The 72,089-nt window shown below is 46.0% G+C and overlaps 3 pseudogenes; 1 reads left to right on the plus strand and 2 right to left on the minus strand.

Annotated features, from left to right (window-relative positions):
- LOC106634381 (double homeobox protein 4-like protein 4) overlaps window positions 1-986 on the minus strand; it is a 1,341-nt pseudogene extending 355 nt beyond the window's left edge.
- Window positions 987-16,427: 15,441 nt separating this feature from the next.
- On the minus strand, window positions 16,428-17,696 carry LOC100988479 (double homeobox protein 4-like protein 4; annotated as a pseudogene).
- Window positions 17,697-30,381: 12,685 nt separating this feature from the next.
- LOC129394055 (uncharacterized) lies at window positions 30,382-32,583 on the plus strand (annotated as a pseudogene).
- The last annotated feature ends 39,506 nt before the right edge of the window (window positions 32,584-72,089 follow it).

Raw genomic sequence — 72,089 nt, forward strand, 5'->3', positions numbered from 1 at the left:
TGGGACGTGGGAGGCGCAAGCACACCTTGGCCCTGTGGCCCCACTTGAGCGGGCCCAGGCTGTCCCACCGCGCAAGGGCCTGGCAGGTCGTCGCGCTGCGGGTCCCGGTCCTCCCGGATTTTGCCCGGTTTCGGAGTCCACCGAGGAGCCTGAGGGTGGGAGAGCGCCCCTTCCGGAGGAGCCGGGGTGCCGTAGGCACAATCCCCTCATGCTGGGACACTTTGGGAGATCCCCTCTGCCGGTGCGGCCTGGCTGGGCTGGAGCACGGGGACGACCCTCGCTCCCTGCCTCATGAAAGCCCCCGGTGGGAGAGCGCCGGGTGTGTGGGGCACGTGGGGTGTGTGAAGCCCTGTTCCCCACGCGCCGGTGTGGGCAAAGGCGACCCACGAGGGAGCAGGGTGACACCCGCCAGGGGCCGCATTGCACAGGCCACCTGCCTGCGCGGGCACACTGCTAGCCTGTCCCCGGTGCCTGGCCCTTCTATTCTGAAACCAGATCTGAATCCTGGACTCTGGGAGGCCCGTCTCTCTGGCCAGCTCTTCCCTGGCGGCGATGCCTGGAAAGTGATCCTTCTCAAAGGCTCGGAGGAGCAGGGCGGTCTGGGATCCGGTGACGGCGGTCCGCTTTTGCCTGCCTTCTTGCGGGCCGTGTTTCCCGGGCCAGGGCCGAGATTCCCACCGGTGCTGCCTCAGCTGGCATGACCTCTCATTCTGAAAGCAAATCTGGACCCAGGGCTTCGGAATGCTGATGTCCTGGGCCAGCCTTTCACTGGTGGCGATGCCCGGGTGTGGGTTCCGCTCAAAGCAGGCTCGCAGGACCTGGCTTTAGCTCGGGGTCCAAACGAGTCTCCTTCGCCGTCCCCGTCCCCGGGATTCCGCTGGGAGGGTGCCGTCTGAAGTTGTCGGGAGGGTCATCGCGGGGAGCCCCGGTCAGAATTTCAAGGACGGACACGGGCAGAGAGAGGCCGCTGGGCTCCCGTGCACCTCAGCTGGCCTGTGCACTGAGTCAGGTGCAGCCAGGAGTCCTGCCCGGACAGCCATCCAGCGGCTCTTATAAAGGCCTGCAGGCAGGCAGGCTCCACCCCTTCATGAATGGCACTGAGCCCTGGGACAGCACACCCCACACTGGAAGTGTCCCAGGGCGTCGAGGCCTGCGGCTGGGTGCTGGTGGGGTGGGTGGGGGGAGGGCGTGGTGATGGTGGTGGTGGGGCCAGAGAGATGAAGAGGAAGGGGGCGAGGGGGAAGTGGTGAGGGTGTTGCTTTTCGGAGGGTTGGGTCTCCGGACCTCTCCAGGAATCCCGCGGGAACTGGAAGCCGCTCTCTGGGCTCCCACGCGTCTTCAGCAGGGAGAAACCGGCCTGGGAGTGTGGAGGGGAGTGTGGAACTTAACCTCCATAGGAGTCTGGAGTGTTCCAGGCCCTCTCTCTGAGAAGGAGGCAGTGCATGTGGGTGTCGCCGTTGCCGGGACATTCTCACACACGCAGGCCTGTGGCTCTCGTTCATTTCCACGTAGAAGACCAGAGCGAGACCCCAGAGAGAAGATGCCTCCCCGGCGTGATGGCCTGACAATGGATTCCCGTGTGAGGCAACATGGGGAGTCTGCAGTGTGGCTGGTTTGGAAACTAGTAAAGAGAGTGAAGGCACCATGCCGGTCTTCCACCCTTCCCTGCAGGTTTCCGGGTGCCCGCAGAGCTCCGGGAGCAAACAGTCAGCATGACACATCTCTGAACTGATCCACAAATTGAAGTAACACTTGTCTAGGCTCTGCCTACAGGGGCTTTGTGACATATCTCTGCACTGATCACCCAGGTGATAGGACTTTTGCCTAGGCTCTGCCTATGGGGACATTGTGACATATCTCTACACTGATCACCCAGGTGATGTAACTCTTGTGTTGGATCTGCCCATGGGGGCATTTTGACATATTTCTGCACTAATCACCCAGATGATGGGACTCTTGTCTAGGCTCTGTGAATGGGGGCTTTGTGACATATCTCTGCACTGATCACCCAGGTGATGTAACGCTTGACTAGGCTCTGCCCACGGGACGTATTGACATATCATGGCATTGGTAACCGAGGTGATGTAACCCTTGTCCAGGCTCTGCCTATAGGGGGCCTTGTGACATATCACTGCACTGATCATCTAGGTGATGTAACTCTGGTCTATGCTCTGCCTAAAAGGTTATTGTGACAGATCTGTGCACTGATCACTCACCTGATGTAATTAATGTCTAGGCTCTGCTTAAAGGGGCCTTGTCACATATCTCTGCACTGATCACTCAGGTGATGTAACTCTGGTCTAAGCTCTGCCTAAAGGGGCATTGTGACAGATCTCTGCACTGATCACTCAGGTGATGTAACTATTGTCTAGGCTCTGTTTACAGGGGGTGTTGTGACATATCTCTGCAATGATCACCTAAGTGATGTAACACTTGTGTAAGCTCTGCCTACAGGGGCATTTTGACATATCTCTGCACTGTTAACCGAGGTGATGTAACCCTTGTCTAGGCTGTGCCCACAAGGGGATTGAGACATATCTCTGCACTGATCCTGAGGTGATCCAACTCTTGCCTGATCTCTGCCTACTGGGGATATTGTGACATATCTCTGCACTGATCTCACAGGTGCTGTCACTTTAGTCTAGGCTCTGGCTACATGGCATTGTGACATATCACTGCACTGGTCACCCAGGAGATATGACCCTTGTATAGGCTCTGCCAACAGGGGGCTTGTGACACATCTCTACACTGATCTCCCAAGTAATATAACTCTTCTCTAGGATCTGCCTACACGGTGCTTTGTGACATATCCCTGCAATGATCACCAAGGTGATATGCCACTTCTTAAGGCTCTGCCTGCAGGGGCATTACGATGTATCTCTGCACTGATCACCTAGGTCATGTAACTCCTGTATAGGCTCTGCCTACAGTGGCATTGTGACATATGTCTGCACTGATCACCCAGGTGATGTAACTCTTTTCTGGGATCTGCCTAGAGGGTGCATTGTGACATATCCCAGCGATGATCACCCAGGTGATGTACCACTTGTCAATGCTCTGCCAAAAGGGACATTGTGTTGTATCCCTGCACTGATCACCTAGGTCATGTAACTCTCGTCTAGGCTCTGTCTACAGTGGCATTGTGACGTATCTCTGCACTGATCATCCAAGTGATTTAACTCTTGCCTAGGATGTGCCTAAAGGGACTTTGTGACGTAACTCTGCACTGATCATCCAGGTGATGAGGCTTTTGTCTAGGCTCTGCCTAAGGGGGCATTGTGACATATTTCTGCACTGATCATCCAGGTGACGGACTCATGTCTTGAATCTGCTAATGGAGGCATTGTGACATATCTCTTCACTGATCACCCAGTCGATGTAACAGTTGTATAAGCTCTGCCTACATGGGAATTGTGAGAGATCTCGCCCCTCATCACCTAAGTGATGTAACTATTGTCTAGGCTTTGCCTACAGGGGGCTTTGTGACATACCTTTGCACTGATCACCCAGGTGATGTAACTCATCTAAGTTCTGCCTGCAGGAGATTTGTGACATATCTCTGCAATGATCACTTAGGTGATGTAACATTTTTATAAGCACTGCCTACAGGGAATTTTTACAAATCTCTGCACTGATCACCTAGGTGATGTAACTCTTGTCTACCCTCTGCCTACAGGGGACATTGTGACATATCTCTGCACCGATCACCCAGGTGACGCAACTCTTCTCTATGCTCTGCCTACAGGGGGCATTGTGACATATCTCTGCACTGATCACGCAGGTGATGTAATGGTTTTCTAGTCTCTGCCTACAGAGGGCGTTGTGACATCACTCTGCACGGATCACCCGGGTTATGTAACTCTTTTCTAGGCTCTGCCTATGGGGGCATTGAGACTTATCTCTGCACTGATGACCCAGTAGAACTGACTCTTGTCTAAGCTCTGCCTAGAGGGACATTGGGACATTTCTCTGCACTGATCGCTGAGGTGATGCAAATCTTGTCTAGGCTTTGCCTTCAGTGGGATTTATGAGATATCTCTGCACTGATCACCCAGGTGATGTAACTCTTGTCTAGGCTCTGCTTACAGGGAGTATTTTGAGATATCTCTGCACTGATCACCCAGGTGATGTAACTCTTGTCTGGGCTCTGCCTTCAGGGGCATTTTAACATATCACTGCACTGATCACCGGGATGATGCATCTCTTGTGTAGGCTTCGCCGACAGGGGGCATTGAGACATATCTCTGCACTGAACACCGAGGTGATGCAACTCTTGTCTGGGATCTGCTTAAAGGTGGCATTGTGACATATCTCTGCCCTGATCACCCAGGTGAAGTAACTCTTGTCTAGGCTCTGCCTACTAGAGATATTGTGACATATCTCCTCACTTATTACCCAGGTGATGTCACTTTTGTCAAGGATATGGCTATAGGGACATTGTGACCTGTCACTGCACTGATCACACAGCTGATGTAACTCTTGTGTAGGCTCTGGCTACAGGGGGCTTCAGACACATCTCTGCACTGATCACCCATGTGATGTAACCCTTGTCTAGGCTCTGCCAAAAGGGGGTATTGTGACATAACTGTGCACTGATCACCCATGTGATGGGACTCTTGTCCACTCTCTGCCTACGGGGGCCATTGTGAAATATCTCTGCACTGATCACCCTGGTGATGGACTCTTGTCTAATATCTGCCTACATGGACATTGTGACACATCTCTGAACTGATCAACCAAGTGATGAAACTCTTGTCTAGGCTCTGCCTACACGTGCTTTGTTACACATCTCTGCACTGATCACCCTGGTGGGGGGAACTCTTGTCTACGCTCTGCCTACAGGAGGCTTTATGACTTATACCTTCACTGATAACCTAGGTGATGTAACATTTGTATAGGCTCTGCCTACACGGGAATTCTCACATATCTATGCACTGATCACCCGGGTGATGTAACTCCTGTCTAGGTTCAGCCTACAGGAGCGTTTTGACATATCTCTGCACTGATCGCCTAGGTGATGTAACCCTTGTCAAAGCTCTGCCTATAGGGGCATTGTGACAGATCTCTCCACTGCTCAGCCAGGCGATGTAACAATTGTCTGGGCATTGCCTAGAGGGGGCTTTGTGATATACATTTCCACTGATCAAACAGGTGATGTAACCCTTGTCAAGGTTCTGCTTACAGGGGCTTTGTGACATATCTCTGCACTGATCATCCCAGGGAGGAAACACTTGTCTACACTCTGCCTACCAGAGGCTTTACGACTTATCCCTGCACTGATCACTAGGTGATGTAACACTTGTCTAGGCTCTGTCTACACGGAAATTTTCACATATCTCTACACTGATCACCCAAGTGATGTAACCCTTGTCTAGGTACAGCCTACTGGGGATTTCTGACATACCTATGCACTGATCACCGAGGTGATGTAAATCATTTCCAGGCTTTTTTACAGGGGACCTTGTGATATATCTCTGCAATGATCACCCAAATGATGCAAATCTTCTCTTGGCTCCGCAGGAAGGGGGCATTGTGACATATTTCTGAACTGATCATGCAGGAGATGTAATTATTCTCCAGGCTTTGACTGAAGAACTTTGGAAGGTGTTGGGAGAGCCTCAGCCACAATTTCCCGGACGGACAAGGGCCCAGAGAGTCCAGCGGGCTCCCTTGCACGTCAGCCGGGGTGCGCAATGGGCGCAGGTCTAGCCAGGAGTCCGGCAAAGAGAGCTAGATGTCTGTGTTCCACCGCCATGCGCTCCATGGTGGCAGCCGTGAGGCTGCAGGGGCACGCGAGGACCGGTGACGGTGGCGCAGAGGCGCAGAGGATGCGAGCCGCTGGAGGGTTGCCAGGCCTGAACTGTGCGGGGGGAAGGCGAACCACGAGGGAGCAGGGTGACAACCGCTGGGGGCCGCGTTGCACAGGCCGCCTGCCTGTGTGTTCGCCCTGCCACCCTGTTCTGGGTGTCTGGCACTTCGATTCTGAAACCAGATCTCACTCCTGTACTCCAGGAGGCCCATCTCTCTGGCCAGCTCTTTGATGGCAGCGATGCCTGGAAAGCGATCCTTCTCAAAGGCTCAGAGGAGCAGGGTGGTCTGGGATCCGGTGACGGCGGTCCGATTTTGCCTGCCTTCTTGCGGGCAGCGTCTCCCTGTCCATGGCCGAGATTCCCACCGGTGCTGCCTCAGCTGTCGTGTCCTCTCATTCTGAAACCAAATCTGGATCCTGGGCTCCGGAATGCCAATGGCCTGGGCCAGCCATTCTCTGTTGGCGATGCCGGGGTACGGGCTCCACTCAACGCAGACTCACAGGGCCTCCCTTTGTCTCGGGGTCCAAACGAGTCTCCTTTGCTGTCCCCATCCCCGGGCTTCCGCAGGGAGGGTGCCGTCCAAAGGTGTCGGGAGGGCCATCGCGGTGAGCCCCGGCCAGAATTTCATGGACGGACACGGGCAGAGAGAGGCCGGCGGGCTCCCATGCACCTCAGCCGGCCTGTGCACTGCGGCAGGTGCAGCCAGGAGGCCTGCCCGGACTGCCAGACAGCGTCTTTTATTATGTCCCAAAGGCTGGCAGGCTCCACCCATTCATGAATGGCGGTGAGCCCTGGGAGAGCCCGCCCCATCCCAGAAGTGTCCCAGGGCGTCGAAGCCTGCGGTCGTGGGTGGGTGGGGTTGGGGGGGAGGGCGTGGTGATGGTGGTAGTAGGGCTGTAGAGATGAAGAGGAAGGGGGCATGGGGGAAGGGATGAGCAGGGCGCGTTTCAGGGGCTGGCTATTGGGACCTCTCCAGGAATCCCGTGGGAACTGGACACCACTCTCTGGGCTCCCACATGTCTTCAGCAGGGAGAAACCGGCCTGGGAGGGTGGAGGGGAGTGTGGAACTGAACCTCCGTGGGAGTCTTGAGTGTTCCAGGCCCTCTCTCCGTGAAGGAGGCAGTGCTTGTGGGTGTCACCATTGCCGGGACAGTCTGACACACGCAGGCGTGTGGCTCTCATTCATTTCCATGTAGGAGACCAGAGCGAGACCCCAGAGAGAAGATGCCTCCCCGGCGTGATGGCCTGACGATGGATTCCCGTGAGCGGCAACATGGGGAGTCTGCAGTGTGGCCGGTTTTGAAACTGGCAAGGAGAGTGAAGGCACCATGCCGGTCTTCCACCCTTCCCCACATGTTTCCGGGTGCCCGCAGAACTCGAGGAGCAGTCAGCATGACACATCTCTGAACTGATCAACAAAGTGATGTAACACTTGTGTAAGCTCTGCCTACAGAGGCTTTGTGACATATCTCTGCACTGATGACCCAGGTGATGGGACTATTGTCTAGGCTCTGCCTACAAGGGCATTGTGACATATCTCTACACTGATCAGCCAGGTGATGTAACTCTTGTGTTGGATCTGCCTATGGGGGAATTGTGACATATTTCTGCACTGATCACCCAGGTGATGGGACTCTTGTCTAGGCTCTGTGTTTGGGGCATTGTGACATACCTCTGCGCTGATCACCCAAGTGATGTAACTGTTTTCTAGTCTCAGCCTACTGAGGGCGTTGTGACATCACTCTGCACAGATCACCCGGGTTATGTAACTCTTGTCTAGGCTCTGCCTACGGGGGCATTGTGACTTATGTCTGCCCTGATCACCAAGGAGATGTGACTCTTGTCTAAGCTCTGCCTAGAGGGACATTGGGACATATCTCTGCACCGATCGCTGAGGTGATATAAAACTTGTCTACGCTTTGCCTACATTGGGATCTATGACATATCTCTGCACTGATGACCCAGGTGATGTAACTCTTGTCTAGGCTCTGCCTACTGGAGATATTTTGACATATCTCCGCACTGATCACCTAGGTGATGTCACTTTTCTCAAGGATATGGCTACATGGACATTGTGACATGTCACTGCACTGACCACACAGCTGATGTAACTCTTGTCTAGGCTCTGGCTACAAGGGCCTTGTGACACATGTCTGCACTGATCACCTAGGTGATGTAACCCTTGTCTAGGCTCTGCCAAAAGGGGGCATTGTGACATAACTCTGCACTGATCACCCAGGTGATGGGACCCTTGACTAGGCTCTGCCTACAGGGGCATTGTGACATATCTCTGCAGTGATCACGCAGGTGATGTAACTCTTGTCTATATCTGCCTATTGGGGGCATTGTGGCATATTTCTGCACTGATCACCCAGTAGATGGACTCTTGTCTTGGATATGCTTATGGGGGCATAGTGACATATCTCCGCATTGATCACTCATGTGATGTAACGCTTGTCTAAGCTGTGCCTAAAGGGGAATTGTGACAGATATCACACTGATCACCCAGGTGATGTAACAATTTTCTGGGATTTGTCTACAGGGGGCTTTGTGACATATCTTTGCACTGATCACCCAGAAGATGTAACTCTTGTCTAGGCTCCATCTACACGGGATATTGTGACGTATCTCAGCGCTGATCACCCAGGTGATGTAACTCTTGTCTAGGCTCCACCAACCGGGGGTATTGTGACATATCTCTGCCCTGATCACCCAGGTGATGTAACATTTATCTAGCCTCTGCCTACAAGATCGTTTTGACATAGCTCTGCACACATCACCTAGGTTATGTAACTGTTGTCCACTTTCTGCCTACAGGGGGCATTGTGAAATGTCTCTGCTCTGATCACCCAGGTGATGGGACTCTTCTCTATACTCTGCCTAGAGGTGGATTTGTGACATATCTCTGCACTGATCACCCAGGTGATGGAAGTCTTGTCTAGGCTCTGTCTATGGGGGCATTGTGTCAAATATCTGCACTGATTACCCAGGTGATGTAAGTATTTTCTCGGCTCTGTCTACAGGGATTTTTGTGACATATCACTGCAATATTCACCTAGGTGATGTAAGACTTTAATGGGCTTTGCCTACAGAAGTCTTTGTGACATATCTTTGCACTGATCTCTGAGGTGATGCAACTCTTGTCTAGGTACTGCCTACAGGGGACATTGGTACATATCTCTGCACTGATGACCCAGGTGATGGACTGCTGTCTTAGATCTGCCTACATGGACATTGTGACAAATCTCTGAACTGATCAACCAAGTGACGAAACTCTTGTGTAGGCTCTGCCTATGGGGGGCTTTGTGACACATCTCTGCACTGATCACCCTGGGGAGGAGAGTCTTGACTACGCTCAGCCTACAGGAGGCTTTATGAGTTATACCTGCACCGCTAACCTAGGTGATGTAACACTTGTCAAGGCTCTGCCTACACGGGAATTCACACATATCTCTGCACTGATCACCCAGGTGTTGTAACTCTGGTCTAGGTTCTGTTTACAGGGGGTATGGTGACATATCTCTGTAATGATCACCTAAGTGATGTAACACTTGTGTAGGCTGTGCCTACAGGGGTATTTTGACATATCTCTGCACTGTTAACCGAGGTGATGTAACTCTTGTCAAGTCTGTGCCCACAGGGGTATTCAGACATATCTCTGCACTAATCCAGAGGTGATCCAACTCTTGCCTGGTCTCTGCCTACTGGGGACATTTTGACATGTCTCTGCACTGATCTCCCAGGTGCTGTAACTTCAGTCTAGGCTCCGGCTACATGGCATTGTGACATATCACTGCACTGATCACCCAGGGTAAATAACTCTTGTCTAGGTTCGAAAGACAGGGGGCTTGTGACATATCTGTGCACTGATCACCCAGGTGATATAAGTCTTCACTAGGATCTGCCTACAGGTTGCTTTGTGACATATCCCTGCAATGATCACGCAGGTGATACAGCAATTTTCAAGGCTCTGCATACAGGGCATTGCGATGTATCTCTGTACTGATCACCTAGGTCATGAAACTCTTGTCTAGGCTCTGCCTACAGGGGCTTTGTGACATATCTCTGCACTGATCACCCAGGTGATGGGATTTTGTCTAGACTCTGCCTATGGGTTCATTGTGACATATCTCTACAATGATCACCCAGGTCATGTAACCCTTGTGTTGGATCTGCCTATGGGGGCATTGTGACATATTTCTGCACTGATCACCCAGGTTATGGGACTCTTGTCCAGGCTCTGTGTATGTGGGCTTTGTGATATATCTCTGCACTGATCACCCAGGTGATGCAACGCTAGACTAGGTTCTGCCTACGGGGCATAGTGACATATCACTGCATTGATCACCGAGGTGATGTAACTCATGTGCAGGGTCTGCCTATAGGGGGCCTTGTGACATATCTCTGCACTGATCATGTAGGTAATGTAACTCTTCCTTATGTTCTGCCTGCAGGGCAGAGATATTGACAAATATCTCTGCACTGATCACCCAGGTGATGGGACTCTTCTCTAGGCTCTGCCTACAGGGGTTTGTGACATATCTCTGCACTGATCACCGAGGTGATATAACTCTTGTCTAGGCTCCGCCTACATAGAGTATTGTGACTTCTCTCTGCACTGATCACCCAGGTGATGTAACTCTTGACTACGCTCTGCCTACGTGGCATACTGACATATCACTGCATTGATCACCGAGGTGATGTAACTCTTGTCCAGGATCTGCCTATAGGGGGCTTTGTGACATATCCCTGCACTGATCATCTAGGTGATGTAAGTCTTGCTTACGCTCTGCCTGCAGGGGCATTGTGAAATATCTCTGTACTGATCACCCAGGTGATGGGACTCTTCTCTAGGCTCTGCCTACTGGGGGCATTGTCACATATTTCTGCACTGATCACCCAGGTGACGGACTCTTGTCTTGGATTGGCCTATGGGGTCATTGTGACATATCTCTGCACTGATCACCCAGGTGATATAACTCTTGTCTAGGCTCTGCCTACAGAGTTCTTGTGATATATCCCTGCAATGATCACCCAGGTGATATAACTCTTCTCTAGGATCTGTTTACAGGGTGCGTTGTGACATATCCCTGCAATGATCACCCAGGTGATATACCACTTGTCAAAGCTCTGCCTACAGGGGCATTGCTATGTATCTCTGCACTGATCACCTAGGTCATGTAATTCTTGTCTACGCTCTGCCTACATTGGCATTGTGACATATCTCTGCACTGATCACCCAGGTGATGTAACTCTTTTCTAAGATCTGCCTACAGGGTGCTTTGTGACATATCACTGCAATGATCACCTAGCTGATGTACCACTTGTCAAGGCTCTGCCTACAGGGACATTGCGATGTATCTCTGCACTGATCACCTAGGTCATGTAACCCTTGTCTAGGCTCTGCCTACAGTGGCATTGTGACATATCTATGCACTGATCATCCAAGTCATGTAACTTTTGTCTAGGATCTGCCAAAAGGGATTTTGTGACATAACTCTACACTGATCATCCCGGTTTGGGGGCTTTTGCCTAGGCTCTGCCTAAGGGGGCATTGTGACATATTTCTGCACTGGTCACCAAGGTGACAGACTCTTGCCTTGGATCTGCCTAAGGGGGCATTGTGACATATCTCTGCACTGATCACCCAGGTGATGTAACTGTTGCATAAGCTCTGCCTACAGGGGAATTGTGAGAGATCTCGCCACTGATCACCCAAGGGATGTAACTATTGTCTATGCTTTGCCTACAGGGGGCTTTGTGACATACTTTGCACTGATCACCCAAGTAATGTAACTCATCTAAGTTCTGCCTACAGAAGCTTTGTGACATATCCCTGCACTGATCACTTAGGTGATGTAACATTTTATAAGCACTGCCTACAGGGAATTTTGACAAATCTTTGCACTGATCACCTAGGTGATGTAACTCTTGTCTACCCTCTGCCCAGATGGGGCATTGTGAAATGTCTCTGCACTGATCACTCAGGTGATTCAACTCTTCTCTATGATCTGTCTACAGGGGGTATTGTTAAATATGTCTGCACTGATCAACTAGGTGATGTAACTCTTGTCTAGGCTCTGTCTACAGGGGTGTTTTCACATATCCCTGAACTGATGACAAAGGTGATGTAACTCTTGCCTAGGCTTTGCCTACAGGGGACATTGTGAGATATCTCTGCACTGATCACCCAGGTGATGCAACTCTTCTCTATGCTCTGCCTACAGGGGACATTGTGACACATCTCAGCACTGATCACCCAGGTTATGTAACCCTTGTCTAGGCTCTGCCAAAAGGGGGCATTGTGTAATAACTCTGCACTGATCACCCAGGTGATGGGACTCTTGTATATGCTCTGCCTACAGGGGCACTGTGACATATCTCTGCAGTTATCACACAGGTGATGTAACTCTTGTCTATATCTGCCTACTGGCGGAATTGTGGTATATTTCTGCACTGATCACCCAGGTGATGGACTCTTCTCTTGGATCTGCCTTTTGGGGCATAGAGACATATATCTGCACTGATCACTCCTGTGTTGAAACGCTTGTCTAAGCTGCGCCTAAAGGGGAATTGTGACAGATGTCTCCACTTATCACCCAGGTGATGTAACAATATTCTGGGATTTGTCTACAGGGGGCTTTGTGACATATATTTGCACTGATAACCCAGGAGATGTAACACTTTTCTAGGCTCGGCCTACAGGGGCTTTGTGACATATTTCTTCAGTGATCACCCAGGTGATATACCACTTGTCAAGGCTCTGCCTGCAGGGGCATTGTGACAGAACTCTGCACTGATCACCCAGGTGACGTAACTCTTGTCTAGGCTCCACCTACTGGGGGTATTGTGACGTATCTCTGCACTTATCACCCATGTGATCTTACATTTATCTAGTCTCAGCCTACAGGGGCGTTTTGACATAGCTCTGCACAGATCAACTGGGTTATGTAACTCTTGTCCACTCTCTGCCTACAGGGGGCATTGTGAAATATCTCTGCACTGATCACCCAGGTGATGGAAGTATTGTCTAGGCTCTGTCTATGGGGGTATTGTGTCAAATATCAGCACTGATCACCCAGCTGATGTAACTCCTGTCTAGGCTCTGTCTGTAGAGATTTTTGTGACATATCACAGCACTGATTCCCTAGATGATGTAAGCCTGGTATGGGCTTTGCCTACAGAAGGCTTTATGACATATATCTGCACTGATCTATGAGGTGATGCAACTCTTGTCTAGGCACTGCCTACAGGGGACATTGGTAGATATCTCTGCACTAATCACCCAGGTGATGGACTCTTGTCTTAGGTCTGCCTACATGGATATTGTGACACATCTCTGAACTGATCACCCAAGTGATGAAACTCTTGTCTAGGCTCTGCCTACAGGGGCTTTGTGACACATCTCTGAACTGATCACCCTGGGGAGGGAACTCTTTTCTAAGCTCTGCCTACAGGAGGCTTTATGACTTATACCTGCACTGATAACCTAGGTGATGTAACACTTGTCTAGGCTCTGCCTACACGAGAATTCTCACATATCTCTGCACTGATCACCCAGGTGACAGACTCTTCTTCTCTTGCATCTGCCTATGGGGGCTTTGTGACATATTTCTGTACTGGTCACCCAGGTGATGTAACTCTTGTTTAGGCTCCACCTACAGGGTGTATTGTGACGTATCACTGCACTGACCTCCCAGGTGATGTAACATTAATCTAGGCTCTGCCTACTGGGGATATTGTGACATATCTCCACAGTGATCACACAGGTGATGTCACTTTTCTCAAGGATATGGCTACAGGGACATTGTGACATGTCACTGCACTGATCACACAGCTGATGTAACACTTGTCTAGGCTCCGGCTACAGGGGACTTGTGACACATCTCTGTACTAATCACCCAGGTCATGTAACCCTTGTCTAGGCTCCGCCAAAAGGGGGCATTGTGACATAATTCTGCACTGATCATCCAGGTGACGGGACTCTTGTCTAGGCTCTGCCTTCAGGGTCATTGTGACATACCTCTGCAGTGATCACACAGGTGATGTAACTCTTGTCTATATCTGCCTACCTGCAGCATTGTGGCATGCTTCTGCATTGATCACCCAGGTGATGGACTTTTTTCTTGGATCTGCCTATGGTGGCATAGTGACATATCTCTGCAGTGATCACTCATGTGAGGTAACGCTTGTCTAAGCTGCGCCTAAAGGTGAATTGTGACAGATATCGCCACTGATCACCCAGGTGATTTAACAATTTTCTGGGATTTGTCTACAGGGAGCTTTGTGACATATCCTTGCACAGATCACCCAGGAGATGTAAGTCTTTTCTAGGCTGGGCCTACAGGGGTTTTGTGACATATTTCTGCACTGATCACCCAGGTGATGTAACATGTTTAGGCTCTGCCTACAGGGGCTTTGTGACGTATCTTTGCACTGATCACCCAGGTGATGTAACTCTTGTCTAAGCTCCACCTACAGTGTGTATTGTGACGTATCTCTGCACTGATCACCCCGGTTATCTAACATTTATCTAGGCTCTGCCTACAGGGGCGTTTTGACATAGTTCTGCACAGATAACCTAGGTTATGTAACTCTTGTCCACTCTGCCTACAGGGGGCATTGTGAAATATCTCTGCACTGATCACCCAGGTGATGGGACTCTTCTCTATACTCTGCCTAGAGGTGGATTTGTGACATATCTCTGCACTGATCACCCAGGTGATGGAAGTCTTGTCTAGGCTCTGTTTATGGGGGCATTGTGTCAAATATCTGCACTGATCACCCAGGTGATGTAACTCTTTTCTAGTCTCTGTCTATAGGGATTTGTGTGAGATATCACTGCACTGATAACCTAGGTGATGTAAGCCTTGTATGGGCTTTGCGTACAGAAGACTTTGTGACATATCTATGCACTGATCTCTGATGTGATGCAACTCTTGTCTAGGCACTACCTACAGGGGACACTGGTACATATCTCTGCACTGATCACCCTGGTGTTGGACACTTGTCTTAGATCTGCCTACATGGACATTTTGACACATCTCTGAAGTGATCAACCAAGTGATGAAACTCTTGTCTAAGCTCTGCCTAGATGGTCTTTGTGACACGTCTCTGCACTGATCACCCTGGGGAGAAAACTCTTGTCTAAGCTCTGCCTAAAGGAGGCTTTATGACTTATACCTGCACTGATAACCTAGGTGATGTAATACTTGTCTAGGCTCTGCCTACATGGGAATTCTCACATAGCTCTGCACTGATCACCCAGGTGATGTAACTCCTGTCTATCTTCAGCGTACAGGAGCGTTTTGACATATCTGTGCACTGATTACCCAGGCGATGCAACCTTTGTCTAAGCTCTACCTACAGGGTCATTGTGACAGATCTCTCCACTGCTCACCCTGGTGATTTAACAATTGTCTGGGCTTTGCCTATGGGGGACTTTGTGATATTCATTTCCACTGATCAAACAGGTGATGTAACCCTTGTCAAGGTTGTGCTTACAGGGGCTTTGTGATATATCTCTGCACTGATCACCCCAGGGAGGAAACACTTGTCTACACTCTGCCTACAGGAGGCTTTACGACTTATCCCTGCACTGATCACTAGGTGATGCAACCCTTGTCTAGGCTCTGTCTACACGGGAATTTTCACATATGTGTACACTGATCACCTAAGTGATGTAACCCTTGTCTAGGTTCAGCCTACTGGGGATTTCCGAAATACCTATCAACTGATTACCGAGGTGTTGTAAATCATTTCCAGGCTTTTTGTACAGGGGACATTGTGATATATCTCTCGACTGATTACCCAAATGATACAAATCTTCTATAGGCTCCCCAAGGAGAGGGCATTGTGACATATTTCTGAACTGATCATCCAGGAGATGTAACCATTCTCCAGGCTTTGACTAAAGAGCTTCAGAAGGTGTTGGGAAAGCCTCAGCCAGAATTTCACGGACGGACAAGGGCACAGAGAGGCCTGCGGGCTCTCTTGCATGTCAGCGTGTGTGCGCAATGAGCGCAGGTCTGGCCAGGAGGCCGGCAAAGCGAGCTAGATGTCTGCGTTCCGCTGCCAGGCGGTCCATGTTGGCAGCTGGGAGGCTGCACGGGACGGGCGGTCCGTCGACAATGGCGCGGAGGAGCAGAGGAGGCGAGCCACCGGAGGGGTGTCAGGCCTGGACACTGCGCGGGCCCAGTGTTTCGCGGGACGGGGGTCTCCACCAAGCCCAGGGGAGGATGCATTTTCCAGGGTGGGTGTTGGGGGTGGGGAGGGGGTGGTTAGGCGTGGGTGGGGTGGTGGAATGGCATGTGAGCTCTGCCCAGGCTGCTCCCACAGCCCGGACGCCTGCCTGCAAACCCGCGCGTGCGCAGTAGGCGGCCCACCTGCTGGTTACTGGGTCGGCTCTGGGAACCCCGGGATGCCCAGGAAGGAATGGCAGTTCTCCGCTCTGTGGTGTCTCTCACCGGGCCTAGACCTAGAAGGCAGGGATCCCAGGGCGGTCAGCCCGGTGGAGGGGTTGGGGGGAAGACACGCAGCTCCATAGCCAGCCATGTGTTCCCCACGAAAGAGAGGCCACCGCCCTGCCCCGACCCGACCCCGTACAAACCCCGCGTCCTAAAGCTCCTCCAGCACAGCCCGGTATTCTTCCTCGCTGAGGGGTGCTTCCAGCTAGGCGGCCTCTTCCAAGGCCTGCAGCTTCCCCGGGGCCTCCGTATCTTGGAAAGGTTGTGCCTGCTGCAGAAACTCTGGGCTCTCCAGGAGTTCATCCAGTAGCAGGCAGGAGGGGAGTCCAGACGAGCGCCCCGGCTCCAGGAGCGCATGGGAGGGCGCCGGTATGCCTTTCTTCTGCCCCTGCCGCGCGGAGGCCTCCGGGGGCGCTGGCAGGCGAGGTGGAGCTGCCCCGGCTTGGGGTTCCCACCCCGTCCCGGCGACCTGCGGACCCTGGCCGAAGCCCCAACACGGACTCCCCTGTGAAGAGGGTGGCGCAAGCATACCTTGGCCCTGTGGCCCCGCTTGAGCCGGCCCAGGCTTTCCCACCACGCAATGTCCCAGCAGGCTGTCGCGCTGCGGGTCCTGGTCCTCCCGGCTTTTGCCCGGGTGCGGAGGCCACCGAGGAGCCTGAGGATGGGAGAGCGCCCCTTCCGGAGGAGCTGTTGCGGCATAGGCATAATCCCCGTGTGCCAGGGCATGTTGGGAGATCCCATCTGCTGGCGTGGCCTGGCTGGGCTGGAGCACGGGGACGGCCCTCTCTCCCTGGCTTGGGAATGTGCCCTGTGGGAGAGCCCCAGGAGCGCAGGGCACGTGGGGTGCGGGAAGCCCCGTTCCCCACGCGCCGGTGTGGGCGAAGGCGACCCTCGAGGGAGCAGGGTGACACCCGCCTGGGGCCGCGTTGCACAGGCCGCCTGCCTGCACGGGCGACCTGCCAGCCTGTCCCGGGTGCCTGGTCCTTCAATTTTGAAACCAGATCTGAATCCTGGACTCCAGGAGGCCCGTCTCTCTGGCCAGCTCTTCCCTGGCAGCGATGCCTGGAGAGCGATCCTTCTCAAAGGCTCGGAGAAGCAGGGCAGTCAGGGATCCGGAGACGGCGGTCTGCTTTCGCATGCTTTCTTGCGGGCCGCGTCTTCCAGGCCAGGGCCGAGATTCCCGCCGGTGCTGCCTCAGCTGGCGTGACCTCTCATTCTGAAACCAAATCTGGACGCTGGGCTCTGGAATGCCAATGTCCTGGGCCAGCCGTTCTCTGGTGGTGATGCCCGGGTACGGATTCCACTCAAAGCAGGCTCACAAGGCCTCGCTTTGTCTTGGGGTCCAAACGAGTCTCCTTCACCATCCCCGTCCCCGGGCTTCCGCCGGGAAAGTGCCATCCGAAGGTGTCTGGAGGGCCATTGCGGAGAGCCCCAGCCAGAAATTCACGGATGGACAAGGGTAGAGAGAGGCCGGCAGGCTCCCGTGCACCTCAGCCAGCCTGTGCACTGGGACAGGTGCAGCCAGGAGGCCTGCCCAGACAGCCAGCCAGCGGCTCTTATAAAGTCCCGTAGGCAGGCAGGCTCCACCACTTCATGAATGGCTGTGAGCCCTTGGACAGCACGCCCCACACCAGAAAGGTCCCAGGGCAATCAGGCCTGTGGCCGGGAGGTGGTGGGATGGGGGGGAGGGCGTAGTGATTGTGGTGGTGAGGCCGTAGAGACGAAGTGGAAGGGGGCAAGGGAGAAGCGGTGAGGGGGGCTCATTTCGGGGGCTGGCTCTCCGGACCTCTCCAGGAATCCCGCGGGAACTGGAAGCCGCTCTCTGGGCTGCGACACGTCTTCAGCAGTCAGAAACCGACCTGGGAGGGTGTAGGGGAGTGGGGAACTTAACCTCTGTGGGAGTCTGGAGTGTTCCAGGGCCTCTCTCCGTGAAGGAGGCAATGCCAGTGGGTGTCTCCGTTGCTGGGATATTCTCACACACGCAGGAGTGTGACTCTCGTTCATTTCCACGTAGGAGACCCCAGCGAGCCCCAGAGAGAAGATGCCTCCCCGGCGTGATGGCCTGACGATGGATTCCTGTGTCCAGCAACATGGGGAGTCTGCAGTGTGGCCGGTTTGGAAACTGGCAAGGAGAGCGAAGGCACCATGCCGGTCTTCCACCCTTCCCTGCATGTTTCCGGGTGCCCGCACAGCTCCGGGAGAAAACATTCAGCATGACACATCTCTGAACTGATCAACAAAGTGACGTAACACTTGTCTAGGCTCTGCCTACAGGGTCTTTGTGACATATCTCTGCACTGATCACCCAGGTGATGGGACTTTTGTCTCGGCTCTGCTTACAGGGGGTATTGTGACATATCTCTGCACTGATCACGTAAGTGATGTAACACTTTTGTAGGCTCTGCCTACAGGGCCATTTTGACATATCTCTGCACTGTTAAACGAGGTGACGTTACTCTTGTCTAGGCTGTGCCCACAGGGGGATTGAGACATATCTCTGCACTGATCCCGAGGTGATCCAACTCTTGCCTGGTCTCTGCCTACTGGGGACATTGTGACATATCTCTGCACTGATCTCCCAGGTGCTGTAAATTTAATCTAGGCTCTGGCTACACTGTATTGTTACATATCACTGCACTGATCACCCAGGTGATATAACACTTATCTAGGCTCTGCCTACAGGGGGCTTGTGACATATCCCTGCAAAGATAACTCAGGTGATATAACTCTTACCTGGGATCTGCCTACAGGGTGCTTTGTGACATATCCCTGCAAAGATAACCCAGGTGACGTGCCGCTTGTCAAGGTTCTGCATACAGGGACATTGCGATCTATCTCTGCACTGATCAAGTAGGTCATGTAACCGTTGTCTCGGCTCTGCCTACAGTGGCATTGTGACATATCTCTGCACTGATCATCCAAGCGATGTAACTCTTGTCTAGGATCTGCCTAAAGGGACTTTGTGACATAACTCTGCACTGATCATCCAGGAGTTGGGGCTTTTGTCTAGGCTCTGCCTAAGGGGGCATTGTGACTTATTTCTGCACTCATCACCCAGGTGACGGACTCTCGTCTTCGATCTGCCTATCGGGGTATTGTGACATATCTCTGCACTGATCGCCCAGGTGACGTAACTGTTGTATAATCTCTGCCTTCAGGGGAATTGTGAGAGATCTCGCCACTGATCACCCAAGTGATGTAACCATTTTCTAGGCTTTGCCTCCAGGGGGCTTTGTGACATGCCTTTCCACTGATCACCCAGGTGATGTAACTCATCATAGTTCTGCCTACAGGAGCTTTGTGACATATCTCTGCACTGATCACTTAGGTGATGTAACACTTTTGTAAGGACTGCCTACAGGGAATTTTGACAAATCTCTGCACTGATCACCTAGGTGATGTAACTCTTGTCTAAACTCTGCCCAAAGGGGGCATTGTGAAATATCTCTGCGCTGATCACCCAGGTGATTCAACTCTTGTCTAGGATCTGCCTACAGGTGGTATTGTGAAATATCTCTGCACTGATCAACTAGGTGATGTAACTCTTGTCTAGGCTCTGCCTAGAGGGCGTTTTCACATATCCCTGAACTGATGACAAAGGTGATGTACCTTTGCCTAGGCTTTGCCTACAGGGGACATTGTGAAATATATCTGCACTGATCACCCAGGTGATGTAACTCTTGCCTAGGCTTTACCTACAGTGGACATTGTGAAATATATCTACACTGATCACCTAGGTGATGTAACTCTTGCCTAGGCTTTGCCTACAGTGGACATTGTGGCATATCTCTGCACTGATCACTCAGGTGATGCAACTCTTCTCTATTCTTTGCCTGCAAAGGACATTGTGACATTTCTCTGCACTGATCACCCATGTGATGCAACTCTTCTCTAGACTCTGCCTCCAGGGGACATTGTGAAATATATCTGCACTGATCACCCAGGTGATGTAACAATATTCTAGTCTCTGCCTACAGGGTGCTTTGTGACATATCCCTGCAATGATCATGCAGATGATGTACAACTTTTCAAGGCTCTGCCTACAGGGACATTGCAATATATCTCTGCACTGATCACCTAGGTCATGTAACTCTTGTCTAGGCTCTGCCTACAGTGGCATTATGACATAACTCTGCACTGATCACACAGGTGATTCAACTCTTGTCTAGTATCTGCCTACAGGGGGTATTGTGAAATATCACTGCACTGATCAACTAGGTGGGGTAACTGTTGTCTAGGCTCTGCCTACAGGGTCGTTTTCACATATCGATGGACTGATGACAAAACTGTTGTAACTCATGCCTAGGCTTTTCCTACAGGGGACACTGTGACATATCTCTTCATTGATCACCCAAGTGATGCAACTCTTCTCTATCCTCTGCCTACAGGGGACACTGTGACATATCTCTGCACTGATCACCCAAGTGATGCAACTCTTCTCTAGGCACTGCCTACATTGGGCAATGTGACATATCTCTGCACAGATCACCCAGGTGATGTAACTCTTTTCTAGTCTCTGCCTGCAGAGGGCGTTGTGACATCACTATGCACGGATCACCCCGGTTATGTAACTCTTGTCTAGGCTCTGCCTGTGGGGTTACTGTGATTTATCTCTGCACTGATCACCCAGGAGATGTGACTCTTTTCTAAGCTCTGCCTAGAGGGACATTGGTACATAACTCTGCACTGATCGCTGAGGTGATGTAAAACTTGTCTAGGCTTTGCCTACAGTGGAATTTATGACATATGTCTGCACTGATCACCCAGGTGATGTAACTCTTGTCTAGGCTCTGCTTACAGTGGGTATTGTGAGATATCTCTGACTGATCATCCAGCTGATGTAACTCTTGTCTAGGCTCTACCTACAGGGGCATTTTCACATATCACTGCACTGATCACCAAGATGATGTAACTCATGTAAAGGCTTCGTCGACAGGTGGCATTGAGACATATCTCTGCACTGATCACCGAGGTGATGCACATCTTGTCTGGGATCTGCTTAAAGGGGGTATTGTGACATATCTCTGCCCTGATCACCCAGGTGATGTAACTCTTGTCTAGGCTCTTCCTACTGGAGACATTGTGACATATCTCCGCACTCATCACCCAGGTGATGTCACTTTTGACAAGGATGTGGCTACAGGGACATTGTGACCTGTCACTGCACTGATCACACAGCTGATGTAACTCTTGTCTAGGCTCTGGCTACAGGGGGCTTGTGACACATCTCTGCACTGATCACCCAGGTGATGTAACCCTTGTCTAGGCTCTGCCAAAAAGGGGCATTGTGACATAACTCTGCACTGATCACCCAGGTGATGGGACCCTTGTCTAGGCTCTGCCTAAAGGGGCATTGTGACTTATCTCTGCAGTGATCACGCAGGTGATGTAACTCTTTTCTATATCAGCCTAATGGCCGCATAGTGGCATATTTCTGCACAGATCACCCAGGTGATGGACTCTTGTATTGGATCTGCCTGTGGGGGCATAGTGACATATCTCTGCACTGATCACTCATGTGATGTAACGCTTGCCTAAGCTGTGACTAAACGGAAATTGTGACAAATATCTCCACTGATCACCCGGGTGATGTAACAATTTTCTGGGATTTGTCTACAGGGGGCTTTGTGACATATCTTTGCACTGATCACCCAGGAGATATAACTCTTGTCTAGGCTCGGCCTACAGGGTTTGTGACATATTTCTGCACTGATCACCCAGGTGATGTAACTTTTGTTTAGGCTCTGCCTACAGGGGCTTTGTAACATATCTCTGCACTGATAACCCAGGTGATGTAACTCTTGTCTAGGCTCCACCTTCAGGGGTTATTGTGACGTATCCCTGCACTGATCACACAGGTGATGTTACACTTGTCTAGGCTCCACCTACAGGGGGGATTGTGATGTATCTCTACACAGATCAAATAGGTTATGTAACTCTTGTCCACTCTCTGCCTTCAGGGGTCATTGTGAAGTATCTCTGCACTGATCACCCAGATGATGTTACTCTTCTCCAGGCTCCACCTTCAGGGGGGATTGTGACGTATCTCTACACATATCACCTTGGTTATGTAACTCTTGTCCACTCTCTGCCTTCAGGGGGCATTGTGAAATATCTCTGCACTGATCACCATTCTTTCCTCGGCATCCTGGGGATCCCAGAGCCGGCCCAGATACCAGCAGGTGGGCCACCTACTGCGCATGCGCGGGTTTGTTGGCAGCCGCCTGGGCTGTGGGAGCAGCCCGGGCAGAGCTCTCATATGTTTCCACCACCCCAACCACGCCTGACCACCCCCTCCGCACCCACGCCCCCCACCACCGGAAAATGCATCCTCCCCTTGGCTGGGTGGAGACCCCCGTCCCGCGAAACACCGGGCAGGCGCAGCGTCCAGGCCTGACACCACTCCAGCGGCTCGCCTCTTCTGCGCCTCCGTGCCACCGTCACCAGCCCACCCGTGCCCCTGCAGCCTCGCAGCTGCCCCCATGGAGCGCCTGGCGGCAGAAGGCAGAACTGTAGCTTTGTTTCCTGGCCTCCTGGCTAGACCTGCGCTCATTGTGCACACCGGCTGACGTGCAAGGGAGCCCGCAGGCCTCTCTGTGCCCTTGTCCGTCCGTGAAAGTCTGGCTGAGGCTCTCCCAACGCCTTCCGAGGCTCTTTAGTCAATGCCTGGAGAATAGTTACATCTCCTGGTTGATCAGTTTAGAAGTATGCCACAATGCCCCCTCCCTGTGGAGCCTAGAGAAGATTTGCATCATTTGGGTGATCAGGGCAGAGATATATCACAATGTCCCCTGTACAAAAAGCCTGGAAATGATTTACGTCACCTAGGTGATCAGTGCATAGATATGTCAGAAATCCCCAGTAGGCTGAACCTAGACGAGGGTTACATCACTTAGGTGACCATTGTAGAGATATGTGAAATTTCCCGTGTAGACAGAGCCTAGACAAGTGTTACATCACCTAGTGATCAGTGCAGGGATAAGTCCTAACGCCTCCTGTAGGGAGAGTGTAGACAAGTGTTTCCTCCCTGGGGTGATCAGTGCAGAGTTATGTCACAAAGACCCTGTCAGAAGAACCTTGACAAGGGTTACATCACCTGTTTGATCAGTGGAAATGTATATCACAAAGCCCCCTGTAGGCAAAGCCCGGACAATTGTTACATCACCTGGGTGAGCATTGGAGAGATCTGTCACAATTCCCCTATAGGCAGAGCTTAGACAAGGATTACATCACCTGGGTGATCAGTGCAGAGATATGTCAAAACGTTCCTGTAGGCTGCACCTAGACAGGAGTTACATCACCTGGGTGATCAGTGCATATTTATGTCACAAAGTCCCTTTAGGCAGATCCTAGACAAGAGTTACATCGCTTGGATGATTAGTGCAGACATATATCACAATGCCATTGTAGGCAGAGCCTAGACAAGAGTTACATGACCTAGGTGATCAGTGCAGAGATACGTCGCAATATCCCCATAGACAGAGCCTTGACAAGTGGTACATCATCTGGGTGATCATTGCAGGGATATGTCACAAAGCACCCTGTAGGCAGATCCTAGAAAAGAATTATATCACCTGGGTGATCAGTGCAGAGATATGTCACAAGCCCCCTGTAGGCAGAGCCTAGACAAGAGTTATATCACCTGGGTGATCAGTGCAGTGATATGTCACAATGCGGTGTAGCCAGAGCCTAGACTAAAGTTACAGCACCTGGTAGATCTGTGCAGAGATATGTCATGATGTCCCCAATAGGCAGAGACTGGGCAAGAATTGAATCACCTCGGGATCAGTGCAGAGATATGTCTCAATCCCTCTGTGGTCAGAGCCTAGACAAGAGTTACATCACCTCGGTTAACAGTGCAGAGATATGTCAAAATGCCCCTGTAGGCAGAGCCTACACAAGTGTTACATCACTTAGGTGATCATTGCAGAGATATGTCAAAATACTCCCTGTAAGCAGAGCGTAGACAAGTGTTACATCACCTGGGTGATCAGAGCAGAGATATGTGACAAGGCAACTTTATGCAGAGCCTAGACAATAGTTACATCACCTGAGTGATCAGTGCAGAGATCTGTCACAATGCCCCTTTAGGCAGAGCTTAGACCAGACTTACATCTCCTGGGTGATCAGTGCAGAGTTATGTCACGATGCCCCTATAGGCAAATCCAAGACAAGAGTCCGTCACGTGGGTGATCAGTGCAGAAATATGTGACAATGCCCACAGTAGGCAGAGCCTATAGAAGAGTCCCATCACGTGGGTGATCAGTGCAGAGATATTTCTCAATGCCCCTGCAGGCAGAGCGTAAGCATGTGTTGCATCACCTAGATGATCAGTGCAGAGATATGTCACAAGGCCCCCTATAGGCAGAGCCTGGTCAAGGGTTACATCACCTGGGTTATCAGTGCAGAGATACTTCACAAAGCCCCCATACACAGAGCCTAGAAAAGAGTCCCATCACCTGGGTGATCAGTGCAGAAATATGTCACAAAGCCCCCATAGGCAGATCCAACACAAGAGTTACGTCACCTGGGTGATCAGTGTAGAGATATGTCACATTGAACCCATAGGCAGAGCCCAGACAAAAGTCCCATCACCTGGGTGATCAGTGCAGAGATATGTCACAAAGCCCCTGTTGGCAGAGCCTAGAGAAGGATTAAATCACATTGTTGTTCTGTTCAGAGATGTGTCATGCTGACTGTTTGCTCCCGGACCTCTGGGGTCCCACGGAAACATGCAGGGAAGGGTGGAAGACCAGCATGGTGCCTTCGCTCTCCTTGCCAGTTTCCAAACCGGCCACACTACAGACTCCCCATGTTGCCGCACACATGAATTCATCATCAGGTCATCACGCCGGGGAGGCGTCTTCTCTCTGGGGTCTCGGTCTGGTCTCCTACGTGGAAATGAACGAGTGCCACACTCCTGCGTGTGTGAGACTGTCCCGGCAACAGCGACACCCACTGGCACTGCCTCCTTCACGGAGAGATTGCCTGGAACACTCAAGAATCCCACAGAGGTTCAGTTCCACACTCCCCTCCACCCTCCCAGGCCGGTTTCTCCCTGCTGAAGACGCGTGGGAGCCCAGAGAGCGGCTTCCAGTTGCCGTGGGATTCCTGGAGTGGTCCGGATCGCCAGGCCCCAAAATGCGCCCCCCTCACCCCTTCCCCCTGGCCCCCTACATCTTCGTGTCTCTGGCCCCAACTTCGTCATAAACACGTCCTCCCCCAACCCCACCCCACCAACCCCCGGCGGCAGGCCTTGACGCCCTGGGAACTTTCCAGGGTGGGGAGGGGTGTCCCAGGGCACACCGCCATTCATGAAGGGGTGGAGCCTGCCTGCCTGCCTGCGGGCCTTTATAAGACCCGCTGGCTGGCTGTCCATTCAGGCCTCCTGAGTGCACATGCGGCAGTGCACAGGCCGGCTGAGGTGCACGAGAGCCTGCCGGCCTCTCTCTGCCCATGTCCGTCCGTGAAATTCCGACCGGGACTCCCCGCGATGGCCCCCCTGACACCTTCGGACGGCACCCTCCCCGCGGAAGCCTGGGGACGGGGATGGTGAAGGAGACTCGTTTGGACCCCGAGCCAAAGGAAGGCCCTGCGAGCCTGCTTTGAGCTTCACCCTTACCCCCGCATCACCACCAGAGAATGGCTGGCCCAGGCCATCGGCATTCCGGAGCCCAGGGTCCAGATTTGGTTTCAGAATGAGAGGTAATGCCAGCTGTGGCAGCAATGGCGGGAATCTCGGCCCTGGCCCGGGAGACGCGGCCCGCAAGAAGGCAGGCAAAAGCGGACCGCTGTCACCAGATCCCATACTGCCCTGCTCCTCTGAGCTTTTCAGAAGGATCGCTTTCCAGGCATCACCACCAGGGAAGAGCTGGCCAGAGAGACGGGCCTCCCATAGTCCAGGATTCAGTTCTGGTTTCAGAATCGAAGGGCCAGGCACCCGTGACAGGGTGGCAGGGCGAACATGCAGGCAGGCGGCCTGTGCAACGTGGCCCCCGGCGGTGTCACCCTGCTCCCTCGTGGGTCGCCTTCACACACACCGGCGCCTGGGGAATGGGGCTTCACGCACCCCACGTGCCCTGCGCGCCTGGTGCTCTCCCACAGGGGGCTTTCCTGAGACAGGGAGTGAGGGCCGTCCCCGTGCTCCAGCCCAGCCAGGCTGTGCCGGCAGAGGGGATCTCTCAACATGCCCCGGCACCTGGGGATTTTGCCTACACCACCCCGGCTCCTCCGGAAAGGGCACTCTCCACTCTCAGGCTCTTCCGTGGCCTCCTCACCCGGGCAAAGCCGGGAGGACCGGGACGCGCAGCACGACGGCCTGCCGGGCCTGTGGGCGGTTGGTCAGCCTAGGCCGGTTCAAGCGGGGCCACACGGCCAAGGTGTGCTTGCGCCACTCGCTTCCTAGGGGATTCCGTGGTGGGGCTGTGGCTGGGGTCCCCAGGTCGCCAGAGCGGCGTGGGAACCCCAAGACGGGGCAGCTCCACCTCGCCAGCTCACACCCCCAGAGTCCTCCATGCGGCAGGTGCAGATGCAAGGCATCCTGGCGCCCTCCCAGGCACTCCAGGAGCCGGGGCGCTTGTCTGCACTCTGCTCCGGCCTGCTGCTGCATGAGCTCCTGGCGAGCCCGAAGTTTCTGCAGCAGGTGCAATCTTTCCTAGAAATGGAGGCCCCAGGGGAGCTGGAGGCCTTAGAAGAGGCCGCCTCAGTGGAAGCACCCCTCAGGAAGAGGAATACTGGGCTCTGCTGGAGGAGCTTTAGGACGCGGGGTTGGGACGGGGTAGGGTCGGGGAAGGACGGTGGCCTCTTTTTCGCGGGGAACACCTGGCTGGCTAAGGAGGGGCGTGTCATCCCCCCGCCCTCTCCACCGGGCTGACTGGCCTGGGATATCTGCCTTCTATGTCTAGGCCCGGTGAGAGGCTCCACACAGCGGAGAACTGCCATTCTTTCCTGGGCATCCCGGGGATCCCAGAGCTGGCCCAGGTACCAGCAGGTGGGCAGCCTACTGCGCACGCGCGGGTTTGTGGGCAGCTGCCTGGGCTGTGGGAGCAGCCCGGGCAGAGCTCTCATGCCTTTCCACCACCCCACCTCCTCCTGACCACCCCCTCTCAACCCCCACCACCCACACCCGGGAAATGCGTCCTCCCCTGGGCTGGGTGGGAAACCCCGTCCCTGCAAACACCGTGCCTGTGTAGCATCCAGGCCTGACACCCCTCCAGCGGCTCGCCTGCTCTGCGACTCCGCGCCGCCGTCGCCCGCCCGCGCGTGACCTTGCCTCCTCCCAGCTGCCACCATGGAGCGTCTGGCGGCGGAATGCAGACTTCTAGCTCTCTTTGCCGGCCTCCTTTCTAGACCTGCACTCATTGCGCACCCCAGCTGATGTGCAAGGGAGCCCGCTGGCCTCTCCCTGCCCTTGTCCGTCCGTAACATTCCAGCTGAGGCTCTCCCAACACCTTCTGACGCTCTTTAGTCAAAGTCTGGAGGATAGTTACATCTCCTGGATGATCAGTTCAGAAATATGTCACAATGCCCCCTCCCTGCAGAGATCAGAGAAGATATGCATCATTTGGGTGATCAGTGCAGAGATATATCACAATGTCCCTTGTACAAAGAGCCTGGAAATGATTTACATCACCTCGGTGATCAGTGCATAGGTATATCAGATATCCCCAGTAGGCTGAACCTAGACAATGGTTACATCACTTTGGTGATCAGTGTAGACATATGTGAAAATCCCCGTGTAGACAGAGCCTTGACAAGTGTTACATCACCTAGTGATCAGTGCAGGGATAAGTTGTAAAGCCCCCTATAGGCAGAGTGTAGACAAGTGTTTCCTCCCTGGGATGATCAGTGCAGAAATATGTCACAAAGCCCCTGTAACCAGAACCTTGACAAGGGTTACATTACCTTTTTGATCAGTTGAAATTTATATCACAAAGCCCCCTGTAGGCAAAGCCCAGACAATTATTACATCACCTGGGTTAGCAGTGGAGATATCTGTCACAATGCCCCTGTAGGCAGAGCTTAGACAAGGGTTACATCACCTGGGTGATCAGTGCAGAGATATGTTAAAACGCTCCTGTAGGATGAAGCTAGACAGGAGTTACATCACCTGGGTGATCAGTGCAGAGATATGTCATAAATCCCACTGTAGGCATTGCATAGACAAATTTTACATCACCTCAGCGATCAGTGTAGAGATATGTCCCTATGTACCTCTAGGCAGAGCTTAGACAAGAGTCACATCGCCTCGGTGATCAGTGCAGAGATAAGTCACAATGCCTCCATAGGCAGAGCCTAGACAAGAGTTACATAACCCAGGTGATCCGTGCAGAGTTATGTCACAATGCCTTCTGTAGGCATAGACTAGAAAAGAGTTACATCACCTGGGTGATCAGGGCAGAGATATGTCACAGTGCCCCCTTTAGGCAGATCACAGAGAAGAGTTGCATCACCTGGGTGATCAGTGCAGAGATATGTCACAATGTCCCCTGTAGGGAGAGCATAAAGTAGAGTTGCATCACCCGGGTGATCGGTGCAGAGATATGTGAGAATTCCCGTGTAGGCAGAGCCTAGACAAGTATTACATCACCTAGGTTATCAGTGCAGGTATAAGTCATAAAGCCTCCTGTAGGCAGAAGGTAGACAAGCGTTCCCTCCCCATGGTGATTAGTGCAGAGATGTCTAAAAAAGCCCCTGTAGTCAGAGCCTAGACAAGAGATTCACTTCGTTGATCAGTTCAGAGACGTGTCACAATGCCCATGTAGGCATATCTAAGACAAGGGTCCATCACCTGGGTGATCAGTGCAGAGATATGTACCAATGTCCGCTGTAGGCAGTGCATAGACAAAAGTAGCATCACCTCAGAGATCAGTGCATAGATATGTCACAAAGCCTTCTGTACGCAAAGCCCACACAAGGCTTACATCACCTGGGTGATCAGGGCAGTGATATGTCACAAAAATCCCTGTAGACTGAGCCTAGACCAGAGTTACATTACCTGAGTGATCAGTGCAGACATTTGACAAAATGAACCCATAGACAGAGCCTAGATAAGACTTCCATCACCCGGGTGATCAGTGTAAAGATATGTCACAAATCCCCCTCTACTCAGAGTATAGAGAAGAGTCCCATCACCTGGAGATCAGTGCAGAGATAATTCACAATGCCCACTGTAGGCAGAGAGTGGACAAGAATAACATAACCTAGGTGATCCGTGCAGAGCTTTGTCAAAACGCCTAGATAAATGTTACATCACCTGGATGATCAGTGCAGAGATACGTCACAGTACCCCCTGTAGGTGGAGCCTAGACAAGAGTTACTTCACCCGGGTGATCAGTGCAGAGATATGTGACAAGTCCACTTTAAGCAGAGCCTAGAAAATAGTTACATCACCTGGGTGATCAGTGCAGAGAATTGTCACAATGCCCCTTTAGGCAGAGTTTCGAGCAGAGTTACATCACCTGGGTGATCAGTGCAGAGATATGACACAATGACCCCATAGGGAAATCCAAGACAAGTGTCTGTCACCTGGGTGATCAGTGCAGAAATATGTGACAATGCCGTGAGTAGGCAGAGCCTAGCGTAGAGTCCCATCACCTGGGTGATCAGTGTAGAGATATTTCACAATGCCCCTGCAGGCAGTGTGTAAGCAAGAGTTACATCACCTAGATGATCAGCGCAGAGATATGTCACAAGGCCCCCTATAGGCAGAGCCTGGACATGAGTTACATCACCTCGGTGATCAATGCAGTGATATATCACTATGCCCCGTAGACAGAGCCTAGTCAAGCATTACATCACCTGTGTGATCAGTGCAGAGATATGTCACAAAGCCCCCATCCACACAGCCTAGACAAGAGTCCCATCACCTGGGAGATCAGTGCAGAAATATGTCACAATTCCTCCATAGGCAGATCCAACACAAGAGTTACATCACCTGGGTGATCAGTGTAGAGATATGTCACAATGCCCCCATAGGCACAGCCTAGTCAAAAGTCCCATCACCTGGGTGATCACTGCAGAGATATGTCTCAAAGCCCCTGTAGGCAGAGCCTAGGCAAGTGTTACATCACTTTGTTGATCAGTTCAGAGATGTGTCATGCTGAATGTTTGCTCCTGGAGCTGTGCGGGCACCCAGAAACATGCAGGGAAGGGTGGAAGACCGGAATGGTGCCTTCGCTCTCCTTGCCAGTTTCCAAAGCGGTCACACTGCAGACTCCCCATGTTGCTGCACATGGGAATCCATCAACAGGCCATCACGCCGTGGAGGCATCTTCTCTCTGGGGTCTCGCTCTGGTCTCCAACGTGGAAATGAACGAGAGCCACACGCCTGCCTGTGTGAGACTGTTCCGGCAATGGCGAAACCCACAGGCAATGCCTCCTTCAAGGAGAGAGGGCCTGGAACAGTCATGACTCCCACGGAGGTTCATTTCCAAAATCCCCTCCCCCCTCCCAGGCCTTTTTCTCCCTCCTGAAGATGCGTGGGAGCCCAGTGAGTGGCTTCCAGCTCCCGCGGGATTCCTGGAGTGGTCCGGAGAGCCAGCCCCCAAAACACGCTCCCCTCACCCCTTCCCCTTCGCCCCCTTCCTCTTAGTGTCTCCGGTCCCACCACCCCCATCACCACGCCCTCCCCCACAACCCCACCACCACCCGGCCGCAGGCCTCGATGCCCTGGGACTCTTCCTGGGTGTGGCGGGCTGTCCTAGGGCTCACCGCCATTCATGAAGGGGTGGAGCCGTCCTGCCTGTGGGCATTTATAAGAGCCACTGGTTGACTTTCGAGCAGGTCTTCTGGCTGCACCTCCTGCAGTGCCCAGGACGGCTGAGCTGCACGGGAGCCCACCGGCCTCCTTCTGCCTGTGTCCATCTTTGAAATTCCGGCTGGGGCTCCCCGCGATGGCCCTCCCTACACCTTCGGACAGCACCCTCCTCGCGGTAGCCCGGGGATGGGGATGGCAAAGGAGACTCGTTTGGACCCCGAGCCAAAGCGAGGCCCTGCAAGCCTGCTTTGAGTGGAACACGTACCCGGGCATCACCACGAAAGAATGGCTGGCCCAGGCCATCGGCATTCCAGAGCCAAGGGTCCAGATTCGGTTTCAGAATGAGAGGTCACAACAGCTGAGGCATGACCAGTGGGAATCTCGACCCTGGCCCGGGAGACGCAGCCCGCAAGAAGGCAGGCAAAAGCAGACCGCTGTCACCGGATCCCAGACTGCCCTGCTCCTCCGAGACATTGAGAAGTATCGCTTTCCAGGCATCGCGGCCAGGGAAGAGCTGGCCAGAAAGACGGGCCTCCTGGAGTCCAAGATTCAGATCTGGTTTCAGAATCGAACGGCCAGGCATCCAGGACAGGCTGGCAGGGCAGCCGCTCAGGCAGGCGGCCTGTGCAACGCGGCCGCCGGAGGGTGTCATCCTGCTCGCTCAAGGGTCGCCTTCACCCAAAATGGCGCGTGGGGAACGGGGCTTCCCACACCCCACGTGCCCTGCGCACCTGGGGCTCTCCGACAGGGGGCTTTCCTGAGACAGGGAGCGAGGGCCGTCCCAGTGCTCCAGACCAGGCAGGCCGTGCTGGAAGAGGGGATCTCCCAACCTGCCCTGTCATGCGGGGATTTTCCCTAGGCCACCTCGGCTCTTCCAGAAGGGGCGCGCACCATACTCTGGCTCCTCGGTGGCCTCCGCACCCGGGCAAATGCTGGGAGGACTGGCACCCGCAGCACGAGGGCCTGCCTGACCAATGCGCAGTGATAAAGACTGGGTCCACTCAAGCGAGGCCACAGGGCCAAGGTGTGATTGCACCACCCGCGTCCCAGGAGAGTCGGTTGTGGGGCTGGGGCCAGCATCCCAAGGTGGATGGGGCGGCCTGGGAACTTCAAGCTGGGGCAGCTCCACCTTGCCAGCACAAGCCCCCGGAGGATTCCGCTTGGCAGGATCAGATGCAAGGCATCCCGGCGCCTTCGCAGGCGCTCCAGGAGCCGGCACGCTCCTCTGCTCTCCCCTCCGGCCTGCTGCTGGATGAGCTCCTGTTGGGCCTGGAGATTCTGCAGCAGGCGCAACTTTCCTAGAAAGAGAGGCCCCGGGGTAGCCGGAGGCCTTGCAAGAGGCCGCCTCGCTGGAAGCACTCCTCACCAAGGAAAAATACTGGGTTCTGCTGGAGGAGATTTAGGACACGTGGATGGAACGGGTTCGGGACAGGGCAGGGAGGTGGCCTCTCTTTCATGGGGAAAAACAGGCTGGCTATGGAGGGGAGTGTCTTCAAACTGCACCCTCCACCGGGCTGACCGGCCTGTGATTCCTGCCTTCCAGGTCTAGGAATGGAACGGAATGGAATCTAATGGAGTGGAATGGAATGGAATGGAATGGAATGGAATGGAATCAACACGAGAGGAATGGAAGGGAATGGAGATGAATGGATTGGAATGGAATGGAATGGAATGGAATCAACCTGAGTGGAATGCAATGGAATGGATAGGAATGGAAGGGAATGGAATGGAATGGAATCGACCAAATTGGAATGGGACAGAATGGAATGGAAGGAATGGAAAGGCATGGAATGGAATGGAATGGAAGGGAATGGAATTAACCCGAGTGGAAAGGAATGGAACTGAATGCAATGGAAAGGAATTGAATGGAATGGAATCAACACTAGTGGAATGGAATGGAATGGAATGGAATGGAATGGAATGGAATGGAATGGAATCAACCCGAGTGGAATGCAATGGAACGGAATGGAAAGGAATAGAATGGAATGGAATCAACCCGAGCGGAATGCAATGCAATAGATTGGAATGGAATGGAAGGGAATGGAATGGAATGCAATGGAATGGAATGCAATCAACGCGAGTGGAATGGAATGGAATGCACTCAAATGGAATGGAATGGAATGAAGTGGAACTGAATGGAACGGAATGGAATGGAATGGAATGGAAAGGAATCAACCCGAGTGGCATGGAATGGAATGGAAAGCAATGGAATGGGATGGAATGGAATGGAAAGTAATCAACCCGAGTGGCATGGAATGGAATGGAAAGCAATGGAATGGGATGGAATTGAATGGAATGGAATGGCATGGAATCAACCAGAGGGAAATGCAACGGAATGGAATGTAATGTAATGGAATCAACACAAGAGGAACGGTATGGAATGGAATGGAATGGAATGGAATAGACTGGAATTTAATGGAATGGAATGCAATGAAGTGGAATGGAATCAACCTGAGTGTAATGGAATGGAATGGAGTGGAATGGAATAGACTGGAATTTATTGGAATGGAATGCAATGAAGTGGAATGGAATCAACCTGAGTGTAATGGAATGGAATGCAGTGGAATGGAATGGAATCACTCCGAGTGGAATGGAATGTATTCGAATGGAATAAACACGAGTGGAATGGAAGGGAATGGAAGGGAATGGAATGGAATGGAATGGAATGGAGTGGAATCAACCATAGAGTTATGGAGTGGAATGGAATGCAAAGGAATTGAATAGAAAGAATCAACCCGAGGGGAATGGAATGGAATGGAAAGGAATACAATGGAATGGAATGGAATGGAATGAAATGGAAAGAAATCAACAAGAGCGGAATGGAAAGGAATGGAATGGATTGGAAAGGAGTGGAATGGAATGGAATGGAATGGAATGGAACGGAATGCAATGGAATGGAATGGAATGGAATGGAATAAACACTAGTGGAATGGATTGTAATGGAATGGAATAGAATGGAATGGAATGAAAAGGAATCAACACGAATGGAATGCAATGGAATGGAATGGAATGGAAAGGAATGGAATGGAATGGGATGGAAAGGAAGGCAATTAAATAGAATGCAATGGAATGGAGTGGAATGGAATCAACCTAAGTGGAATGGAATGGAATGGAATGAAATGGAATGGAGAGGATTGGAAAGGAAAGGAATGGAATAAACCCGAGTGGAATGGAATGGAAGGGAATGGAATTTAATGGAATGGAATGGAAACGAGTGGAATGGAATCAACCTGAGTGGAATGGAATGGAATTGAATGGAATGGAATGGAAAGGAATGGAATCAACCCGAGTGGAATGGAATGGAATGGAATGGAATGGAATGGAATGGAATTTAATGGAACGGAGTGGAATGGAATCAACGTGAGTGGAATGGAAGGGAATGGAGTGGAACGGAATGGAATGGAATGGAATCAATCCGAGTGGAAAGGAGAGGAATGGAATGTATTGGAATGGAATAAACACGAGTGGAATGGAGTGGAATAGAATGGAATGGAATGGAAAGGAATGGAATGGAATGGAATCAACCCTGGAGGTATGGAATGGAATGGAATGGAATAGAAAGAATCAACCAGAGTGGAATGGAATGGAATGCAAAGGAATGCAATGGAATGGAACGGAATTTAATGGAACGGAATGTACAAGAGTGGAAGGGAAAGGAATGGAATGGAGTTGAATGGATCGGAATGGAATGGAATGGAATGGAATAAACACGAGTGGAATGGATTGCAAAGAATGGAATGGAATGGAATGGAATGAAATAGAATCAAATCGACTGGAATGGAATGGAATGGAATGGAATGGAATGGAATGGAATGGAATGATCAAATCGAGTGTAATGGAATGGTATGGAATGGAGTGGAAATGAATGACATGGAATGGAATGGAATGGAAAGGAATCATCCCGAGTGGAATAGAATGGAATGGAGTGGAATAGAATGGAATTGAATGGAATGGAATGGAAAGGAATCAAACCGAGTGTAATGGAATAGAATGGAATAGAATGGAAAGTAGTGGAACGGTATGAAACCGAGTGGAATGGAATGGAATGGAATGGAATGGAATGGAAAGGAAAAGAATAAACACGAATGGAATGGAATGGAATGGAATGGAATAGAATGGAATGGAATGGAATGCAATCAACCCTAATGCAATGGAATGGAATGGAATGGAATCAACACGAGTGGAATGGAATGGAATGGAATTAATTAGAGTGGATTGGAATGCAATGGAATGGAATGGAATGGAACGGAAATTAAGGGAATGGAATGCAATCAACCCGACTGGATTGGAATGGAATGGAATGGAATCAACACAACTGGAATGGAATGGACTGGAATGGAATGGAATCAACCTGAGAAGCAAGGAATGGAATGGAATGGAATGGAATGGAATGAAATGGAATGGAATGGAATGGAATGGAATGGAATGGAATGGAATGAAATGGGATGGGATGGGATGGAACGGGATGGAATGGAACGGAATGGAATGGAAAGGAATCAAACCGAGTGGAATGGAATGGAATGGAAAGGAAAGAAATGGTATGAAACGGAATTGAATGGAATGGAATCAACAAGAGTGGAATGGAAAGGAATGTAATGGAGTTGAATGGAAGGGAATGGAATGGAATGGAATGGAATGGATTCAACATGATTGGAATGGAAAGGAATGGAATGGAATGGAATAGAATGGAATGGCATCAGCCTGAGTGGAAAGGAATGGAATGCAATGGAATTGAATGGAAAGGAATGGAATGGAATGGAATGAATCCGACTGGAATGGAATGGAATGGAACGGATTGGAATGGAATAAACACGGGTGGAATGGAATGGAACGGAATGGAATGGAACGGAATCAATTCGAGTGAATTCGAATGGAATGGAATGGAATGGAATGGAATGGAATGGAATGGAACTGAATGGAATTGAAAGGAATGGAATGGAATGGAATGGAATTAACCCGTGTGGAATGGAATGGAATGGAATGGAATGGAATGGAATGGAATGGAATCAACCCATGTTCAATGGAATGGAATGGAGTGGAAACAACCCGAGAAGTATGCAATGGAATGGAATGAAAAGGAATGGAATGGAATGCAATGGATGGAATAGAATCAACACTATTGGAATGGAGTGGAATGGAATGCAATGGAATGGAATTGAATGGAATGGAAATTAAGGGAATGGAATGCAATCAACCCGATTGGAATGGAATGGAATGGAATGGAATCAACACAAATGGAAAGGAATGGAATGGAATGCAATGAAATGGGATGGAATGGAATGCAATGGAAAGGAATCAACCCGAGGGGAATGCAATGGCATGGAAAGTAAATCAATGGTCTGAAATGGAATTGAATGGAATGGAATCAATAAGAGTGGAATGGAGAGGAATGTAATGGAGTTGAATGGAATGGAATGGAATGGAAAGGAACGGAATGGAAAGGAATGCAAAGGAATGGAATGAAATGGAAAGGAATGGAAAGAAATACAATGGAATGCCATGGAAAGTAAAGGAATGGAAAGGAATGAAATGGAAAGGAATGGAAAGGAATACAATGGAATGCAATGGAATGGAAGGGAATGGAATCAACACTGGTGGAATGTTAAGAAATGGAATGGAATGGAATGGAATGGAATCAACCACAATGGAATGGAAAGGAATATAATGAAATGGAATGGAATGGAATCAAACTGAGTGGAATGGAATGGAATGGAATTAAATGTAAAGAATCTACAAAACAGGAATGGAATAGAATGGAATGGAATGGAAGGGAATGGAATGGAAAGGAATGGAAAGGGTTGGAATGGAATGGAATAGAATCAACCCGATAGGAATCGAATGGAATAGAATGGAATGGAATGGAATGGAATGGAATGGAATGGAATGGAATGGAATGGAATGGAATGGAATCAACGCGAGAGGAATGGAATGAATTGGAATGGAATGGAATGGAATGGAATCAACGCGAGTGGAATGGAATGAATTGGAATGGAATGGAATGGAAAGGAATCAACACGAGTGGAATGGAACGGAATAGAATTTCATGGAATCACCCCTATTGGAATGGAATGCAATGGAATGGAATGGAAACGAATGGAATGGAATGGAATAGAAAGGAATGGAATCAACCCGAGTGGAATGGAAGGGAATCGAGTGGAATGGAATGGAATGGAATGGAATGGAATGGAATGGAAGCAACCGGAATGGAATAGAATGGAATGGAATGGAATGGATTGGAATGCACTGCAGTGTAATGGAATCAACCCGAATGCAATAGAATGGCCTGGAATGGAATGGAATGGAATGGAATCAACCCGAGAGGAATGGAACGGAATGGAATGTAATGGAGTGGAGAGGAATCTAAACAACCCGAGTTGAATGGAAAGGAGTGGAATGGAATGGAAGGGAATCGAATCATAGTGAGTGGAATGGAATGGAATGGAATGGAATGGAATCAAGCCGAGTGGAATGGAATGGAATTGAATGGAACGGAATGCAATGGAATGGAATGGAATCAACCCGATTGGAATACAATGGAATGGAATGGAATGCTATGGAATGGAATGGAATGGCATGGAATGAATTCAACACTATTGGAATGGAGTGGAATGGAATAGCATGGAATGGCATCAACCTGAGTGAAAAGGAATGGAATGTAATGGTATTGAATGGAAAAGAATGGAATGGAATGGAATGGAATCAATCCGACTGGAATGGAATGGAATGGAACGGATTGGAGTGGAATAAACACGAGTTGAATGGAATGGAATGGAATGGAGTGGAATAAATTCGAGTGGATTGGAATGGAATGGAATGGAATGGAACTGAATGGAATGGAATGGAATATAATGGAATGGAAGCAACCGGAATGGAATAGATTGGAATGGAATGGAATGGAATGGATTGGAATGCAATGCAGAGGAATGGAATCAACCCGAATGCAATGGAATGGACTGGAATGAAATGGAATGGAATGGAATCAACCCGAGCGGAATGGAACGGAATGGAATGTAACGGAGTGGAGAGGAATGTAAACAACCCGAGTTGAATGGAAAGGGGTGGAATGGAATGGAAGGGAATGGAAACATAGTGAGTGGAATGCAATGGAATGGAATGGAATGGAATCAAGCCGAGTGGAATGGAATGGAATGGAAAGGAATGCAGTGGAATGGAATGGAATCTACCCGAGAAGTATGGAATGGAATGGAATGCAATGGAATGGAATGGCATGGAATTGAATGGAATGGAATGGAATCAACACGAGTGGAATGGAAAGGAATGGAATGCAATGGAATCACCTCGAGTGGATTGAAATGGAATGGAATGGAATGGAATAGAATGGAATGGAATAAACAAGAAGGGAATGGAATGTAATAGGATGTAATGGAATGGAAAGCAATGGAATCAACCCGAGTGGAATGCAATGGAATGGAATGGAATGGAATCAACCTTAGTGGAATGGAATGGAAGGGAATTAAATGTAAAGGAATCAACAAAACAGGAATGGAATGGAACGGAATGGAATGGAATGGATTGGATTGGAATGGAATGGAATGGAATTAATTCGGTACAAATGGAATGGAATAGAATGCAAAGGAATGGAAAGGAATCAACTCGAGTAGAATGGAAAGAAGTGGAATGGAATGGAATGGAAAGGAATGGAATGGAATGGAATGGAATGGAATGGAAAGCAATGGAATGGAATCAACCAGAGTGGAAAGGAATGGAATAGAATGGAATGGAATGGAATAGAACGGAATGGAATGGAATGGAATAGAACGGAATGGAATGGAATGGAATAAACCTGAGTGGAATGGAATGGAATGGAATGGAATGGAATGGATTGGAATGGAACTGAATGGAATCAACCTGAGTGGAATGGAATGGAATGGAATGGAATGGATTGGAAGGGAACTGAATGGAATCAACCTGAGTGGAATGTAATGGAATGGAATGGAATGGAATTGAATGGAATCAACTCTAGTGGAATTGAACGGAATGGAATGGAATGGATCGGAATGGAATGGAATCAAACCGAGTGTAACAGAATGGAATGGAATGAAAAGGAATCAACCCGAGTGGAATGGAATGGAATGAATGGAATGGAATGGAATGAAAAGAAATCAACCCGAGTGGAATGGAATGGAATGAATGGAATGGAATGGAATTGAATGGAATGGAATCAACCCGAGAGGAATGGAATGGAAACAATGGAATGGGATGGAATGAAATGGAATGGAATTAACCCAAGGGGAATGGAATGGAATGGAATGGAATGGAATGGAATGGAATGGAATGGAATGGAACGGAATGGGATGGGATGGAATGCAATGGCATGGAATGCAATGGAATCAACAGGAGTGGAATGTAATGGAATGGAAAGGAATGGAATGTAATAAACCCGAGTGGAATGGAATGGAATGGAATGGAATCAACACGACTGGAATGGAATGGAATGGAATGGAATGGAATAGTATGGAGTGGAATGGAATGGAATCAACCCGAGTGGAATGGAATTGAATGGAACAGAAAGAAGTGGAATGCAACGGAATAAATTCGAGTGGATAGTATTGGAATGGAATGGAATGGAATGGAATGGAATGGCCGGGAATGGAATGGAATTTAATGGAATCATCCCACGTGGAGTGGAAAGGAATGGAATGGAATCAACTCATCTGGTATGGAATGGAACGGAATGGAATGGATTGGAATGCAACGAAATCAACTGGCATGGAATGGAATGGAATGAAATGGTATAGTATAGTATGGAAAGGAATGGAATCATCTGGAATTGAATGGAGTGAAATGGAATGGAATGGAGTGGAGTGGAGTGGAATGGAATGAACCCGAGTGGAATGCAATGGAATGGATTGGAATGCAATAGAATGCAATGGATTGGAAGGGAAAGGAATGGAAAGGAATAAACCCGAGCAAAATGGAATGGATTGGAATGGAATTCAATGGAATGCAATGGAATGGAATCATCCCGAGTGGAATGGATTGGAATGGAATAGAATGGAAGGGAATGGAATCAACACGAGTGGAATGCAATGGAAAGGAATGAAATGGAATGGAATTCTATTGAATGTAAGGGAATGAAATGGAATGGAAAGGAATGGTGTGGAATGGAATCAACCAGAGTTCAAAGGAATGGAATATAAAGGAGTGGAATGGAATGGAATTGAATGCAATCAACCCGAGTGAAATGGAATGGAATGGCTTGGAATGGAATGGAATCAACCTGAGTGGAATGTAATGGAATGGAATGGAATGGATGGGAATCATCTCTAATGGAATTGAATGGAATGTAATGGAATGGATTGGAAAGGAATGGAATGGAATGGAATGGAATGGAATCAACCCGAGTGGAATGGAATGGAAAGGAATGGAATGCAAAGGAATCAACCCGACAGGAATGGAATGCAAAGGATAGAATGGAATGGAATGAAAAGGAATGTAATCAACTCTAGCGGAATTTAATGGAATCGAATGGATTCGAATGGAATGGAGTCACCCGATTGTAATGGAATGCAATGGAATGCAATGGTATGGAATCAACATGAGTGCAATGGAATGTAATGGAATGGAATGGAATGGAAAGGAATCGACACGAGTGCAATGGAAAGGAATGGAACGGAATGGAATGCAACGGAATGGAATGGAATGGAATGGAATGGAATGGAATGGAATGGAATGGAATGGAAAGGAATGGAATCAACAAGAGTGGAATGGATTGGAATGGAATGGATTGGAATGGAATGGAATGCAATGGAATGGAATGGAATGGAATGGAATGAACCCGATTGAAGTGCAATGGAGTGGAATGGAATGGAATGGAATGGAATGCAGAGGAATTTAATGAAATGGAATCAAACCGATTGGAATGGAATGGACTGGAATGGAATACAATGGAATGGAATGGAATCGAATGAAATGGAATGGAATCAACCCGAGAGGAATGAAATGGAGTGCAATGGAATGCCATGGAGCGGAACGGAATGGAACGGAATAGAATGGAATGGAATGGAATGGAATCAACTAGAGTGGAATGGAATTGAATGGAATGGATTGGAATGGAATCAACTAGAGTGGAATGGAATGAAATGGAATGGATAAGAATAGAATGGAATGGAATCAACCCCAGTGGAATGGAAAGGAATGGAATGGAAAGAATCAACACGATTGGAAAGAATGGAATGGAATAGAATGGAATGGAATTGAATGGAATGGAATGGTACTTAATCAACATGAGAGGAATGGAATGGAATGCATTGGAATGGATTGGAACGGAATGGAATGGAATGGAATGGAATGAAATGGAATGGAATCAACCAGAGGGGAATGTAATAGAAAGGAATGGAATATAATCGAGTGGAATGGAATGAACCTGAGTGGAATGGAATGGAATGGAATGGAATGGAATCAACACGAGTGGAATGGAATGGAATGGAATGGAATCAACACGAGTGGAATGGAAAGGAATGGAATGGAATGGCATGGAAAGGAATGGAATGGAATGGAATCAACACGAGTGGAATAGAACGCAATGCATTGGAATGGAATAGATTGGAATGGAATGTAATTGACTCGAGTGGAATGGAATGGAATGGAATGCAATGGAATGGAATGGAATGGAATTACCCTGAGTGCATTGGAATGGAATGGAATGGAATGGAATAGAATGGAATGAAATAAACCCGAGGGGAATGGAATGTAATAGAATGTAATCGAATGGAAAGCAATGGAATCAAACCGAGTGGAATGGAATGGAATGGAATGGAATGGAATGGAATGGAATCAACCTGAGTGCAATGGAATGGAAGGGAATTGAATGTAAAGGAATCAACAAAAGAGGAATGGAATGGAAAGGAATGGAATGGATTGGATGGAATGGAATGGAATGGAATCAACCCAATACTAACGGAATGGAATAGAATGCAATGGAATGGAAAGGAATCAACACGAGTAGAATGGAAAGACGTGGAATGGAATGGAATGGAATGGAATGGAATGGAATGGAATGGAATGGAATGGAAAGTTAAGGAATGGAATCAACCAGAGTGGAAAGAATTGGAATAGAATGGATTGGAGTGGAATGGAATGGAATGGAATAAAATGGAATCAAACTGAGTGGAATGGAGTGGAATGGAATGGAATGGAATGGATTCGAATGGAATAGAATGGAATCAAGCTTAGTGGAATGTAGTGGAGTGGAATGAAATGGAATGGAATGGAATCAACACTAGTGGAATGGAATGGAATGGAATGGGATTGAATGGAACGGAAGAAACGCGAGTGTAATGTAATCGAATGGAATGGAATGGAATGTAACAGAATCAACCTTTGGAATGGAATGGAATGGAATGGAATCAACCCGAGTGGAATTGAATGAAATGGAATGGAATGGAAAGGAAAGGAACGGAACAGAACAGAACTGAATGGAATGGAATGTAATGGATTGGATTGGAATCAACGTGAGTGGATTTGAAGGGAATGGAATGGAATGAAACGGAATGGAATGGAATGGAATGGAATGGAATGGAATGGAATCAACCCGAGTGAAATGGAATTGAATGGAAAGGAATGAAATCGAAACGAATCAACCCGAGTTGAATGGAATGGAATGGAATAGAATGGAATGGAATGGAAGGGAATGGAATGGATTCAACCCGATTGGAATGGAATGAAATGGAATGGAATGAAATGGAATGGAATGAAATAAACACGAGTAGAATGTAATGGAATGGAACCGAATGGAATGGAATGGAATGGAATCAACCAGGGTGGAATGGAAAGCAATGGAATGGAATGATATGGAATGGAAGGGAATGGACTGGAATGGAATAGAAAAGTATGGATTGGAATGGAATCAAACTGATTGGAATGGAATGGAAGTGAAGGGAATGGAATGGAATGGAATGCAATGGAACGGAACGGAATGGAAAAGAATGGAATGGAATGGAATGGAATGGAATGGAATGGAATCAACCCGAGAGGAATGGAATGGAAACAATGGAATGGAATGGAATGAAATGGAATGGAATTAACCCAAGGGGAATGGAATGGAATGGAATGGAATGGAATGGAATTTAATGGAATCATCCCACGTGGAGTGGAAAGGAATGGAATGGAATCAACTCATCTGGTATGGAATGGAACGGAATTGAATGGATTGGAATGCAACGAAATCAACTGGAATGGAATGGAATGGAGTGGAATGAAATGGTATAGTATGGTATGGAAAGGAATGGAATCATCTGGAATTGAATGGAGTGAAATGGAATGGAATGGAGTGGAGTGGAGTGGAATGGAATGAACCCGAGTGGAATGCAATGGAATGGATTGGAATGCAATAGAATGCAATGGATTGGAAGGGAAAGGAATGGAAAGGAATAAACCCGAGCCAAATGGAATGGATTGGAATGGAATTCAATGGAATGCAATGGAATGGAATCATCCCGAGTGGAATGGATTGGAATAGAATAGAATGGAAGGGAATGGAATCAACACGAGTGGAATGCAATGGAAAGGAATGAAATGGAATGGAATTCTATTGAATGTAAGGGAATGAAATGGAATGGAAAGGAATGGTGTGGAATGGAATCAACCAGAGTTCAAAGGAATGGAATATAAAGGAGTGGAATGGAATGGAATTGAATGCAATCAACCCGAGTGAAATGGAATGGAATGGATTGGAATGGAATGGAATCAACCTGAGTGGAATGTAATGGAATGGAATGGAATGGATTGGAATCATCTCTAATGGAATTGAATGGAATGTAATGGAATGGATTGGAAAGGAATGGAATGGAATGGAATCAACCCGAGTGGAATGGAATGGAAAGGAATGGAATGCAAAGGAATCAACCCGACAGGAATGGAATGGAAAGGATAGAATGGAATGGAATGAAAAGGAATGTAATCAACTCTAGCGGAATTTAATGGAATCGAATGGATTCGAATGGAATGGAGTCACCCGATTGTAATGGAATGCAATGGAATGCAATGGTATGGAATCAACATGAGTGCAATGGAATGTAATGGAATGGAATGGAATGGAAAGGAATCGACACGAGTGCAATGGAAAGGAATGGAACGGAATGGAATGGAACGGAATGGAATGGAATGGAATGGAATGGAATGGAATGGAATGGAATGGAAAGGAATGGAATCAACAAGAGTGGAATGGATTGGAATGGAATGGATTGGAATGGAATGGAATGAAATGGAATGCAATGGAATGGAATGGAATGGAATGGAATGGAATGAACCCGATTGAAGTGCAATGGAGTGGAATGGAATGGAATGGAATGGAATGCAGAGGAATTTAATGAAATGGAATCAAACCGATTGGAATGGAATGGACTGGAATAGAATGCAATGGAATGGAAAGGAATCAACACGAGTAGAATGGAAAGACGTGGAATGGAATGGAATGGAATGCAATGGAATGGAATGTTATGGAATGGAATCAACCAGAGTGGAAAGAATTGGAATAGAATGGATTGGAGTGGAATGGAATGGAATGGAATAAAATGGAATCAAACTGAGTGGAATGGAGTGGAATGGAATGGAATGGAATGGATTGGAATGGAATGGAATGGAATCAAGCTTAGTGGAATGTAGTGGAGTGGAATGAAATGGAATGGAATGGAATCAACACTAGTGGAATGGAATGGAATGGAATGGGATTGAATGGAACGGAAGAAAGGCGAGTGTAATGGAATGGAATGGAATGGAATGGAATGTACAGAATCAACCTTTGGAATGGAATGGAATGGAATGGAATCAACCCGAGTGGAATTGAATGAAATGGAATGGAATGGAATGGAAAGGAACGGAACAGAACAGAACTGAATGGAATGGAATGTAATGGATTGGATTGGAATCAACGTGAGTGGATTTGAAGGGAATGGAATGGAATGAAACGGAATGGAATGGAATGGAATGGAATGGAATGGAATGGAATCAACCCGAGTGAAATGGAATTGAATGGAAAGGAATGAAATCGAAACGAATCAACCCGAGTTGAATGGAATGGAATGGAATAGAATGGAATGGAATGGAAGGGAATGGAATGGATTCAACCCGATTGGAATGGAATGAAATGGAATGGAATGAAATGGAATGGAATGAAATAAACACGAGTAGAATGTAATGGAATGGAACCGAATGGAATGGAATGGAATGGAATCAACCAGGGTGGAATGGAAAGCAATGGAAAGGAATGATATGGAATGGAAGGGAATGGACTGGAATGGAATAGAAAAGTATGGATTGGAATGGAATCAAACTGATTGGAATGGAATGGAAGTGAAGGGAATGGAATGGAATGGAATGCAATGGAACGGAACGGAATGGAAAAGAATGGAATGGAATGAAATGGAATGGAATGGAATGGAATGGAATGGAATGGAATCAACCCGAGTGGAATAGAATGGAATGGAATGGAATGGAATGGAATGGAATCAACCCGAGAGGAATGGAATGGAAACAATGGAATGGAATGGAATGAAATGGAATGGAATTAACCCAAGGGGAATGGAATGGAATGGAATGGAATGGAATTTAATGGAATCATCCCACGTGGAGTGGAAAGGAATGGAATGGAATCAACTCATCTGGTATGGAATGGAACGGAATGGAATGGATTGGAATGCAACGAAATCAACTGGAATGGAATGGAATGGAGTGGAATGAAATGGTATAGTATGGTATGGAAAGGAATGGAATCATCTGGAATTGAATGGAGTGAAATGGAATGGAATGGAGTGGAGTGGAGTGGAATGGAATGAACCCAAGTGGAATGCAATGGAATGGATTGGAATGCAATAGAATGCAATGGATTGGAAGGGAAAGGAATGGAAAGGAATAAACCCGAGCAAAATGGAATGGATTGGAATGGAATTCAATGGAATGCAATGGAATGGAATCATCCCGAGTGGAATGGATTGGAATGGAATAGAATGGAAGGGAATGGAATCAACACGAGTGGAATGCAATGGAAAGGAATGAAATGGAATGGAATTCTATTGAATGTAAGGGAATGAAATGGAATGGAAAGGAATGGTGTGGAATGGAATCAACCAGAGTTCAAAGGAATGGAATATAAAGGAGTGGAATGGAATGGAATTGAATGCAATCAACCCGAATGAAATGGAATGGAATGGATTGGAATGGAATGGAATCAACCTGAGTGGAATGTAATGGAATGGAATGGAATGGATTGGAATCATCTCTAATGGAATTGAATGGAATGGAATGGAATGGATTGGAAAGGAATGGAATGGAATGGAATCAACCCGAGTGGAATGGAATGGAAAGGAATGGAATGCAAAGGAATCAACCCGACAGGAATGGAATGGAAAGGATAGAATGGAATGGAATGAAAAGGAATGTAATCAACTCTAGCGGAATTTAATGGAATCGAATGGATTCGAATGGAATGGAGTCACCCGATTGTAATGGAATGCAATGGAATGCAATGGTATGGAATCAACATGAGTGCAATGGAATGTAATGGAATGTAATGGAATGGAAAGGAATCGACACGAGTGCAATGGAAAGGAATGGAACGGAATGGAATGGAACGGAATGGAATGGAATGGAATGGAATGGAATGGAATGGAAAGGAATGGAATCAACAAGAGTGGAATGGATTGGAATGGAATGGATTGGAATGGAATGGAATGAAATGGAACGCAATGGAATGGAATGGAATGGAATGGAATGGAATGGAATGAACCCGATTGAAGTGCAATGGAGTGGAATGGAATGGAATGGAATGGAATGCAGAGGAATTTAATGAAATGGAATCAAACCGATTGGAATGGAATGGACTGGAATGGAATACAATGGAATGGAATGGAATCGAATGAAATGGAATGGAATCAACCCGAGAGGAATGAAATGGAGTGCAATGGAATGCCATGGAGCGCAACGGAATGGAACGGAATAGAATGGAATGGAATGGAATGGAATCAACTAGAGTGGAATGGAATTGAATGGAATGGATTGGAATGGAATCAACTAGAGTGGAATGGAATGAAATGGAATGGATAAGAATAGAATGGAATGGAATCAACCCCAGTGGAATGGAAAGGAATGGAATGGAAAGAATCAACACGATTGGAAAGAATGGAATGGAATAGAATGGAATGGAATTGAATGGAATGGAATGGTACTTAATCAACATGAGAGGAATGGAATGGAATGCATTGGAATGGATTGGAACGGAATGGAATGGAATGGAATGGAATGAAATGGAATGGAATCAACCAGAGGGGAATGTAATAGAAAGGAATGGAATATAATCGAGTGGAATGGAATGAACCTGAGTGGAATGGAATGGAATGGAATGGAATGGAATCAACACGAGTGGAATGGAATGGAATGGAATGGAATCAACACGAGTGGAATGGAAAGGAATGGAATGGAATGGCATGGAAAGGAAAGGAATGGAATGGAATCAACACGAGTGGAATAGAACGCAATGCATTGGAATGGAATAGATTGGAATGGAATGTAATTGACTCGAGTGGAATGGAATGGAATGGAATGCAATGGAATGGAATGGAATGGAATTACCCTGAGTGCATTGGAATGGAATGGAATGGAATGGAATGGAATAGAATGGAATGAAATAAACCCGAGGGGAATGGAATGTAATAGAATGTAATCGAATGGAAAGCAATGGAATCAAACCGAGTGGAATGGAATGGAATGGAATGGAATGGAATCAACCTGAGTGCAATGGAATGGAAGGGAATTGAATGTAAAGGAATCAACAAAAGAGGAATGGAATGGAAAGGAATGGAATGGATTGGATGGAATGGAATGGAATGGAATCAACCCAATACTAACGGAATGGAATAGAATGCAATGGAATGGAAAGGAATCAACACGAGTAGAATGGAAAGACGTGGAATGGAATGGAATGGAATGGAATGGAATGGAATGGAATGTTATGGAATGGAATCAACCAGAGTGGAAAGAATTGGAATAGAATGGATTGGAGTGGAATGGAATGGAATGGAATAAAATGGAATCAAACTGAGTGGAATGGAGTGGAATGGAATGGAATGGAATGGATTGGAATGGAATGGAATGGAATCAAGCTTAGTGGAATGTAGTGGAGTGGAATGAAATGGAATGGAATGGAATCAACACTAGTGGAATGGAATGGAATGGAATGGGATTGAATGGAACGGAAGAAACGCGAGTGTAATGGAATGGAATGGAATGGAATGGAATGTAACAGAATCAACCTTTGGAATGGAATGGAATGGAATGGAATGGAATCAACCCGAGTGGAATTGAATGAAATGGAATGGAATGGAATGGAAAGGAACGGAACAGAACAGAACTGAATGGAATGGAATGTAATGGATTGGATTGGAATCAACGTGAGTGGATTTGAAGGGAATGGAATGGAATGAAACGGAATGGAATGGAATGGAATGGAATGGAATGGAATGGAATGGAATCAACCCGAGTGAAATGGAATTGAATGGAAAGGAATGAAATCGAAACGAATCAACCCGAGTTGAATGGAATGGAATGGAATAGAATGGAATGGAATGGAAGAGAATGGAATGGATTCAACCCGATTGGAATGGAATGAAATGGAATGGAATGAAATGGAATGGAATGAAATAAACACGAGTAGAATGTAATGGAATGGAACCGAATGGAATGGAATGGAATGGAATCAACCAGGGTGGAATGGAAAGCAATGGAATGGAATGATATGGAATGGAAGGGAATGGACTGGAATGGAATAGAAAAGTATGGATTGGAATGGAATCAAACTGATTGGAATGGAATGGAAGTGAAGGGAATGGAATGGAATGGAATGCAATGGAACGGAACGGAATGGAAAAGAATGGAATGGAATGGAATGGAATGGAATGGAATGGAATCAACCCGAGTGGAATAGAATGGAATGGAATGGAATTGAATGGAATGGAATCAACCCGAGAGGAATGGAATGGAAACAATGGAATGGAATGGAATGAAATGGAATGGAATTAACCCAAGGGGAATGGAATGGAATGGAATGGAATGGAATGGAATGGAATCAACCCGAGTGGAATAGAATGGAATGGAATGGAATTGAATGGAATGGAATCAACCCGAGAGGAATGGAATGGAAACAATGGAATGGAATGGAATGAAATGGAATGGAATTAACCCAAGGGGAATGGAATGGAATGGAATGGAATGGAATGGAATGGAATTTAATGGAATCATCCCACGTGGAGTGGAAAGGAATGGAATGGAATCAACTCATCTGGTATGGAATGGAACGGAATGGAATGGATTGGAATGCAACGAAATCAACTGGAATGGAATGGAATGGAGTGGAATGAAATGGTATAGTATGGTATGGAAAGGAATGGAATCATCTGGAATTGAATGGAATGAAATGGAATGGAATGGAGTGGAGTGGAGTGGAATGGAATGAACCCGAGTGGAATGCAATGGAATGGATTGGAATGCAATAGAATGCAATGGATTGGAAGGGAAAGGAATGGAAAGGAATAAACCCGAGCAAAATGGAATGGATTGGAATGGAATTCAATGGAATGCAATGGAATGGAATCATCCCGAGTGGAATGGATTGGAATGGAATAGAATGGAAGGGAATGGAATCAACACGAGTGGAATGCAATGGAAAGGAATGAAATGGAAAGGAATTCTATTGAATGTAAGGGAATGAAATGGAATGGAAAGGAATGGTGTGGAATGGAATCAACCAGAGTTCAAAGGAATGGAATATAAAGGAGTGGAATGGAATGGAATTGAATGCAATCAACCCGAGTGAAATGGAATGGAATGGATTGGAATGGAATGGAATCAACCTGAGTGGAATGTAATGGAATGGAATGGAATGGATTGGAATCATCTCTAATGGAATTGAATGGAATGTAATGGAATGGATTGGAAAGGAATGGAATGGAATGGAATCAACCCGAGTGGAATGGAATGGAAAGGAATGGAATGCAAAGGAATCAACCCGACAGGAATGGAATGGAAAGGATAGAATGGAATGGAATGAAAAGGAATGTAATCAACTCTAGCGGAATTTAATGGAATCGAATGGATTCGAATGGAATGGAGTCACCCGATTGTAATGGAATGCAATGGAATGCAATGGTATGGAATCAACATGAGTGCAATGGAATGTAATGGAATGTAATGGAATGGAAAGGAATCGACACGAGTGCAATGGAAAGGAATGGAACGGAATGGAATGGAACGGAATGGAATGGAATGGAATGGAATGGAAAGGAATGGAATGGAATGGAATGGAAAGGAATGGAATCAACAAGAGTGGAATGGATTAGAATGGAATGGATTGGAATGGAATGGAATGAAATGGAATGCAATGGAATGGAATGGAATGGAATGGAATGAACCCGATTGAAGTGCAATGGAGTGGAATGGAATGGAATGGAATGGAATGCAGAGGAATTTAATGAAGTGGAATCAAACCGATTGGAATGGAATGGACTGGAATGGAATACAATGGAATGGAATGGAATCGAATGAAATGGAATGGAATCAACCCGAGAGGAATGAAATGGAGTGCAATGGAATGCCATGGAGCGGAACGGAATGGAACGGAATAGAATGGAATGGAATGGAATGGAATCAACTAGAGTGGAATGGAATTGAATGGAATGGATTGGAATGGAATCAACTAGAGTGGAATGGAATGAAATGGAATGGATAAGAATAGAATGGAATGGAATCAACCCCAGTGGAATGGAAAGGAATGGAATGGAAAGAATCAACACGATTGGAAAGAATGGAATGGAATAGAATGGAATGGAATAGAATGGAATGGAATGGTACTTAATCAACATGAGAGGAATGGAATGGAATGCATTGGAATGGAGTGGAACGGAATGGAATGGAATGGAATGGAATGAAATGGAATGGAATCAACCAGAGGGGAATGTAATAGAAAGGAATGGAATATAATCGAGTGGAATGGAATGAACCTGAGTGGAATGGAATGGAATGGAATGGAATGGAATCAACACGAGTGGAATGGAATGGAATGGAATGGAATGGAATCAACACGAGTGGAATGGAAAGGAATGGAATGGAATGGCATGGAACGGAATGGAATGGAATGGAATCAACACGAGTGGAATAGAACGCAATGCATTGGAATGGAATAGATTGGAATGGAATGTAATTGACTCGAGTGGAATGGAATGGAATGGAATGCAATGGAATGGAATGGAATGGAATTACCCTGAGTGCATTGGAATGGAATGGAATGGAATGGAATAGAATGGAATGAAATAAACCCGAGGGGAATAGAATGTAATAGAATGTAATCGAATGGAAAGCAATGGAATCAAACCGAGTGGAATGGAATGGAATGGAATGGAATGGAATCAACCTGAGTGCAATGGAATGGAAGGGAATTGAATGTAAAGGAATCAACAAAAGAGGAATGGAATGGAAAGGAATGGAATGGATTGGATGGAATGGAATGGAATGGAATCAACCCAATACTAACGGAATGGAATAGAATGCAATGGAATGGAAAGGAATCAACACGAGTAGAATGGAAAGACGTGGGATGGAATGGAATGGAATGCAATGGAATGGAATGGAATGGAAAGTTATGGAATGGAATCAACCACAGTGGAAAGAATTGGAATAGGATGAATTGGAGTGGAATGGAATGGAATGGAATAAAATGGAATCAAACTGAGTGGAATGGAGTGGAATGGAATGGAATGGAATGGATTGGAATGGAATGGAATGGAATCAAGCTTAGTGGAATGTAGTGGAGTGGAATGAAATGGAATGGAATGGAATCAACACTAGTGGAATGGAATGGAATGGAATGGGATTGAATGGAACGGAAGAAACGCGAGTGTAATGGAATGGAATGGAATGGAATGGAATGTAACAGAATCAACCTTTGGAATGGAATGGAATGGAATGGAATCAACCCGAGTGGAATTGAATGAAATGGAATGGAATGGAATGGAAAGGAACGGAACAGAACTGAATGGAATGGAATGTAATGGATTGGATTGGAATCAACGTGAGTGGATTTGAAGGGAATGGAATGGAATGAAACGGAATGGAATGGAATGGAATGGAATGGAATGGAATGGAATGGAATCAACCCGAGTGAAATGGAATTGAATGGAAAGGAATGAAATCGAAACGAATCAACCCGAGTTGAATGGAATGGAATGGAATAGAATGGAATGGAATGGAAGGGAATGGAATGGATTCAACCCGATTGGAATGGAATGAAATGGAATGGAATGAAATGGAATGGAATGAAATAAACACGAGTAGAATGTAATGGAATGGAACCGAATGGAATGGAATGGAATGGAATCAACCAGGGTGGAATGGAAAGCAATGGAATGGAATGATATGGAATGGAAGGGAATGGACTGGAATGGAATAGAAAAATATGGATTGGAATGGAATCAAACTGATTGGAATGGAATGGAAGTGAAGGGAATGGAATGGAATGGAATGCAATGGAACGGAACGGAATGGAAAAGAATGGAATGGAATGGAATGGAATGGAATGGAATGGAATGGAATGGAATCAACCCGAGTGGAATAGAATGGAATGGAATGGAATTGAATGGAATGGAATCAACCCGAGAGGAATGGAATGGAAACAATGGAATGGAATGGAATGAAATGGAATGGAATTAACCCAAGGGGAATGGAATGGAATGGAATGGAATGGAATGGAATGGAATGGAATGGAATGGAATGGAATGGGATGGGATGGAATGCAATGGCATGGAATGCAATGGAATCAACAGGAGTGGAATGTAATGGAATGGAAAGGAATGGAATGTAATAAACCCGAGTGGAATGGAATGGAATGGAATGGAATCAACACGACTGGAATGGAATGGAATGGAATGGAATGGAATGGAATGGAATGGAGTGGAATGGAATGGAATCAACCAGAGTGGAATGGAAATGAATGGAACAGAAAGAAGTGGAATGCAACGGAATAAATTCGAGTGGATAGTATTGGAATGGAATGGAATGGAATGGAATGGCCGGGAATGGAATGGAATTTAATGGAATCATCCCACGTGGAGTGGAAAGGAATGGAATGGAATCAACTCATCTGGTATGGAATGGAACGGAATGGAATGGATTGGAATGCAACGAAATCAACTGGAATGGAATGGAATGGAATGGAATGGAATGAAATGGTATAGTATGGAAAGGAATGGAATCATCTGGAATTGAATGGAGTGAAATGGAATGGAATGGAGTGGAGTGGAGTGGAATGGAATGAACCCGAGTGGAATGCAATGGAATGGATTGGAATGCAATAGAATGCAATGGATTGGAAGGGAAAGGAATGGAAAGGAATAAACCCGAGCAAAATGGAATGGATTGGAATGGAATTCAATGGAATGAAATGGAATGGAATCATCCCGAGTGGAATGGATTGGAATGGAATAGAATGGAAGGGAATGGAATCAACACGAGTGGAATGCAACGGAAAGGAATGAAATGGAATGGAAATCTATTGAATGTAAGGGAATGAAATGGAATGGAAAGGAATGGTGTGGAATGGAATCAACCAGAGTACAAAGGAATGGAATATAAAGCAGTGGAATGGAATGGAATTGAATGCAATCAACCCGAGTGAAATGGAATGGAATGGATTGGAATGGAATGGAATCAACCTGAGTGGAATGTAATGGAATGGAATGGAATGGATTGGAATCATCTCTAATGGAATTGAATGGAATGTAATGGAATGGATTGGAAAGGAATGGAATGGAATGGAATGGAATGGAATCAACACGAGTGGAATGGAATGGAAAGGAATGGAATGCAAAGGAATCAACCCGACAGGAATGGAATGGAAAGGATAGAATGGAATGGAATGAAAAGGAATGTAATCAACTCTAGCGGAATTTAATGGAATCGAATGGATTCGAATGGAATGGAGTCACCCGATTGTAATGGAATGCAATGGAATGCAATGGTATGGAATCAACATGAGTGCAATGGAATGTAATGGAATGGTATGGAATGGAAAGGAATCGACACGAGTGCAATGGAAAGGAATGGAACGGAATGGAATGGAACGGAATGGAATGGAATGGAATGGAATGGAAAGGAATGGAATCAACAAGAGTGGAATGGATTGGAATGGAATGGATTGGAATGGAATGGAATGAAATGGAATGCAATGGAATGGAATGGAATGGAATGGAATGAACCCGATTGAAGTGCAATGGAGTGGAATGGAATGGAATGGAATGGAATGCAGAGGAATTTAATGAAATGGAATCAAACCGATTGGAATGGAATGGACTGGAATGGAATACAATGGAATGGAATGGAATCGAATGAAATAGAATGGAATCAACCCGAGAGGAATGAAATGGAGTGCAATGGAATGCCATGGAGCGCAACGGAATGGAATGGAATAGAATGGAATGGAATGAAATGGAATCAACTAGAGTGGAATGGAATTGAATGGAATGGATTGGAATGGAATCAACTAGAGTGGAATGGAATGAAATGGAATGGATAAGAATAGAATGGAATGGAATCAACCCCAGTGGAATGGAAAGGAATGGAATGGAAAGAATCAACACGATTGGAAAGAATGGAATGGAAAAGAATGGAATGGAATTGAATGGAATGGAATGGTACTTAATCAACATGAGAGGAATGGAATGGAATGCATTGGAATGGATTGGAACGGAATGGAATGGAATGGAATGGAATGAAATGGAATGGAATCAACCAGAGGGGAATGTAATAGAAAGGAATGGAATATAATCGAGTGGAATGGAATGAACCTGAGTGGAATGGAATGGAATGGAATGGAATGGAATCAACACGAGTGGAATGGAATGGAATGGAATGGAATCAACACGAGTGGAATGGAAAGGAATGGAATGGAATGGCATGGAAAGGAATGGAATGGAATGGAATCAACACGAGTGGAATAGAACGCAATGCATTGGAATGGAATAGATTGGAATGGAATGTAATTGACTCGAGTGGAATGGAATGGAATGGAATGCAATGGAATGGAATGGAATGGAATTACCCTGAGTGCATTGGAATGGAATGGAATGGAATGGAATGGAATAGAATGGAATGAAATAAACCCGAGGGGAATGGAATGTAATAAAATGTAATCGAATGGAATGCAATGGAATCAAACCGAGTGGAATGGAATGGAATGGAATGGAATGGAATCAACCTGAGTGCAATGGAATGGAAGGGAATTGAATGTAAAGGAATCAACAAAAGAGGAATGGAATGGAAAGGAATGGAATGGATTGGATGGAATGTAATGGAATGGAATCAACCCAATACTAACGGAATGGAATAGAATACAATGGAATGGAAAGGAATCAACACGAGTAGAATGGAAAGACGTGGAATGGAATGGAATGGAATGGAATGGAATGGAAAGTTATGGAATGGAATCAACCAGAGTGGAAAGAATTGGAATAGAATGGATTGGAGTGGAATGGAATGCAATGGAATGAAATGGAATAAAACTGAGTGGAATGGAGTGGAAGGGAATGGAATGGAATGGATTGGAATGGAATGGAATGGAATCAAGCTTAGTGGAATGTAGTGGAGTGGAATGAAATGGAATGGAATGGAATCAACGCTAGTGGAATGGAATGGAATGGAATGGGATTGAATGGAACGGAAGAAACGCGAGTGTAATGTAATGGAATGGAATGGAATGGAATGGACTGAACCCGATTGAACTGCAATGGAGTGGAATGGAATGGAATGGAATGGAATGCAGAGGAATTTAATGAAATGGAATCAAACCGATTGGAATGGAATGGACTGGAATGGAATACAATGGAATGGAATGGAATCGAATGAAATGGAATGGAATCAACCCGAGAGGAATGAAATGGAGTGCAATGGAATGCCATGGAGCGCAACGAAATGGAATGGAATAGAATGGAATGGAATGGAAGGGAATCAACTAGAGTGGAATGGAATTGAATGGAATGGATTGGAATGGAATCAACTAGAGTGGAATGGAATGAAATGGAATGGATAAGAATAGAATGGAATGGAATCAACCCCAGTGGAATGGAAAGGAATGGAATGGAAAGAATCAACACGATTGGAAAGAATGGAATGGAATAGAATGGAATGGAATTGAATGGAATGGTACTTAATCAACATGAGAGGAATGGAATGGAATGCATTGGAATGGATTGGAACGGAATGGAATGGAATGGAATGGAATGAAATGGAATGGAATCAACCAGAGGGGAATGTAATAGAAAGGAATGGAATATAATCGAGTGGAATGGAATGAACCTGAGTGGAATGGAATGGAATGGAATGGAATGGAATCAACACGAGTGGAATGGAATGGAATGGAATGGAATCAACACGAGTGGAATGGAAAGGAATGGAATGGAATGGCATGGAAAGGAATGGAATGGAATGGAATCAACACGAGTGGAATAGAACGCAATGCATTGGAATGGAATAGATTGGAATGGAATGTAATTGACTCGAGTGGAATGGAATGGAATGGAATGCAATGGAATGGAATGGAATGGAATTACCCTGAGTGCATTGGAATGGAATGGAATGGAATGGAATGGAATAGAATGGAATGAAATAAACCCGAGGGGAATGGAATGTAATAGAATGTAATCGAATGGAATGCAATGGAATCAAACCGAGTGGAATGGAATGGAATGGAATGGAATCAACCTGAGTGCAATGGAATGGAAGGGAATTGAATGTAAAGGAATCAACAAAAGAGGAATGGAATGGAAAGGAATGGAATGGATGGAATGGAATGGAATGGAATGGAATCAACCCAATACTAACGGAATGGAATAGAATACAATGGAATGGAAAGGAATCAACACGAGTAGAATGGAAAGACGTGGAATGGAATGGAATGGAATGGAATGGAATGGAATGGAATGGAATGGAATGGAATGGAATGGAAAGTTATGGAATGGAATCAACCAGAGTGGAAAGAATTGGAATAGAATGGATTGGAGTGGAATGGAATGGAATGGAATGAAATGGAATAAAACTGAGTGGAATGGAGTGGAATGGAATGGAATGGAATGGATTGGAATGGAATGGAATGGAATCAAGCTTAGTGGAATGTAGTGGAGTGGAATGAAATGGAATGGAATGGAATCAACGCTAGTGGAATGGAATGGAATGGAATGGGATTGAATGGAACGGAAGAAACGCGAGTGTAATGTAATGTAATGGAATGGAATGGAATGTAACAGAATCAACCTTTGGAATGGAATGGAATGGAATGGAATCAACCCGAGTGGAATTGAATGAAATGGAATGGAATGGAATGGAAAGGAACGGAACAGAACAGAACTGAATTGAATGGAATGGAATGGATTGGATTGGAATCAACGTGAGTGGATTTGAAGGGAATGGAATGGAATGAAACGGAATGGAATGGAATGGAATGGAATGGAATGAACCCGAGTGAAATGGAATTGAATGGAAAGGAATGAAATCGAAACGAATCAACCCGAGTTGAATGGAAAGGAATGGAATAGAATGGAATGGAATGGAAGGGAATGGAATGGATTCAACCCGATTGGAATGGAATGAAATGGAATGGAATGAAATGGAATGGAATGAAATAAACACGAGTAGAATGTAATGGAATGGAACCGAATGGAATGGAATGGAATGGAATCAACCAGGGTGGAATGGAAAGCAATGGAATGGAATGATATGGAATGGAAGGGAATGGACTGGAATGGAATAGAAAAGTATGGATTGGAATGGAATCAAACTGATTGGAATGGAATGGAAGTGAAGGGAATGGAATGGAATGGAATGCAATGGAACGGAATGGAATGGAAAAGAATGGAATGGAATGGAATGGAATAGAATGGAATGGAATGGAATCAACCCGAGTGGAATAGAATGGAATGGAATGGAAGGGAATGGATTGGAATGGAATGGAAGGGCATGGATTTGAATGGAATCAACAGGATTGGAAAGCAGAGGAAGGGAAGGGAATGGAGTGGAAATGAATGGAAAGGAGTGGAATGGAATGGAATGGAAAGGAAAGGAATGGAATGGAATGGAATCAACCAGAGTGGAATGGAATGAAAAGGAACGGAATGGAATGAAATGTAATGTAATGGAATGGTATGGAATGGAATGGAATGGAACGGAATGGAATTACCCCGAGTGGAATGGAATGGAAATGAGTGGAATGGAATGCAATAGGCTGGAATGGAATGGAATGGAATGGGATGGATTGGAAGGAAATGAAATCAACCCGGTGAAATGGAATGGAATCGAATGCATTTGAATGGAATGGTATGGAATGGAATGGAATGGAATGGAGTGGAATGGAATGGAATCAACCCGAATGGAATGGAATGGAATGGAATGGAAAGGAATGGAATCAAACCGAGAGGAATGGAATGGATGGAATGGAATGGAATGGAATGGAATGGAATGGAATGGAATGAAATGGTATGGAATTAACACGTATGGAAAGGAATGGAACGAAATGGGATGGAATGCAAAGGAATGGAATGGAATGGAATGGATTCAACTGGAGTGGAAAGGAATGGAATGCAATGGGAAGAAATTGAATGGAATGGAATAGAATAAAGTGGAATGGAATGGAATGCAAAGTAATGGCATAATCCCGAGTGGAATGCATTGGAAATGAATGGAATGGAATGGTATGCAATGGAATGGAGTGGAAAGGAATCAACTGCAATGGAAAGGAAAGGAATGGAATGGAATGGAATGGAATGGAATGGAATGGAAAGGAATGGAATCAACTGGAATGGAATGGAATGGAATGGAAAGGAATGGAAAGCAATGGAATGAAATTGAAAGGAAAGGAATGGAATGAAATAAATTCAAATCGATTGGAATGCAACGGAGTGGAATGGAATGGAATGGAATGAAATGTAAAGAAATGGAATGGCATGGAATGGAAGGGAATGGAATGGAATGGAATGGAATAAAGTGGAATGGAATGGAATGGAATGGAATGCAAAGTAAGGGCATAATCCCGAGTGGAATGCATTGGAATTGAATGGAATGCAATGGTATGCAATGGAATGGAGTGGAAAGGAATCAACTGCAATGGAAAGGAAAGGAATGGAATGGAATGGAATGGAAAGGAATGGAATCAACTGGAATGGAATGGAATGGAATGGAATCAAACCGAGTGGAATGGAATGGAATGCAATGGAAAGGAATGGAAAGCAATGGAATGATATTGAAAGGAAAGGAATGGAATGAAATAAATTCAAATCGATTGGAATGCAACAGAGTGGAATGGAATGGAATGGAATGAAATGTAAAGAAATGGAATGGCATGGAATGGAAGGGAATGGAATGGAATGGAATGGAATGGAAAGAATCAACACGATTGGAAAGAATGGAATGGAATAGAATGGAATGGAATAGAATGGAATGGAATGGTACTTAATCAACATGAGAGGAATGGAATGGAATGCATTGGAATGGAGTGGAACGGAATGGAATGGAATGGAATGGAATGAAATGGAATGGAATCAACCAGAGGGGAATGTAATAGAAAGGAATGGAATATAATCGAGTGGAATGGAATGAACCTGAGTGGAATGGAATGGAATGGAATGGAATGGAATCAACACGAGTGGAATGGAATGGAATGGAATGGAATGGAATCAACACGAGTGGAATGGAAAGGAATGGAATGGAATGGCATGGAACGGAATGGAATGGAATGGAATCAACACGAGTGGAATAGAACGCAATGCATTGGAATGGAATAGATTGGAATGGAATGTAATTGACTCGAGTGGAATGGAATGGAATGGAATGCAATGGAATGGAATGGAATGGAATTACCCTGAGTGCATTGGAATGGAATGGAATGGAATGGAATAGAATGGAATGAAATAAACCCGAGGGGAATGGAATGTAATAGAATGTAATCGAATGGAAAGCAATGGAATCAAACCGAGTGGAATGGAATGGAATGGAATGGAATGGAATCAACCTGAGTGCAATGGAATGGAAGGGAATTGAATGTAAAGGAATCAACAAAAGAGGAATGGAATGGAAAGGAATGGAATGGATTGGATGGAATGGAATGGAATGGAATCAACCCAATACTAACGGAATGGAATAGAATGCAATGGAATGGAAAGGAATCAACACGAGTAGAATGGAAAGACGTGGAATGGAATGGAATGGAATGCAATGGAATGGAATGGAATGGAAAGTTATGGAATGGAATCAACCACAGTGGAAAGAATTGGAATAGGATGAATTGGAGTGGAATGGAATGGAATGGAATAAAATGGAATCAAACTGAGTGGAATGGAGTGGAATGGAATGGAATGGAATGGATTGGAATGGAATGGAATGGAATCAAGCTTAGTGGAATGTAGTGGAGTGGAATGAAATGGAATGGAATGGAATCAACACTAGTGGAATGGAATGGAATGGAATGGGATTGAATGGAACGGAAGAAACGCGAGTGTAATGGAATGGAATGGAATGGAATGGAATGTAACAGAATCAACCTTTGGAATGGAATGGAATGGAATGGAATCAACCCGAGTGGAATTGAATGAAATGGAATGGAATGGAATGGAAAGGAACGGAACAGAACTGAATGGAATGGAATGTAATGGATTGGATTGGAATCAACGTGAGTGGATTTGAAGGGAATGGAATGGAATGAAACGGAATGGAATGGAATGGAATGGAATGGAATGGAATGGAATGGAATCAACCCGAGTGAAATGGAATTGAATGGAAAGGAATGAAATCGAAACGAATCAACCCGAGTTGAATGGAATGGAATGGAATAGAATGGAATGGAATGGAAGGGAATGGAATGGATTCAACCCGATTGGAATGGAATGAAATGGAATGGAATGAAATGGAATGGAATGAAATAAACACGAGTAGAATGTAATGGAATGGAACCGAATGGAATGGAATGGAATGGAATCAACCAGGGTGGAATGGAAAGCAATGGAATGGAATGATATGGAATGGAAGGGAATGGACTGGAATGGAATAGAAAAATATGGATTGGAATGGAATCAAACTGATTGGAATGGAATGGAAGTGAAGGGAATGGAATGGAATGGAATGCAATGGAACGGAACGGAATGGAAAAGAATGGAATGGAATGGAATGGAATGGAATGGAATGGAATGGAATGGAATCAACCCGAGTGGAATAGAATGGAATGGAATGGAATTGAATGGAATGGAATCAACCCGAGAGGAATGGAATGGAAACAATGGAATGGAATGGAATGAAATGGAATGGAATTAACCCAAGGGGAATGGAATGGAATGGAATGGAATGGAATGGAATGGAATGGAATGGAATGGAATGGAATGGGATGGGATGGAATGCAATGGCATGGAATGCAATGGAATCAACAGGAGTGGAATGTAATGGAATGGAAAGGAATGGAATGTAATAAACCCGAGTGGAATGGAATGGAATGGAATGGAATCAACACGACTGGAATGGAATGGAATGGAATGGAATGGAATGGAATGGAATGGAGTGGAATGGAATGGAATCAACCAGAGTGGAATGGAAATGAATGGAACAGAAAGAAGTGGAATGCAACGGAATAAATTCGAGTGGATAGTATTGGAATGGAATGGAATGGAATGGAATGGCCGGGAATGGAATGGAATTTAATGGAATCATCCCACGTGGAGTGGAAAGGAATGGAATGGAATCAACTCATCTGGTATGGAATGGAACGGAATGGAATGGATTGGAATGCAACGAAATCAACTGGAATGGAATGGAATGGAATGGAATGGAATGAAATGGTATAGTATGGAAAGGAATGGAATCATCTGGAATTGAATGGAGTGAAATGGAATGGAATGGAGTGGAGTGGAGTGGAATGGAATGAACCCGAGTGGAATGCAATGGAATGGATTGGAATGCAATAGAATGCAATGGATTGGAAGGGAAAGGAATGGAAAGGAATAAACCCGAGCAAAATGGAATGGATTGGAATGGAATTCAATGGAATGAAATGGAATGGAATCATCCCGAGTGGAATGGATTGGAATGGAATAGAATGGAAGGGAATGGAATCAACACGAGTGGAATGCAACGGAAAGGAATGAAATGGAATGGAAATCTATTGAATGTAAGGGAATGAAATGGAATGGAAAGGAATGGTGTGGAATGGAATCAACCAGAGTACAAAGGAATGGAATATAAAGCAGTGGAATGGAATGGAATTGAATGCAATCAACCCGAGTGAAATGGAATGGAATGGATTGGAATGGAATGGAATCAACCTGAGTGGAATGTAATGGAATGGAATGGAATGGATTGGAATCATCTCTAATGGAATTGAATGGAATGTAATGGAATGGATTGGAAAGGAATGGAATGGAATGGAATGGAATGGAATCAACACGAGTGGAATGGAATGGAAAGGAATGGAATGCAAAGGAATCAACCCGACAGGAATGGAATGGAAAGGATAGAATGGAATGGAATGAAAAGGAATGTAATCAACTCTAGCGGAATTTAATGGAATCGAATGGATTCGAATGGAATGGAGTCACCCGATTGTAATGGAATGCAATGGAATGCAATGGTATGGAATCAACATGAGTGCAATGGAATGTAATGGAATGGTATGGAATGGAAAGGAATCGACACGAGTGCAATGGAAAGGAATGGAACGGAATGGAATGGAACGGAATGGAATGGAATGGAATGGAATGGAAAGGAATGGAATCAACAAGAGTGGAATGGATTGGAATGGAATGGATTGGAATGGAATGGAATGAAATGGAATGCAATGGAATGGAATGGAATGGAATGGAATGAACCCGATTGAAGTGCAATGGAGTGGAATGGAATGGAATGGAATGGAATGCAGAGGAATTTAATGAAATGGAATCAAACCGATTGGAATGGAATGGACTGGAATGGAATACAATGGAATGGAATGGAATCGAATGAAATAGAATGGAATCAACCCGAGAGGAATGAAATGGAGTGCAATGGAATGCCATGGAGCGCAACGGAATGGAATGGAATAGAATGGAATGGAATGAAATGGAATCAACTAGAGTGGAATGGAATTGAATGGAATGGATTGGAATGGAATCAACTAGAGTGGAATGGAATGAAATGGAATGGATAAGAATAGAATGGAATGGAATCAACCCCAGTGGAATGGAAAGGAATGGAATGGAAAGAATCAACACGATTGGAAAGAATGGAATGGAAAAGAATGGAATGGAATTGAATGGAATGGAATGGTACTTAATCAACATGAGAGGAATGGAATGGAATGCATTGGAATGGATTGGAACGGAATGGAATGGAATGGAATGGAATGAAATGGAATGGAATCAACCAGAGGGGAATGTAATAGAAAGGAATGGAATATAATCGAGTGGAATGGAATGAACCTGAGTGGAATGGAATGGAATGGAATGGAATGGAATCAACACGAGTGGAATGGAATGGAATGGAATGGAATCAACACGAGTGGAATGGAAAGGAATGGAATGGAATGGCATGGAAAGGAATGGAATGGAATGGAATCAACACGAGTGGAATAGAACGCAATGCATTGGAATGGAATAGATTGGAATGGAATGTAATTGACTCGAGTGGAATGGAATGGAATGGAATGCAATGGAATGGAATGGAATGGAATTACCCTGAGTGCATTGGAATGGAATGGAATGGAATGGAATGGAATAGAATGGAATGAAATAAACCCGAGGGGAATGGAATGTAATAAAATGTAATCGAATGGAATGCAATGGAATCAAACCGAGTGGAATGGAATGGAATGGAATGGAATGGAATCAACCTGAGTGCAATGGAATGGAAGGGAATTGAATGTAAAGGAATCAACAAAAGAGGAATGGAATGGAAAGGAATGGAATGGATTGGATGGAATGTAATGGAATGGAATCAACCCAATACTAACGGAATGGAATAGAATACAATGGAATGGAAAGGAATCAACACGAGTAGAATGGAAAGACGTGGAATGGAATGGAATGGAATGGAATGGAATGGAATGGAATGGAAAGTTATGGAATGGAATCAACCAGAGTGGAAAGAATTGGAATAGAATGGATTGGAGTGGAATGGAATGCAATGGAATGAAATGGAATAAAACTGAGTGGAATGGAGTGGAAGGGAATGGAATGGAATGGATTGGAATGGAATGGAATGGAATCAAGCTTAGTGGAATGTAGTGGAGTGGAATGAAATGGAATGGAATGGAATCAACGCTAGTGGAATGGAATGGAATGGAATGGGATTGAATGGAACGGAAGAAACGCGAGTGTAATGTAATGGAATGGAATGGAATGGAATGGACTGAACCCGATTGAACTGCAATGGAGTGGAATGGAATGGAATGGAATGGAATGCAGAGGAATTTAATGAAATGGAATCAAACCGATTGGAATGGAATGGACTGGAATGGAATACAATGGAATGGAATGGAATCGAATGAAATGGAATGGAATCAACCCGAGAGGAATGAAATGGAGTGCAATGGAATGCCATGGAGCGCAACGAAATGGAATGGAATAGAATGGAATGGAATGGAAGGGAATCAACTAGAGTGGAATGGAATTGAATGGAATGGATTGGAATGGAATCAACTAGAGTGGAATGGAATGAAATGGAATGGATAAGAATAGAATGGAATGGAATCAACCCCAGTGGAATGGAAAGGAATGGAATGGAAAGAATCAACACGATTGGAAAGAATGGAATGGAATAGAATGGAATGGAATTGAATGGAATGGTACTTAATCAACATGAGAGGAATGGAATGGAATGCATTGGAATGGATTGGAACGGAATGGAATGGAATGGAATGGAATGAAATGGAATGGAATCAACCAGAGGGGAATGTAATAGAAAGGAATGGAATATAATCGAGTGGAATGGAATGAACCTGAGTGGAATGGAATGGAATGGAATGGAATGGAATCAACACGAGTGGAATGGAATGGAATGGAATGGAATCAACACGAGTGGAATGGAAAGGAATGGAATGGAATGGCATGGAAAGGAATGGAATGGAATGGAATCAACACGAGTGGAATAGAACGCAATGCATTGGAATGGAATAGATTGGAATGGAATGTAATTGACTCGAGTGGAATGGAATGGAATGGAATGCAATGGAATGGAATGGAATGGAATTACCCTGAGTGCATTGGAATGGAATGGAATGGAATGGAATGGAATAGAATGGAATGAAATAAACCCGAGGGGAATGGAATGTAATAGAATGTAATCGAATGGAATGCAATGGAATCAAACCGAGTGGAATGGAATGGAATGGAATGGAATCAACCTGAGTGCAATGGAATGGAAGGGAATTGAATGTAAAGGAATCAACAAAAGAGGAATGGAATGGAAAGGAATGGAATGGATGGAATGGAATGGAATGGAATGGAATCAACCCAATACTAACGGAATGGAATAGAATACAATGGAATGGAAAGGAATCAACACGAGTAGAATGGAAAGACGTGGAATGGAATGGAATGGAATGGAATGGAATGGAATGGAATGGAATGGAATGGAATGGAATGGAAAGTTATGGAATGGAATCAACCAGAGTGGAAAGAATTGGAATAGAATGGATTGGAGTGGAATGGAATGGAATGGAATGAAATGGAATAAAACTGAGTGGAATGGAGTGGAATGGAATGGAATGGAATGGATTGGAATGGAATGGAATGGAATCAAGCTTAGTGGAATGTAGTGGAGTGGAATGAAATGGAATGGAATGGAATCAACGCTAGTGGAATGGAATGGAATGGAATGGGATTGAATGGAACGGAAGAAACGCGAGTGTAATGTAATGTAATGGAATGGAATGGAATGTAACAGAATCAACCTTTGGAATGGAATGGAATGGAATGGAATCAACCCGAGTGGAATTGAATGAAATGGAATGGAATGGAATGGAAAGGAACGGAACAGAACAGAACTGAATTGAATGGAATGGAATGGATTGGATTGGAATCAACGTGAGTGGATTTGAAGGGAATGGAATGGAATGAAACGGAATGGAATGGAATGGAATGGAATGGAATGAACCCGAGTGAAATGGAATTGAATGGAAAGGAATGAAATCGAAACGAATCAACCCGAGTTGAATGGAAAGGAATGGAATAGAATGGAATGGAATGGAAGGGAATGGAATGGATTCAACCCGATTGGAATGGAATGAAATGGAATGGAATGAAATGGAATGGAATGAAATAAACACGAGTAGAATGTAATGGAATGGAACCGAATGGAATGGAATGGAATGGAATCAACCAGGGTGGAATGGAAAGCAATGGAATGGAATGATATGGAATGGAAGGGAATGGACTGGAATGGAATAGAAAAGTATGGATTGGAATGGAATCAAACTGATTGGAATGGAATGGAAGTGAAGGGAATGGAATGGAATGGAATGCAATGGAACGGAATGGAATGGAAAAGAATGGAATGGAATGGAATGGAATAGAATGGAATGGAATGGAATCAACCCGAGTGGAATAGAATGGAATGGAATGGAAGGGAATGGATTGGAATGGAATGGAAGGGCATGGATTTGAATGGAATCAACAGGATTGGAAAGCAGAGGAAGGGAAGGGAATGGAGTGGAAATGAATGGAAAGGAGTGGAATGGAATGGAATGGAAAGGAAAGGAATGGAATGGAATGGAATCAACCAGAGTGGAATGGAATGAAAAGGAACGGAATGGAATGAAATGTAATGTAATGGAATGGTATGGAATGGAATGGAATGGAACGGAATGGAATTACCCCGAGTGGAATGGAATGGAAATGAGTGGAATGGAATGCAATAGGCTGGAATGGAATGGAATGGAATGGGATGGATTGGAAGGAAATGAAATCAACCCGGTGAAATGGAATGGAATCGAATGCATTTGAATGGAATGGTATGGAATGGAATGGAATGGAATGGAGTGGAATGGAATGGAATCAACCCGAATGGAATGGAATGGAATGGAATGGAAAGGAATGGAATCAAACCGAGAGGAATGGAATGGATGGAATGGAATGGAATGGAATGGAATGGAATGGAATGGAATGAAATGGTATGGAATTAACACGTATGGAAAGGAATGGAACGAAATGGGATGGAATGCAAAGGAATGGAATGGAATGGAATGGATTCAACTGGAGTGGAAAGGAATGGAATGCAATGGGAAGAAATTGAATGGAATGGAATAGAATAAAGTGGAATGGAATGGAATGCAAAGTAATGGCATAATCCCGAGTGGAATGCATTGGAAATGAATGGAATGGAATGGTATGCAATGGAATGGAGTGGAAAGGAATCAACTGCAATGGAAAGGAAAGGAATGGAATGGAATGGAATGGAATGGAATGGAATGGAAAGGAATGGAATCAACTGGAATGGAATGGAATGGAATGGAAAGGAATGGAAAGCAATGGAATGAAATTGAAAGGAAAGGAATGGAATGAAATAAATTCAAATCGATTGGAATGCAACGGAGTGGAATGGAATGGAATGGAATGAAATGTAAAGAAATGGAATGGCATGGAATGGAAGGGAATGGAATGGAATGGAATGGAATAAAGTGGAATGGAATGGAATGGAATGGAATGCAAAGTAAGGGCATAATCCCGAGTGGAATGCATTGGAATTGAATGGAATGCAATGGTATGCAATGGAATGGAGTGGAAAGGAATCAACTGCAATGGAAAGGAAAGGAATGGAATGGAATGGAATGGAAAGGAATGGAATCAACTGGAATGGAATGGAATGGAATGGAATCAAACCGAGTGGAATGGAATGGAATGCAATGGAAAGGAATGGAAAGCAATGGAATGATATTGAAAGGAAAGGAATGGAATGAAATAAATTCAAATCGATTGGAATGCAACAGAGTGGAATGGAATGGAATGGAATGAAATGTAAAGAAATGGAATGGCATGGAATGGAAGGGAATGGAATGGAATGGAATGGAAAGGAATCAAGTGGAATGGAATGGAATGAAATGGAAAGGAATGGAATCAACTGGAATGGAATGGAATGGAATGGAATGGAATGGAATGGAATGGAAAAATACCAAGTGGAATGGAATGGAATGGAAAGTAATCAAAGTGAATGGAATGGACTGGAATGGAATCAACCCGAGAGGAATGGAATGGAAAGGAATGTAACGGAATGGAATGCAATGGAATGGAATGGAACGGAATAAACAGGAATGGAATGGCATGGAAAGGAATGGAAATGAAAGAGTCAACTGCAATGAAGTGGCATGGAATGGAATGGAATGGAATCACACCAAGAGGAATGGAATGGAATGGAATGGAATGGAATTAACACAAGTGGAATGGAATTGAATGGAATGGAATGAAGTGGAATGGTATGAAATGGAATGGTATCATGAAGAGTTGAAAGTAATGGAATGGAATGGAATGGAATGGCGTGGAATCAACCTGAGGGTAATGCAATGTAATGTAATGTAATATAATATAATGGAAAGGAATGCAATGGAATGGAGTGGAATGGAATGGAATCAACCCGACAGGAATAGAATGGAATGGAATGAAATCAAACCGAGTGGGGTAGAATGAAATGTGATAGAATGGAATGGAATGGAATGGAATCAACCCGGGGGAATGGAATGGAATGGAATGGAATGGAATGGAATCACACCGAGAGGAATGGAATGGAATGAAATGGAATGGAATAGAATTAACACGAGTGGAATGGAATTGAATGGAATGAAGTGGAATGGTATGAAATGGAATGGAATCATAACGAGTTGAAAGTAATGGAATGGAATGGAGTGGAATCAACCTGAGGGTAATGTAATGTAACGTAATGTAATGTAATGTAATGTAATGTAATGTAATGTAATGTAATGTAATGGAATGGAATGGAATGGAATATAATGGAATGGAATGGAATGGAATGCAGTGGAATGGAATGGAAGCAACACGAATGGAATAGAATGGAATGGAATGAAATAAAACCGAGTGGGGTAGAATGAAATGTAATAGAATGGAATGGAATGGAATGGAATCAACCTGAGAGGAATGGAATGGAATGGAATGGAATGGAATCAACAGGAATGGAATAGAATGGAAATGAATGAAATGGAATTGAATGGAATGGAATGGAATGCAATGGAATGGAATGGAAAAGAATGGAATCAACGCGAGGGGAATGGAATAGAATGGAATGGAATTGAAAGGAATGGAATGGAATCAACACGAGTTGAATGGAATGGAATGGAAAGGAATGGAATGGAATGGAATGGAATGGAATCGCATGGAATCAACCCAAGTGGAATGCAATGGAATGGAATGGAACAGAACGGAATGGAATGGAATGGAACGGAATGGAATGGGATAGAATAAAATAAACCCGACAGGAATGGAATGGAATGGAATGGAATGAAATGGAATCAACAAGAATGGAATTTAATGCAATGGAATAGAATGGAATGGAATGGAAGGGTATGGAATGGAATCAACACGAGTTGAAAGGAATGGAATAGATTGGAAAGGAAACGAATGCAATGAAATGGAATCAATCAGTGTGGAATGCAATTGAATGGAACGGAAAGGAATGGAAATGAGTGGAATCAACCCGAAGGTAATGGAATGGAATGGAATGGAATGGAATCGAATGGAATAGAATGGAATAGAATCAACCCGAGTGGAATTGAATGGAATTGTAAGAAATGGAATGGAAACAAAGGGAAAGGAATGGAAAGGAATGGAATGGAATGAAATGGAATCAGCACGAGTGGAATGTAATGGAATGGAATGGAATTCAATGGAGTGGAATGGGATCAACACAAGGGTAATGAAATAGAAAGGAATGGAATGGAATGGAATGGAATGGAATGGAATGGAATGGAATGGAATGGAATGGAAAGGAATGGAACCAACCTGAGTGGAATGGAAAGAAATAAAATGGAATGGAATGGAATGGAAAGGAGTGGAATGGAATGGAATGGAATGGAATGCAATGCAATGCAATGCAATGGAATCAACCCGAATGGAATGGAATACGAGGGAATGGAATATAATAAACTCTAGTGGAATGGAATGGAATGGAATGGAATGGGATTGAATGGAATGGAAGAAACGCGAGTGTAATGGAATGGAATGGAATGGAATGGAATGGAATAGAATCAACCTTTGGAATGGAATGGAATGGAATGGAATGGAACGGAAAGGAACGGAATGGAATGGAATGGAATTGAATGGAATGGAATCAACGCGAGTGGATTGGAATGGAATGGAATGGAATGAAATGGAATGGAATGGAATGGAAAGGAATTGAATCAACCCGAGTGAAATGGAATTGAATGGACAGGAATGGAATCGAAACGAATCAACCCAAATGGAATGGAATGGAATGCAATGGAATGGAATGGAATGGATTCAACACGATTGGAATGGAATGAAATGAAACGGAATGGAATGAAATAAACACGAGTAGAATGGACTGGAATGGAATGGAATGGAATGGAATCAACCAGAGTGGAATAGAATGGAATGGAATGGAATGGAATGGAATGGAATGGAATGGAATGGAATCAACCCGAGTGGAATGGAATGGAATGATTTGGAATGGAAGGGAATGGATTGGAATGGAATACAAGGGTATGGATTGGAATGGAATCAATCCGATTGGAATGGAATGGAAAGCAATGGAATGGAATGGAATCAACCCGAGTGGAATGGAATGGAATGATTTGGAATGGAAGGGAATGGATTGGAATGGAATAGAAGGGTATGGATTGGAATGGAATCAATCCGATTGGAATGGAATGGAAAGCAATGGAATGGAATGGAATGAAATGGAAGGGAATGGAATGGAATGGAATGGAATGGAATGGAATGGAAAAGAATGGAATGGAATGGAATGCAATGGAATGGAATGGAATGGATTCAACACGATTGGAATGGAATGAAATGAAACGGAATGGAATGAAATAAACACGAGTAGAATGGACTGGAATGGAATGGAATGGAATGGAATCAACCAGAGTGGAATAGAATGGAATGGAATGGAATGGAATGGAATGGAATGGAATGGAATCAACCCGAGTGGAATGGAATGGAATGATTTGGAATGGAAGGGAATGGATTGGAATGGAATACAAGGGTATGGATTGGAATGGAATCAATCCGATTGGAATGGAATGGAAAGCAATGGAATGGAATGGAATCAACCCGAGTGGAATGGAATGGAATGATTTGGAATGGAAGGGAATGGATTGGAATGGAATAGAAGGGTATGGATTGGAATGGAATCAATCCGATTGGAATGGAATGGAAAGCAATGGAATGGAATGGAATGAAATGGAAGGGAATGGAATGGAATGGAATGGAATGGAATGGAATGGAAAAGAATGGAATGGAATGGAATGCAATGGAATGGAATGGAATGGAATTTAATGGAATCAACCCGAGAGGAATAGAATGGAACGGAATGGAATGGAATTTAATGGAGTCAACCCGAGAGGAATAGAATGGAATGAAACGGAATGGAATGGATTGAAATGGAATGGAAGGGCATGGATTTGAATGGAATCAACCGGATTGGAATGCAATGGAAGGGAAGGGAATGGAATGGAATTGAATGGAAAGGAGTGGAATGGAATGGAATGGAATGGAAAGAAATGGAATGGAATGGAATGGAATGGAAAAGAATGGAATGGAATGTAATCAAGCAGAGTGGAATGGAATGGAAAGGAACGGAATGGAAAGAGATGGAACAGAATGGAATCAACCCGAGTGGAATGGAATTGAATGGAATGGAATGGAAAGGAAAGGAATGGAATGGAATGGAATGGAATGAAATAACCCCAAGTGGAATGGAATGGAATGGAGTGGAATGGAATGCGATGGAATGGAATGGAATGGAATGGAATGGAATGGAATGGAATGGAATGGAATGGAATGAACCCGAGTGGAATGGAATGGA

The sequence above is a fragment of the Pan paniscus genome, chromosome 16, assembly GCF_029289425.2.
Source record: "Pan paniscus chromosome 16, NHGRI_mPanPan1-v2.0_pri, whole genome shotgun sequence".
Classification (NCBI taxonomy): Eukaryota; Metazoa; Chordata; class Mammalia; order Primates; family Hominidae; genus Pan; species Pan paniscus.